Here is a 72,089-nt window from a genome sequence, read left to right on the forward strand (position 1 = left end):
CCAGGGAAGCCCTAAATTTATTTTTTTAAAAAAGAAAATTTAATAATCTACTACTCACTGACCTACAATCTCGTCTACCCAAAGTGACCAATATCCACTGTTTACTGTGTATTTATGCACGTCTTTACTATGCTATGTATTTCCATAAAATTCCCTTTTAGTAGGATCACAGTACTCTGAATTTGATATGTTTACTTTAAGGTTGCCTAGTTAAAGGAACTGGAGGATTACAGCTCATACTATGGCAATGGCAAATCAACATACATATTCTATTGTTCTCAGCCTTGAGTGCAGACACATCCTGTGTCCAGTGTCCCCTAGGACTCCCATTACTCCTGCCATCATAGTCCTCTAGCCCAGTGTTATCTAATACAGCAGCCACTAACCACATGTAGCTGTTCGTCACATGAAATGTAGCTTTTCCAAATGGAGATGTGCTATAAGTGTAAAATATGCACTAGATTCCAAAACATTAGTTACAAAATAACTCATCAATGACTTTTATATTGATTACCTATTGAGATGATAATACTTTGTCTATATTGGGTTAAATAAAAAGTATTATTAGAATTCATCAATTTCTTTTTACATTTTTAAAATAAGATTACCAGAAAATTATACATTACATATGCATTTGCATTGTATTTCTACTGGCAGTGCTGTTCTAACTCAAAGTTCTTGCAAATGGCATGAGTTCACCCAAGAGATGCACAAGGTGATTCTTCGAGGGTGTGGAAAGAAAGTATAATTTCTTACTCATTTTTATCTTATGCATGTTGTTATTTATAGTTGTGAGTCTGTCTCAGATGTACACAATAGAACAATAGAGAAGCAAATATGTATAATTTGCAATAAATGAACGTATGTTTATTTGGAAATGTATTAAAAACATTTTTTCCAGATAGGGACGTGCAATAAAAAATTAAAACAGGTAGAGGCCTGGTTTTGTAGGGGCGAACTGAGGGTCTGTTTTCCTGTCTCTCTTATGTTTCTTCTCTTTATGGTGCTCCCGTGGGTATGTGACCCTTCTTCCACTCCTTTGTACTGTTGACTTTTATTTATTTTCTCTCTTGAATCATGTCCAAAGGCTTCCCAGGGAGGAGAAAGGAAGTTATAAGTTTTGGCTTCCTGTTTCTTGAATCTTAGGGTTTTGTGTCCTTGTTTCTTGGATACCCTGAACATGGTCTCCAACAAGATTGGGCTGCCCCTGGCTTTTCCCACATGACTTCTTCTCCGAAGGTCTAGTTCCCACCCCCAAGGTACATAGTTCTCCCTCAGACTCTTCTCCAGCACTTCCTTCCATCCTCTTGCTATGAGGTCCTAATTAGGCTGTGGAGGTGACTGAGCAGAACAGGGTTTACATTACACTGATCCTATCAGGTGATGAGAAGAGAGGGAAAGCAAAATTGAGATGAGAACATAGATTGATTCCAGGGGCTCGGGCCATGGAATGATTCTCTCTCAAGTCAATTCCCATTCAGTAGAAACCAACACTCTCTCAACCTAGATTACTGGCATGAGAAAGGAGTTATAGGAGTTCATTAAGACTGTAGCACTTTCTTCAAAAGAACATCAGTTCAGTAACTTCTTTTGGAGGTAATGGGCTGATGCTCTGATAAAAAAGGACTTAGTGAGCATAGTGAGAGATATGGGACGGAAACATGAGTGGTCAGACGGTCATACAGGGAAAGTGAAGAAAGGGTGGAGTTTTTTAAGAAGCTTGGACTCCCACCCATCAATGGCTTGGGTCCTGGCATGCACACACACACACACACACACACACATATTTTGCCCTGCCCCCAGGCTTATTCTGTCTGAAATTGAAGGCTGCCTTTGTTTCTGATCATTCATATGTCATGTCTCTCCCATTCATGTACTCTCTTAATCCCTCATTCTTATGCTCAGAAAACATTTACTGATTGAGGACCTGATCTATGAAATGCACCAGAACACAAAGATAATCAAGTCTGGTGACCACATTCAGGGGATTTTTTACCGAACAGAACTTGGGTCTACTTGCCCACTTTGCAGCAAAGCCAATTTACTGACACCAGGTTGTGATGAAGGAAAGTACAGTGTTTACTTCAGGCCACCAAGTACGAAGTATGGGCAGTTCATGCTCAAAAATCTGAACTCCCCTGTGGCTTTCAGGGAAGGATTTTTAAAGACAACATTTGGAACGAGAGCTGCAGGGTGCATGGATTTCTTCTGATTGGCTGGCGGTGAGGTAACAGTGTGGTGTTTCAAGAATCTTAATCATCAGCCTCTGCTTCTAACCAGTCTTGGGTCTACATGCTTGTGCTCAGCACTAGTCACTACCCTCTGCCTGGGTGGGGGTTTTAGTTCCTGCAGAACAAATCAAAGATAAGTGTCAGATTGTTGTGTATACCCCTTGAGGAGGATCTGGGACTCTGATTTACTGCTGAACTATTGTTTCTTGACTGCTTTCCCTCTGTTTCTGCATTTCCCCACTTCCTTAATTAGTAACTGCTTGAGTCTGCTCTTTGAAACTCAGAGAAGTCCTAGGAGACTAAAGCCTTTTTCTACAAACAAGAAATAGGGGATATTGAGTGACTTTGTGCCTAGGAGGGCCCGTAGGGTCCTGCTTGGTCTCAGATTCTGCATTTGTTGTTCTAGGTTGAACCGTATAAAACTGCCAGTATAGGACATTTTCTGACTTACAAACTGACCTTTTCATATGGTTCAGCTTAATAATGCTCTTGGCTTCACATAGACATTTTGGGGTTCATAGCAGCATAGAAAGTTTGTTAAGGATACAGATTCTGGCACCGGACTTATTATTATTTGCTAGTTTTGAAAACTTAAGTAAACTTTATTTAACTCATCTGAGCCTCATTTTCCTCATATGAAAATGGAAATAATAATAGGTTCTACTTCACCGTGTTCTCCCGAGGATTTAAAGAAATAATCTTTATAAAGCAATTGATGTATTCCCCAGCACACAGTAAGTGTTCGATCAATGTTAGCTGTTATTATCTTTACCGCTGAAAGGTGTTATCACTCTCATCTCTGTGTTTTCTTACTTGCAAACCAATAAAATAGACCTGCTCAAACCAGAGAAAAAGCTCCTGTCCTTCCTCCCATCCCCCAAACTACCACCACATCAGTAGGGAAAATGGAACATCGAAGCCATGAAAATTCAACAAAAGTTTTTCAGAGAAAGCAATTAGGAATTTTAGTGTGTGACTATTCGATAGAGAAGTATAAAATGGCCGCAGGAGACAGAAGGACACAGAAACTGCAACGAGTGCAGGAAGCGAGGCAGCAGGTGGCCATGCTGGCCTCGTTTCAACTGGGGGCAGGGCTTTCGCACCCAGAGCTTTGCCTATTTATTCCAAGTGAGAGCCAAGGGGCTAGTGCCCTTGTGAGGAGTCTGTGCTGAGTTTCATGTTTGTGCAGGGAGGGTTTGAAGGGCAGAACACAGCCACAAGGACTGATGGACAGAGAGATAGACGTGCTTGGATTCATGACGGAGCAGCTGACCAGTGCTGACACTCTGGTGAGGACACACAGTTGATTTAACATAGGTTGCTGGTCTCCCAAGCCAGAAGTCAAAAGAAATAAATCATTGGTGTTGTTAACTGTCTTCTGGTGGGAGGGTTGCACTGGTCCCCTGGTAGTGCCTACAGAGCTAAGATTCTCTGACGCTGATTCCACATTGAACTGCCCTTACAGAGAAGCCGTGAGCTAAGAACCCCTCCCCTGCCATCACTGGAGGTCTCCATGATCATTCTGGTTAGTCATTCCAACAACCAAGGGGCTTGTTTACAAGGGAGAGAATGAAATAAAGATAAGCAGACAAACAGGTGTCGCACTGGATTACCCAGTAGATCTGAAGGGTTTGAACCAGAGGTGCCAAAACAGGTAACGGATGGGATCAAATCTCTCCTTTAGCATTTCATATTTATGGGGCATGGGCCAGTCCTTTTACCTTCAAGCCCTCAGTTTCCCCATCTGAGAAATGGTGGTGAAAATCTGCCCCATGGGGTTGGTAGTTGTGAGGTTGAAAGGCTATCGTGCAGGTTGGTTGACTTTCCTCCACTCTGTAGAAAGTCACTCCAGGACAGAGCCAACAGTTCTGGCCAGGCACATGCTGCACCGCCCTGCCTGTGAAAGCTGGTCCCCCTCCTCCCCCTCCCTCTCTCCCTCACCCGTACTCTCTTCCTGGCTTTTCCCCTGAAGGCCCCAGGGCTCCCAGGCCAACTGCCGAACCCCAGGACGCTGAGAATGGTTTTCAGGGACCCTCCCCTTTTGCTCCCTCCATCCTCTGGGTGGCAGTCATGTTTGGGGCTTCCTCCCGGGAGGATAAGGCCTCATGGCTGCCCAGCTTGCTACGCCAGCACTTGTAGGGAATTCATCTGAAACCAGCATCAACTGTTTGTGTTTATTTGGGGCATGCAGAGGAGCCAAGGACTATGAACAGAGTTGAATTCCAGAACTCTCTATGATTCCCATCAGCCTATGTCAATCAGACCCTTTACCTGGAAGGAAGCTAGGCTTTCTCTTTCCAATTCCTCAAAAAGAAGACCACACATTAGTTGCTCTCTGAAGTTCCACTTTTCACCCTTTGATGATGCAACCCAACCCTGTGCCTTATCAAAGACAAGAATTATTAGAGAGATGATGATGAGAAATGATGTGTCTCTGATTGCAAGGGATGGAAAGACTACACTGTTTAATATTTCAACTTTTTTATTGAAATATAATACATACAGAGGAAAGTATACAAATTATAAATGCACAGCTAGGAGCCGATGGCAGGGCAAAATTCACACTAGCACTGGGCTCCAACATTTTTAGGTGTACTGTGAAGCCTCTTGTAGAACAAGAATTGAGAACATACCTTAGTCACCTTTTAGTGTATTCGTCACAACCAGCAGTGGACTAGAGCCAGCTCCCTTCCGCTCAGAAGAGCGTACTGTATGTATCACTTCCCATCGCCACGTTCAGTGGCCTCACATTGGTATTTGAAATCAGCGTTGATGGGAGTATTTATACTGCAGAAATCAGTAAACCCTGCAAACAAGGACTTATTTTCCTCTTGTAGAGGCGGTTGTTAAATATTTATCAACAAACCACTACTTGCCACTCTCCTAAAATTTGTGAACAAAATTTAAGCAACTTCCTGACCAACTCCATTTTAATTAATTCCTGTTCTTTTTCTTAGGAAAACAAAAAAATCCATTCTTCATTATCCTGCCTTCATAGTACCCACCCTTTGCTGTCTTCCTCTGGAAACACTCATTCATTTGACAACCGCACCTCAGCCTTTTCTCCTCTTTTCTTCTCTCTGTTAAATGATTGCTGTTCTTCCTTCAAGTGTGTTTAGGAAATTCCACAGAGAGGGGTCCAGGTGGTTGATGGGCAAATGCCAGCAAGCCCTGGAAAGTAAGCTCTGAGGCCTCCAACAGCTTTCATGGCCCCTTGGATGCAGGTAGTTCCTGACGTCCCTCTGTCAGCTGGCTTCCCCTTACCCTGTGCCTTTCTCAATTCATTGCATTTCCAATCTGACAACAGACCATCCTCTGGACAATTGGAAACCTATGACCTTTGGGCAGCAAGGTAAGAAGAACCAAAGGGACCACCCTTTCACTTCCCTGGCTCTCAGTCCCTCCTCTGCTAAAGGGAAGTGTGGTTCAAATGATGCCCGAATCCCTTCTGATTTGGCTGATTTGACCTCTACGTACACTGTGTTCCTTGTGTTCCTCTCCACAGCCTGGCCGCACAGGGAAGTCCTTTTTTTTTTTTTTTTACCCGAATGAGATGGGGTGGGGCAAAACACTGAAGCAATCTTTTAAAGGCCCTCCACATGACCTCTGTCTGAACAAATAATTAATCTCCAGAAAAAGCAGCTCACTGATGGGTCCAGGCTGCGCCTCGCAGATTGGGGCTGGGAACAGAGCCTGTGGATTTATGAGGTGACGTCAGTTTGCAGCCCAGCATGCAGGGCCTGAGCTGTGTTTTACACACTCCTCAATTGTTTTAACGGGGCCTGCTCTTGAAGGACTCCACATCCCTCCTCGAGCTAAGCTTTATTAAAATGGCAAAAATGGAGAGGAGTGCTTTTCCAGATAAGTCAGCTTATTTAGGCTCTGCTCTCTCCCCTCTCCCCCTGTCTACTGGAAAGGTCTCCTAGCGGGGAGGAAATGAAGAACAGCAAAGTGCTTGCAGGTACACGCTTAATGCCTTAAAATCTTGCATTGTGTTAACAGCTCTTCATTGGTTGGGCTTTAAAGAAATAGATGGATTCTCAATCTGACCAATTTAAATAATCCCTGAGAGAGAACTAAGGGAAAGATTTATGTCCCAAGTAACTAAAAGACACACCAGCATTTAGCCTGCAGGCTGGGTCTCTGCACTCAGAGTTATCACAGTGCAATTCCTTGAGGATCCAGTTAAAACTAGGTTTAAAGAATGAATAGTGGGGAGGGGCAGGGGGTGAAGGGAGAGTAAAAAGGTAAAAAGCCAGAGTGAAAGGAGGGAGGGGGAGATGTCAGCAAGAGTCGGGGGAGGCAAAGCTTTTGTCTAAGGCTAGAGTGAGAGTGAAGGAGTAAAAATAAAAGATACATTTCTACTTTATGTTTGTTAATTGTATAATGTCTCTATATACATATATATATATGTTACACAAACACACAAATACACACAGGTACACAGTCTCTATGTATATAGACTAGATGTATGTTTGTCTATTTTCAAGACTAAAGAAATATAAAGTCAGATTTACTTATGTTTAGAATTCCAGAAATATACATTAATTATGGAGATGAAGAACCTCAGAGGCTTGAAATACCTCATTTATGACAACAAAATAAAAAATTATTCTTGCAATTTAGCAAGATTTTTGAGAGACAGTGAAGATAGAAGAATAACTTCAGGAAAACTGAGAGGATTATTTGAGAAGTAAGAGAAAGGGCCCATCAAGAGCGTGAGTGTGTGCATGTGTGTGTGTGCGTGTGTGTATGTGTGTGTGAGAGAGAGAGAGAGAGGGAAATCTGTAGTGGGGCAGCAGCCAATCAGGGAATGGGGAAAGGCAAGGAAATGATCTGGAACATTATACCTTGATCCCAATAACCCTCCTATGTTTATAATAAGACTATAAAAGGCTGGCCAACCTAGTCAGAATTTAATGGGAAAAATAACTGACTAAATCTAAGGAGCTCAGTTTAGGTTAAATTGAATTAAATTCAATCATTTCTGATTATAAGGCCCATCACTTGCTACTATTTCACATTCCTGTGGCAGTTGCTATGTAGTCAAAACTGAGTATGGCAGATAAAAATGGTCTCTAGGGTTAGAACCCAAAAAGTTGTGAGGATAACTTAGATGGGCCTTTTGTCATCTCAGTGACTGCAGGGTGGATTCCCCTGATGGCCTGGGGCAGCTCCTTTGGCCCAGAGGGCACCCCTCTCTGTCCTCAATATTCCATAAGCCCTCTCTGGAGCTTCCTTCAAGGTCAAAGAATACAACCTTCCAAGCAGAGAAGGACCAGCCTCTGTGAAGCACTTAAGAGTAGAGGCCATGAGTGCCTCATTTGATATCTGCTGCTCTGCACAGCGCCTGGCCCAGGTCGGACTTCAAGAGGCCATTTACACAGTTAAACATGTCTCCACTATATGGAATACAAAGCAAGATAAGGCCTGCCTTCTAGAGAGTCATAATCTAAATGAAATTGGATTTCTACCCAGGGAAAGACAACTAAAGACAGCATGTAATGAATTAGCTATATATATTTTATCATAGCAGTATCAGATACCAACCCTGTTCAGAGACATGGAGAAATTGACTTCTTATAGATAATTGAGACTTTGCCATGGTGAGATGGGAGAATGCATGGTGGCAGGGTGGGTATAGGCCTTTCAGAATGAACTGAAGTTAGGGGTTCAGGATCAGCTAGACTTTGAGAGGAAGACATATTTAATGGAAAGAATTCTGACAGATAAAATCAGATTTTGTCTCTTCAGCCCAAAAATCACATACATACAGACATAAGGCAATCTCTTTGAAGCAAGTTTCATAGAGTATCTGGTTAGTTCTTGGCCCAGGCTCTGGAGTTGTCCTTTAAACCACACTCCTCCCACCCAGGCATGGGGTTATAAGGGAGAACACAGTTGATGTCTTCAAGGAACTAGAGTCTAATGAGAAGACACACACACAATGACTGCCCTAAGAAGTAACTCAATAAGATCATTGAGCTGTATGTAAAAAGGGAATATGGTAGAAGAAATAAGTAATTCTGCATGCAAGCATTAGAAAAGACTTTACAGAAGAGATCATGCTTAAACCAAGACTTGATGGAATTTCATTTATAGGTTAGGTGGGAAAAGTGCTCTCTCCTGGTAGAGAAAGCTATGTTTGCAAAAACACAGATGGCTCGGAGAGCCTGATATCCTGGGGTAATTGTAAATGTCAAACCTGAAATTAAGAGATAACTGACACCATGGAGGCAAAAGGTGCTTGATCACAAATGGCCTTGTGAGTCATTCAAAGAGTCCATTTTTATCCTGTAGGTTAGGGAATAAGGAGTCATTGGGAACTCTTCATCAGGAGGATGACATGATGGGACTTGCATGTCATTGTAACTCATTTTTTGAACATTCTCTACTCCATGGCAGGAAACATGAAGTAGTTTTGGGACATTTTCTCCAGTCAGGGCCTTCAGGCATGATTTTTGGCCTTGTAATGAGGTCTTGGACACAACTTCCTGGTGGCCAGGTTTTGGTCATTTTCAATTAGAAATGATCCAATTTAAAGCTATAATCTCATATTCCACTTAATGGTTTCCTCTTCTCTTGCGGTTAGAGAATACCAGTAGGGGAAATGTCTATTCTTCCATTTCTTTTCTCCTTCCCATCCTAGGGGCTGGTATGGGATAATAGTCTGCCCAAGGCCAAGCTGTCCCCTTCTCTCTTCAAAGCTGTAGCCCATGCAAGATGTTGGAAATGAAAGAGAAAAGAAATAAGGGTATCTGGCTGATAGTGGATACCTTCATTGCATGCACAAATGCTCTCTTGACCCTTTTGGCGGAAGGGGATTCCTATCAGTTGCCTGACTTGGAGAGATTCGTTTTCAGCTTTTTTTTCCAACAGCATTTTACCCTGTCCCCATAGAGTGACCACCTATTGCTGCTGGATGCTAGGGTTCATTAGCCATCCACCTTGAATGGAGAGCAGGAAAGACAGCCAAACAGCATACACCCAGGGCCATTCTGTTGTATCCATTTGACTCAAAGAAATCTCATGTCTCCATGGCAGCATGAAAGGAGGGAGTGCAGAGTCTCCTCATTTCTATCTAGGTCTCTTTTTCTCTGCTGGGGTGTGGGTAATGATTGGAGAGGAATGCATGCAGAGAGTTCAACAAGCTCATCAAGTGTGCTATGCAGGCAAACCTCTGATGAGGGACTGGGATTTCAGCCTTTATTTCTTGGGGGATACAGAGTCTCTAAAAGAGATTCTTTTGGTGGATCCCTCACTTGACTTAGGTAAAAGGAATATAGTGCTGTCCCCATTCAGCCTACAAGTTATCAAAATGATGATTCTTTCCTCTACTCTTCCCCTGTCTTCTACTTACATGGTTCTGGGGTCAGGCAGAGGAAAGGGAGCAATGTTGGGGTATTGATGATGAGTGGGCTAGTTGTGAGACCACAGGGAAAATTGCTGTTTTATGGTATTTATTTTGTAGGTAAGGTGGCAAATATATGCAAGCATGTTGTGAGGCTGCAGCCATAGTCCAGGTGAGAGATGATCATAACAAGAACAAGGAAGGAGAGGAAAAAAAGGTAGGAAGTAGACATGAGTGATTGTAATGACTGAGGAATCTAGGAGGATGAGGAAAAGAGGTGTGTCTAAGATTTGTATGCTTTTATTTTAGCAACAGATTTTGTTAGGCTGTTATTCACTGAGCTAAGAAGTCTGAAGCTGGGGTGATAAGGGCAGGGTGGAGGAAGAGTTGAGGGAATTAAGAGATGTGAGTTCAGTTTGGGGCATGTTATGGTGGAGCTGAATGAGATAAAGTCCAGGCAAAAAGAGTTGTTTGATTAAAAATAAGAGATCATGAAAACATAAGAAATATAAGAAGGGAGAATAGTTGAATGTGACAGAGGTCATCCCACATCTTCAATGAAAATGCAATGAGAGCAGACAATTGATTCTATAGCAGAAGAACTTTATGATATGGGAAGGGAAGAATGTCTTGACCCTGGGGTAACAGAGGAGGGTTTTTTGGCAGAAAGTAGGTAACAGATATTAAAACCAGCACTATAGGTAACTTTCAGATCATATACTATGTAGAAAAAGGGAAACACAGGATGAAGAGCAACAAAATGGTTTGTCCATGCAGCCTATCAGCAAATTTGTCAGGAGAAGTAATGCACTAGAATTAGAAAGCTGTTTCTATATGATGAAATATAAATAAGGCTACACATTTATTTATTTGAAGATTTTATAGTCAGCCAGTAATGTTACTAAAAGCACAAGGCTCTTCTAGGGGATTTGGGAATGCCTGAGTTGCATTGTAGGTAAAACTAAATAAATATATAATTTTTCAGAGCCATATTCTTCAGAAATGAACACTGGCATCTGATTCCTTGGCCTTTACTCTGTGGGGAGGCCATGTTTAATAAAATAAAGCCATTAGTGATTTAATTTCTTGGGACCTGTGTGTGCCTGGATTTACCTTTCCCCCCAAATAATTTCTTAGGAAGGACTCTTCTTGGATTTAAAAATGTGTTGGGAAGAGATGCCATCCTAGAAGAACACATGGTAAAATTGTCTAGGTATTTGGTTTCATCTTCCATGTTTGCAGAATATTGCCTCTAGAACCAATTTTCTGTCTTTGTAAGAGGCCAATTGTTTCTAGTCTTGCTGTCAACATGGTGGTCAAATAGTCATTTGATAATCCCATAGCCACAGTACCTGGAACCTCTGTGGATGAAGCAAGCTGCAGAGGTCTTGTCTTCAAATAGTATTTATTATTATTAGACCACATCTTTGCGGCTTGATTCACACACAGGGGTGGAGAGAGTTTCTCTCCCTTCCATCAGCCTCTGCTAAACACATGGTCTGAGTCCCTGAGCATTTCAGTGAAGGGGTTTGACGGAGGGGCTCATATAATGTGTTTATTCTTTCCCAGACACCCTGCTCCCATCTTCAGCTCCAAATGCATTTATCTCCCCCGTAGAGTGCTTATTGACAGAAAACTTGAGTGCTCAGAATGATGCCCTCTGAAGAAGGACTTCTCCACGCAGAGCAGTCATTCTTCCCCTTGATCTCCCCAGGCTGAATCCACAGCAACCATGTTCCTGTCTCAACCTCAAGGATTAGCTCAGAGACTCCCCCTCCTCCCACCACCAACTGCTTTCTTGGGTCATTGATTTTTCAGGGAGAAAAATGCCTGTGGTAGAGGCATGAAATAGCACTGCTTAGCTTCAAGAAGAGGTTTGCAAACTCATTCAGCCAAAAAGTAATTTTATCACGCCTCTCAGAGAGCCTCGGCCCCACTTACATTTGCAAACACTCTCTTACTATGCACTCTGTGTTTTTAAGTCTCTCTAACACTGACTCTTCTTTTGTTAGGTTAAGAAGAATATGAGTTTCCAGGTGTGCAACAAAGAAAATCCATCAAAAATAAGATTGAAGGAAGAGGTAGAGCTTTGCACCATACTTTTGAGCCCAATGTCTGATTTCATGTAGACTGCAACCTGATTTCTCTTGGGTCGTTTCCCCATAGCCAGGGACTGCTTAGAGGATCTGATCTGGTTAAAGTATGTCATCAGACTGAATTAGGTACAGTCTCCCTTCTACAGGAAAAGTAGAAACAAATGACTTCCAGCTTCACGTTCTCCTGAACTCTGTCATCAAGCAGGACCCTTGTTCATGCAAAAAAAAAAAAATATATATATATATATATATATATATATATATATATATATATGTGTATATATATATATATATATATATATATATATATATATATATCAAGCATCAGCTACTATTGGTAAGGCACTGTTCAGAAGTCACACAGTTACACAGAATAACCTCTACTTCAAGGAGTTCAAAGTCTAGTAAAGAAGCCAAGAGTTTCAGTGTAGCCCTTTGTTCATGGGAGAGACAGAGACTCAGATTCCAATCTGGTTTTGTCACTTACTTAGGTTATCTTGAAAAAGTCACTTAACCTCTTTGTACCTCAGTTTTCTCACCTGCAATATGTGCCTAATAATTGTCTGTATCTCAAAGGGTTTTTGTGAAAATTAAAGGAAGTAATGTAAAGAACTTAGGACAATGCCTGGCACCTAGCATTGCTTTTAGCTATTATTAGCATAAGAAAGCAACAGTAGGTACAACATGTAGCAAAACACTATGAGATGAGGCCCTATTTATTTAGGGAGAGGACAGTATGAAAAGTGAGAATATATTCCCAGTAGATGCTAAGCAATAGGTGATGAAACCCTGAACTCTACTGTACTGTATAGTACTGTACACTGTACTATACTAGTGTGAAGAGAAAAGACCACCAATTTTAAGAGATATTGTAGTGGTAGTATCAACAAGGTTTTGACATACATTAGATGGATTGGACAGTTGACAAAGAGTTAAGAACAATTCCAAGTGTTGAGCCTTGGCAAGTTGAGGAATAATGGGATCATTAATATCAATTGGGAAGTCAGAAAAACAAACTTGTTTGTGGAAGAATGGGACAAATTTGGTTTTGGGTCATGCTGAGTTTGAGGTACCAGAGTATTCTGATGGGCATACCTAATCTACAGTTGGAAATTACATTCAAGAGAAAATGTAAGTTTTGGAGATATGAGTTTGAAAGTCATCAGGAAAAGGGCATAGTTGAGAATTTAGATTAAGATAACCAGGCAAAAAGGTGAATGTAGAATCTTGGACTAGGTGTACATTTAGGATTCCAGAATAGAAAGAATAGCTATCAAAGAGAGGGAGAAGAGTCCTTTTCTAGAAAGACAATGCATCAACTAACCACTTAACATAGTTATTACAGGCTCATCAGTAATTATGAATGAATTTGTTCAACAAACCATCATTCATCAATTTTTTTTTCTCCAATAATGATCCTGGTATCTGGGATACATTAAACGTTCAGTGTCCACGACCTGGTCTAGAAACCTTTAGTCAGAGATATTCTTCTCACCTGATCTACCATTCCCATTTGCATTGACTCTGGATCTCTGAAAGAAGTACCTTCAAATTCCAGAATTAGTGCCACAGCTCCTGCTGGGTTTTCCATCTTTCCCTCTCTTTTGGTCAACCCAGCCAACTCATTGCTTCCTGTTCAGTGTTACTCTCTTAACACTGTTTATATTATTAACACTCTTTAGTGTTATTCAAGCATACATCCTGCCATGCTCTTTCTCAAAAAGCCCTAATATGTCCTTATTGCCCAGTCACTGTGTGTAAACTCCTTATCTTGACCTTCAAAATCCCCCCCCATTATAGCTTACCCTCAACTACCTGTGATTTATATTTCAGACAAATAGGACCCTTGATGGTTCTTGAACTCCATCCATGTGTCCACACTTCAATACCAGTGCTGTATCCCAAACTGAAATCTTATCCATACTTTGTGAAGCAGCTGTGTTTTACACCTATATAAAATCTATTTCTGTTCCCTCAACTAGATATAAACTCTTTTGGGATCCAGTAGAGTGCAGTGGCCAAAAGCTTGGATTCTAAAGACCAACCGTATGGTTCAAATTCCAGCTGTACTATTAGCTGACTGTGTGACCATGAACAGGTCACTTTTACTCTGCATCTGTTTCCCAATCTGAGAAAGGAGGAATATTAATCAGATATTAAATGAAATGATACACATTTAATCTGGTGCATGGAATCCTGTAAACATGCAGCAAGTTTGAGCTATTCTAACAGATGTTGTTGAGAGCCCACCCACCTCCCCTTGGTATTCATCTCTACTGTCTCAAGGCTGCTTATGGAAAACATTTGTGACTCTGAGTAGTCATGAGAGCGTGCTTAGCTCCCATGTAGGACAGACCAGAAGTGTCTGAGGGGTAATCCCTCAGGAAGCACCCCTCAACTAATGACAGTTGGAGAGTTAGTGGATGAATACCCCTTGTTTGGAAAAACTCTGAAGTATATTCTATATATGGACAGTATAGAATCTCTATTGTCTCCAGAGTTCCCAAGCAGGCTCCAACACCAGTTGCCCTTAATGGTAACTGGTTTAATATGTGTCTTTTATCAGCTTCCTTCCCTTCCATGATTTACTATTCACTCTTCTACATGTGTTTCCTGGGATCACCTCATAAATAAACTACTTGTACTTGAATTCTTGATTCACGATAAGCTTCAGGAGGAATCTAAAACCATGACAGCAGGCTTCCTTCATGGTGCAGTGGTTAAGAATCTGCCTGCCAATGCAGAGGACATGGGTTTGAGCCCTGGTCCAGGAAGATCCCACATGCCATGGAGCAACTAAGCCTGTGCATCACAACTACTGAGCCTGTGCTCTAGAGCTCACACGCTGCAACTACTGAAGCCCACAAGCCACAACTACTGAAGCCCATGCACCTAGAGCCCGTGCTCCACAACAAGAGAAGCCACTGCAATGAGAAGCCCGCGCATCATGACGAAGGGTAGCCCCAGCTCACCGCAACTAGAGAAAGCCCGCGCACAGCAACGAAGACCCAACACAGCCAAAATTAATTAAAATAAAATAAAACCATGACAGCTCTAATCATTGGAGATGACTTCTGAAACCATCAGCATACTTCATTTGCATTAGTCTTCTGGTAATCAGTCTACCCTCATTAGACTTGAAACCCAATAGAAAAGTTAAGACTAGAATATAAATAACTCTAAAACTTTATGTGCCCCTCACCCAGAAGTTATTCAGTCTGTATTTGGATAACAAAGAATAAAGGGAAATAAAATAGTTACTTAGTGAATACAAAAATAGAGCAAGAACGGTTTAGTGGTCACTAGGAGTATTTGGCTAACTTTTGTGGTCTGACACACCACTTCTTATAAGGATGGATCTACCTAAGTACACCTGCAGCCACTCAAGATCCCCTCCCTGTGACTTCTTATCCTTCTTACTCCCCACCCTCCTTCAGCTAGATCCCACGAGGCATTCATCATTACGTTATTACCTTTTCTCCCGTCAATGTACTTGTGTAAACTTTTGTATTTTCCAAATATGGAAAATATTTTACAGGGATTACATTTTAGGCAGGCTGCTTCCTGAAGACCTAAAGTTTCTCACTTTAATCTTATTAGCACATTCCTCAGATCTCACTGTGGGGTGGGTGACTTTTGAGAGACTTTTCTATAAATGACTAATCCAGATTTGGGTGTGGTTTCTTGTAACAGCCAGTCAGGGAAATCTTCCTCCCCAAACTCCTGGCCTGACCCCTCCCCGAACTTTGCCTCCTAATCTTGGGGTCTGCCTTATGTGAAAGACAAATTCTAGAATCAGTGAACTGTGAACCAGAGCCATAGGATTATCAACAGGTAATGGTGGATTACTCTTGGGTGGCTGCATAAAATCTGTGATTACAAATTGAGATTAGCTACAACCTTTGTGCTACCAGAAGTACCTTTCAAAGCTATCCTTCCACGATAGTTTTTCTCAAAGAGTGATCTGTGGACCATCTACATTAGAAGGGCTTCTGGCACTGCGTAAAATGCAGATTCCTGGTCCAGCTCTGGCAGACAGAATCAAAAACTCTTGTGAGGGTGCTGCAATTTGCATTTTCAACAAACTCACTGGGTGACCAACTCATCCTAGTTTTCCCTGGACTCTCCTGGTTCTAGTATTCAAAGTGTCACAAACTAGAACTCCCTCCATCTTGGGATGGTTGGTCACCCCGTGGTCACATCTTATAAACATTGAATTTTTAGAGCTATCTTACAGACTCCAAGGTATACCACACTAACAGATGCCACTTTTACTTGGTAGAAGTCTCCTAGCCCTTGAGGTGACTTTAATGGAGTGTGACATTGGGGTGGGGGAGCTCCCACAGACATGGATCTTGGTGAGAGCCTTCTGTTAGGGCTTGAGTATGGGAAGGCCTAGGGTGTCTGTTTTGTCACTTTCCTTTTCCTTTCTTTTGAACCTCGAGTGCAGAGTTGAACTTGATCCTGAGTTTCTAGTGCATCGTTTTCTTCTGTGTCTGCAAGACCTCACTCTGGATTTATATAGTTATTCATTCTCATTTTTCCTTCACTCTCCATGCCCAACAGGCAAACATCATGATGTGATTGTTAAATACCCTTGAGTTTGTTTTCATCCTTATAAAACATGTACCCTTTTTTCCTCTGTATTTTAATGTATACACTTTGTATTCTGCTGCACATTTCATTCTAACTCCTACCTTTTTCTGTTAAGTATTATATTTAATGCTGTTTTGTTTTTAAATTTCTTGCTTCTTGTGATAGGCAGCTCCTAAGATGACTACAGTCTCTTGTTTCTTGTGCCCTGTAGAATCACCTCACCTTGACTATGTGTTGGATTGCAATATATTTTGCCAGCAAGGATTTGAGATCCTCAGTCCAACAGTGTGAGGAACTGAATCCTGTCAACAGCCTTGTGAGTGAGTTTGGAAGGAAATCTTCCCCCAGTCTGTTTATGCCTCGAGATGACTGACTGCAGGTCTGGATAACACTTAATTGCCCCCTTGTGAAAGACCCTGAGACAAAGGAACCAGCTAGAACATACTGGCTCCTGACCCACAGAGATGATAAATGTTTGTTGTTTTAAGATGTTATATTTGGGGTAATTTTTTACACAGCAATAGGTAACTGATTCATTCCTAATAATCGCACGGTATCCATAGCATGCTTCTACCACATGTACTTGTCTGTTCCCTGCAGATAGACACCTGACTGAATCTAACTCCCACTACTGCAAACACCACTGCAGTGAATACCTTGAGCAAGACCCCCACTCTGAACCTGTGTGGACATTTCCTTAGGGTGTACATGCACAATGGGACTACTGGAGAAGACCCAGAGCCTTGGAACAACAGAAGAACTTGGAACAACACTCTCAAATTTATTCAATTCTTAAATTTTTCTCACTACTTTTCAAAAACTTTTTTCCCTAAGCATTTTGTTCTAAAGGTGGATAGCCCTTGGGGAAATAAAGAGACCCTCTGATTAATGGTGAGCCATTTAGATGTGAGATGGGGGGCCAAGGAATAGTCAGGGGTGGTCTTTGGAACAACGTGGAGGGTTGATATCTTGTCTTGAAAAGATGCTCCATTATGTCGCTTCTTTTGTGATCCAGGCTGACTGATTCATGCTGGGCTTCAGACACAAGGGGCTAGGCTGGGAAGAGGGAGGGCTTGTTCAAAGCTGAGTGGACACATCTATAATCATTAAAACAATGTTTCTCTGTTTGGATTTAGTAAATGGCCTCAAGTTCCTGGAAATGTGTGCAGAGACCCCGTGGCCATGAGAAGATCTAACATTTTATTCCTTACAGTAGGCTGAAATATATTTAGAAGTCATTGGACTGTGGCTGTCCTACATCAAAGGGCATTTCATAACAAAACACCATCATGCCCCATTTATAGAAATGGCGTGCTGTGCTTGGCGGCTGTGGGCAAATAAAATATGTTCTTGTAACATAAACAGCCTCACCTTCCCTCTAAAACTAAAGGGTCATAAAAGATTTATTTAGATAGGCTTTTGAAATATAGAGACACATATAAAACCATGTTAAATATTTATACATACATATATGTATGCATAGATTGATAGATAGCACACACAAGAGATACTCTCATAAATGGACTTTAAAATCTTTTAGATAATATTCAAGGAGAGGATATCAGAGCCCAAAGGGGCAATAAAAATCTTCCAATCCATGCATCTCACTTTACAAAGGAAGAAACTGAGCCCCAGAAGAAGTGATATGTTCAAGGACTGTGGCATGCCAGGGGCGGTGTGTAAAAGAGAACCTGAGGCTCCAACTCCTGAGCAGTTCCATCCCAGACACTCACTCACAGTTAGCACAGATTTAAATTGTTTGCAAACTGAAAATGAGTTATGTTCTTATCTCTCTTGGGTTTACTAATGGCTGCATTTCAAACAGATGAATAGTGCTCCAGCTGATAGAGCATGTGATGATTTTAACACATGTCCGCAAATTCTTGATATTTCTTCCTTCGAGAGTTGGAGCTTAAATCCCCTTCCATTAAGTGTGAACTGGACTTAGTGACTCACTCCTAAATACTAGAATATGGAAGAAATGACAGCATGTGTCTTCTGAGACTGGGTTATAAAAGGCATTACAGCTTCCTCCTTGGTCTCTCTCTTGATCACTCTCTCTGGGGACATCAGCTGACCCTTCACTTCTATGTGGTGAGGAACTGAGGCCTCCAGCCTCCAGCTTTGTAAGGACACGATGTTGGAAGCAGGTCCCCCAGGCCCAGTCAAGCCTTCAGTTGACTGCAGACCCAGCTGACATCTGAAGCTTTATAAAGGACACCAAGCCAGAACCACTCAGCCAAGCCACTCTCAAATTCCTGACACACAGAAATTCAGATCAAATTTTGTGGTTTTAAGCCACTAAGTTTTGGAGTGATTTGTTATGCAACAATGGATAGCTAGTAGAGAGACTTAACCTGGCTCCCTGAACTCACCATCATGAAAGCAGCTACCTATTTTATTAAAAGGTAAAACTAGCCTTTGGAAGAACATTTTTTCTACCAAGGCATTGGCACTTGAGATTCAGTAGCAAGAAGAATAGAAGAGGGAGTGCTTTCTGCCTTCCCATTGCTGCCTGCGTCTGGTCTGCAACCTGACAAGCCTGGGTTACTTAGCCAGAGCACCCTACATGAGACTGACGTGTGGGAAAATGTGTCCCTTCTCAAGGTTTGACTCTGGAGGGTTTGGGGAAGCATCCTAGATTTGAACCACATTAAATCAAGCATGAGACCTGAGTTCTAGTTCCAGCTCTGCCCAGATCTGAATGTGTCACATTGGCAAAGTCCTTTTCTCTTTGTAGATGTCAAATTTGATCTCTTTAAATAAGGGACCAACTATAAAAGATTCTTCCTTGTTCTTTCATATATGCTAGTCAATGCACTAGTAAGACATCCTAACTAACAGCTGGTCAATGTTCTGGGATTTGAACACAGATTGACTAGCCTCCAAGCTTCATGTTCTTCCCCTGGGGTGGCTTTGTCTTCTAACTTCCTCAGTAAAACAAGGAGCTGAAGACATTGGACATAATTGCATGACTAATGGACTATTTCCTCTGCTTCACCAGGATTTATAGTCTGGTCCCTCTTCATCTCCTTCCATACCTTCCCTTGGCTCTGGGTACTGAGTCCTGTCTGCATGGGCTCATCAATGAAATTAAATAGGAAATACAGCCAAGCAAATACAGTTCATTTAGAAACTCACCTGTGGGCTATGGAAAGATGATGTTATTCAAGAAGACTGAACCCTGAGTCAAATGCCTGGAAGTACATTGTCTTGTCTTTGCCACACACTGGCTGTGTAATCTTGGACAATTCTCCTCACTCACCTCAACCTCAGCTCCTTCTTCTTTAAGAAAAAATTAAGTAATAATAATAATTATAATAGTCAACTTTTATTTATCACATTCTAAGCACTAGATTACGTAAGTTACATGCATTGTCTTTAACACAACCTAATAAGAATTATTATTATCCAGATGTTACAGATGAGGAAACTAAGGCTCAGAATTAGTAAGTGATAGAGCCAGGATTCAAACATAGGCTCTTAATTACCAAAGTCATAGTAATTCTGAACCTGTCTCAGCTTGAACTATGCAGGTGCTAGGATTCAGAAGATATGACATATGTGGAAGACTGACGGGGTGAATCTTCCAGGTATTTATTTATACAAGAAATCATGGAATGAGTTTATTGTCAGAGCACATGTGTTCACTTCGAAGATATGGTCCACTGATTCTAGAGGAAAGGGAAGATTCCCTTTCCCTGATACCAGTAACTGTGATTTTTTGGATCCAGTAAAAGAGCAAAGTTAAAACAAAGGGGCTGGGATGCTACATGCAGGGCATCTGCAGAATTGATGCCAGTATCTTCAGTAGTAACTGGTGAGGTGGCCCTACCACAGACATCAAAGATCTTGACGTTAGGCAAGGAACTAACTGTCTTCAGCAGACATCAGTGACACAGTTTCAGAAGCAATGGGAGTCATTACCCCAAAAAAGCCAGCGTGGGAAGAGATAAAACACCAGATATCACATAGTAGCCCAGAGGACCGGCTTGCAGAGCATGTAAGGAACACTCTCTGCTCTGAGGCTACTGATGGATACCACGAGAGACTGAAACCCAGGACTACTTGGAAGAAATTTGAGAGGGAACTTAATTTTTTCAGAACACAAGTGTAGTCTCCTGGAGAAGTTCTATGTTTACCCTTGGGATCGTATTTTTATCCTCAGGCTTGGTGGTCTGAAAAATGTAGGTTACTGATTAAATGAAAGGATGCTACTCCACAATGCTCTATATGGGTCATTTCACTTTGCCTTATGATTCCCAGAATCACAGAATATCAAATGTGATTGACAAAAGCACTAGGGCTGGCAGATGACTATACAGGCCCACTGGTGAATCTTGAAAGGATTTCACTCTCAGGAATAACTGGTATTGAACTATGGTCATCCTTACTATAGTGGGTCCCAGTGCTACTTGGAGAGAAAAGTGAATAATTTCTCTAACTGGCCGTAGTCCTCCTTAGGGAAAAACATCTGATCTAGGGCAAAGAGGCTTTGTTCCTCCACTGACAGTTGGAAAGTGCAGCTCCTCTGGAGGGGATGGGGTTTGCGGCTATCTTACTGAGGTGAGTGTCTGTAAGGGAGAGGGTGGGGGGAATGGTGGTGAGCAGCACATTCCTCCTATGGGAAAAAGGAGCTGGCTTCCTTGGGAGACCTGCTTTCTGCTGTGAAAGGGCTGGGTGAACCACCTAACCCCACCTTTTGCTTGGAAATGAAGAGCGTCTCCACCCCAGAGGAAGGAGAGGGGAGCAGAGATGGGAAAGGCTGCAGGGCATATTTCTCCCCTTTCCTCTCAAGCAGAAAGAAAAGCTGTCTTCAATTAGGCCTGGAAAGGAGATTCAAAACATCTGGTGGGAAAGGAGCTCATGCTGGAGGGCCTTGTGAGGGTAGAGCAAGATGACGAAGGGGAGATGAGTGGACAGTGGAGGCTTCTGGACAGCCTGTTCGCCTGGCCTGACCTGCTTGCCACCGTCCTCCAAGTCCATCACCACTTTTTCTTCTTCACCTCTGCCTCGACACCTTGTCAGGACTACGGCTGTCTCTTGCCCAGGCTAAAGGGAGCTGTAACAGCAGCCCGACCTGGGCAGCACAGCCTACAATTTTCTGGGCGTCCTTAGGTAATTTGCACAATAGCACAGACCACCCACTGAGTGGGTACACAGAGTTCACAACTTCTAGCATTCAGGCAGCTAATCAGCTTGGTTTTGCCTGTGGAGAGCTTCCTCTTTAATCTCAAATTTGCCAAGCTGCCTTCCTCTCCCGCCTGTTTTTTTTTTTTTTTTTTTTTTTTTGGCGGTACGCGGGCCTCTCACTGTTGTGGCCTCTCCCGTTGCGGAGCACAGGCTCCGGATGTGCAGGCTCAGCGGCCATGGCTCACGGGCCCAGCCGCTGTGCGGCATGTGGGATCTTCCCGGACCGGGGCACGAACCCGTGTCCCCTGCATCGGCAGGCGGACTCTCAACCACTGCGCCCCCAGGGAAACACCCTCCCCCTTCTTTAAAACACTCCCAGGCTCCCACTTCCTCTAAGAAACCTTCTCAGATTATCTCTACAGAAACTGCATATTCGTTACCCCCAATCACATACAAAATGTCAGTGCTGTGAAGTTGCTGTTCTTTAGCTGTTGCTTGCATCGACTTTGGACTGCCGGCCTTTCCCAGCCCAGGCAGAGCTGATGGCTGAGTAATGTTGGGGTTGCAGATAGGGCTGTGGTTAATTCCCTGGAAATCAACCCCCTATCCCTAAGACCCCAGGTTTTGAGTCACAAGGCACCAAAGCCTGAAGGCTCCTTAAAGATTACCTACTGAGTAGGATTTACTACATTCCCCAAGAGGTCATTGCCCAGGCAGGCTCTGATCAGGATTCTCCTGGGGAGTGGGTAGATTAGGTCTGGAAATGAGGCCTAGGTCTATTTAAAGATATCAAAAGCAAGGTCCTTTCCATTTTCTCAGTTACCAACAGAGCAGAGCAGTAAGCTGAGCAGGAGCTGGGCATCACCAGGAATTGTGCAACTGTGAGCCTGGGCCCAGCATCTGTTTTCCATCAGCATCTTTCATTGAAACGTGGTGGTGTCTTCTGGTTTTTCAGTTTGCATTGCGCATCCAGACCCTAAAGAGTCCTTTGTCTCATGGAGAGTACATTTTCCATCCCACTACAAGCCACAGAGTCATGTGCCATGTCCCAAATGAGCAACCATTAAAGGCACATGCCAAAGCATCTTCTCTGCTCTATAAGCAACTATGGCTTCCAAGGGTTACTGCCATGATGGCAGTAATCAGTTGATTATAACTTTTAAACCTCGGCTGGTTTGTGTACAGGGACATAAATTACTGTCAAGTTATAGCACCAGGGACCTTTAAAAAGGATTTTAAACATTGAGATCAATTTTTGTTTGATGCTTAAAGAAACTAAGGTCCAGAGAAGTCACACAGTTTGACCAAGGTCATACAACCAGTTAGAACACTTAGGTTCTAGAGTCTCCTCTGCAGTGACCCCTGACCCTGTGTTGTTTCCACAATATTTAGGGTCAGAATAAGACACTAAGAAAGTGTAGGTATGAAAAGTAAACTAATGTGATGTTCAAAATAAACACCAAATATAAAAAGACAAGAACTACAAGTTTTACTGAAGTGAAAATAGTTTTTTTCTCCTTAGATATTTTGCTTGCAAAATCCTGCAAAAGGTCATTAGAAATGAACTTTTCTGTTTTCTGTCTATTTCCTGTGTGGCTGGTACCCTTAGCATATGTTCAGTTCTACCAAATGAGTAGATAACCCACAATGATACATGCCATGTATTTTGAGAATGAACATGTTTAAATAATGGGGGTCCCATACTCATTCTCCCTTTGGTTCTTCTGTGAGGCTCTGTGGAGAAGGAGAAATCTCAGGAGTTGTTGAGGGCTGGAAAGGGGGCACAGGGCCAGGATCCCTGAGCTAATTTAGGATATGGCAATATCATGATAACAATAGCTCCTGGTCACTGGATACCTGTGCCAGGCCATGGGTTCCTTGGGGATCTGGAGAAGTGTAGAAGCCTGCTTGGTGTGATTGCTTCTTCTGCCCTCTTCTTGCGTTGCTAGCTAGCCAGGAACCCAACCCAATGAGTGAATGAGCAAAGAGCCAGGGAGACCAGGCTGATGGACACCAGGAAGTGGACTAATTTTAGATCTGGGGACTGGATGGGGATGAAGTTTCAGGGTGGAGATCTTGAATGGGAGCCACTGAGGATTCAAGGCTGAATTCTAGGGCCTAAGATTCTCCAAGAATATGTGAGAGGAAGACTTTGTAGGTCCCCTGGAGTGGGCATAAATGGGGGAGTCAGTGATAGGTATAGATGTGTGAAAGTCTCCTGCATAAAGCAGAAGAGGTCTTTTCTGTCTAGAAAATAGACATATCATCTCCCTCCAATCCAATCTTCTCCTTCGTTTCCAAAGCAGAACTGGCTCTGTCTGCATAGCCCTTTTAAACTGATCCTTTTAGTACTGAAAGATGCCTGTAACTTGATAGACCCCAAGAATTGAGGAAGACAGACAATAAAAATGAGCACGAGTGAGGTGGTCATACCATTAATGACCAGTTACTGCTCACCCTTCCAGAGTTAAAACCAACTGTAAAGATAGGAGGTTTTGCCCTTCTTTTAGTATTTTGAAGTTGTTATTTTTTTTCAAATCATTTTAATTTGGAGATTTGCTTGCTTAAAATTTCCAGAGAGACAGCAGGAGAAGTTCAAAGCAATATCAAGAACCTTTTGAAAGCTAGTCTCATGGTCAAGGTGTGAGGTGAACATGGGATTCTTTCATTTTCTCACTGGGAAGTTGCAGTTGAGCGTTTTTAGGCTCTTTTCCCCCTAATTTCACAGGCATGCTCTGGTATGGGACCAACCTGTGCTTTAGTAGTTTTGAAAAGAGCTGACAGTGAAGAGATGAGATGGAGGAAATAAAGAAAATTTCTCCCTAAGAAAATAAACAGGTCTCTTTTTAAAAAAAAAAAAAAATTAGGTGATCAATGCTAATCAGACTGGCTTTATTTCAAGGCCTGGAGAACCACATATTATCTGAAATCTTGACTCCAAGTAATGCCATTTGTGGAATGCTGAGCTGAGCCTGAGAAGTTGGAACCAAGGTCTGCTTGGGGAATGGGTACACAGTGCATGAGGAAGAGGAGGCGGGAAGCCTTGTTTTCATTTGGAAAAAAAGCAAGAAAGTCTTAAGACTCCCCTCTTAGGCTGGTGAATATTGAGGTTAATTGCAGGTGGATTAAGTAGCCAGGGAGTCCAGGAAATTTCTAGTCCAGTGACTTTTTGAGAAATAAAGGATTGAAACCTTGAAGTCACTGCATTGACCTGACCTTTTTATACAGAGAGCCAGGAATTATACCGCCTGCTAGAGCTTACCTCTCATCAACCTCCTGATCCAAGCCGGTCCCCCAGAGCCACATCTGGGGCCCAGCTGAGCTACAATGCTAGAAGGGTTTATCACACCCATCCTCCTCTAATTGCCAGAGGTGTCAGGGGAGAGAGGCTCATCAAGGCAACAGAGGGACCCCCCTCCTCTTGGGTCACCCTCTGAGATGAGGAACATATGGAGAGTGAGGTTGAGGGATCCCCTGGGTCAGCAAGCTTTTCCAAAAGCGTGTTGCTCATCCATCCCTTTAGGATTTTTTTTTTTTTTTTTTTTTTTTTTTTGTCGGTACGCGGGCCTCTCACTGTTGTGACCTCTCCCCTTGCTGAGCACAGGCTCCGGACACGCAGGCTCAGCGGCCATGGCTCACGGGCCCAGCCGCTCCGTGGCATGTGGGATCTTCCTGGACCGGGGCATGAACCCACGTCCCCTGCATTGGCAGGCGGACTCTCAACCACTGTGCCACCAGGGAAGCCCCAGCCCTTTAGGATTTAAGGGGCCATTCTGACACCACCACCCAGTAGCCCCACTAGAAGTAGGTCCATTGAGAGCCAGGACCTTTTCTATCTTGTTCCACTGCCTAGCACAATGCCTGGTACAAGTGGAAATTCAACACATAATTTGCTAAGTGAATATGATAATGGAGGAACAATGCTCCATGGGGTCCAATCTTCCCAGTAATGCTTCTGCTCTGGATTTATCAACCTTCTTTCTTCTACCTCCCACCAGCCCTCCCCCCACCCCCCTTAACTTAATCTAAGCCTCCCTCTTCAGGCCACTTGGAAGAGCATGTATAAGCTTGGGTGACTGTACAGGACTGAACTCATTCCCAGATGTATGAGTGTACTCAGGCTGTCAAACTGGTAACTTAAACAAAAGAATTTTTTTTCTCATAGTTCTGGAGGTCGGAAGTTCAAGACAAAGGTGCCAGCAGGGCTGAGTTGTGGTGAAAACTCTCTCCTTGGATTTTAGATGGCCACATTTTTCAGTGTGTCCTCACATGGCCTTTCTTGTGTGAGCATACAGAAATACAGAGGCAGACATAGAGACACACAGAGAAAGAGATCTGGTGTCTCTTCCTCTTCTTATAAGGACACCAGTCCTATCAGATCAGGGGCCCACCCTAATGACCTCATTTAATCTTAGTTACCTCCTTGAGGGACCTATCTCCAAATACAGTCATATTGGAGATAAGACCTTCAACCAATTTTGAATGAATCTGGGGGGCACACAATTTAGTTCATAACAACAGACAAGAGGAGTGCTGCTCTGGGCCCCACACTTTAGAGGCATCACTCTAGCCCTCCTCTGCTTGCACCTCTCTGAAGAGCATGATCTGAAAGATCATGAGGTCATGCCCACCCAGAGCTGGTACTCCACCTTCTATACCATGTTCTGGGTGCTTGAGACTCCAGAGTTCCCTTCCCAAAGAAATACCATACCTCTCACCCAGGGGGTAGCCAAGAAGCAGCTATTTCTAGGAGCAGGAACAGAGCTTGGAACCATGATCTGGGGTGTATACACACATGCCTATCAGGTGTGAGAAGGTGCCTGGGCAGGAAGCAGAAAGGGGGTAATCCAGGGATCAGGGACCGGGGCTGAGGGCCAGCTCACCACAAGCCACCATATTGTTGCAAGGTCCTCTGAGGAGTCTGAAAGCTCTACATGAACTTGACCTTCCAATGTCAGTCAGAAAATGTCAGAAAACTAGTTCAACAAAAGGAATAATAATGCATAAAGAATAAAAATATTTATGCATATCTAAAATAATGAACAGAAGAAGCTCATGAAACTTTCTCACTGCCTCCCAGAGCTCTGGGTTATGGTCTGGGCAAAGGTTTGGGGCATTTTCTTTACCTACACCCAAGTACTTGCTTCCAATTAGCACTCTTGTAACATCACTTCCTGGGGCCAGGAGCATGAGGAAGCTTCAAAACAGGTGAGGACCCAGTTTTTGATTGGGTTTTTTGGTGTTTTGTTGATATTGAGTTGTATTAGCTCTTTGTATATTTTGGATATTAACCCCTCTTTGGTCACACTATTTGCAAATAATTTCTTCCATTCTGTAGGTTGTCTTTTCATTTTGTCACTTTTATTTATTTTTGCTTTTATTCCTTTTGCCTTAGGAGGCTGATTGAAGAAAGTATTGCTACAATTTATGTCAAAGAGTGTTCTGCCTGTGTTTTCTTGTAGGAGTTTTATGGTTTCCAATCTTACATTTAGTTCTTTAATCCATTTTGAGTTGATTTTTATATATGGTGTTGGAGAATGTTCTAATGTCATTGCTTTACATGTAGCTGTCCAGTTTTCCCAGTACCACTTGTTGAAGAGGCTGTGTTTTCTCCATTGCATATTCTTGCCTCCTTTGTTGCAGATTAATTAACCATAAGTGTGTTGTAGATTAATTAACCATATTCTATTCCATTGATCTATGTGTCTGTTTTGTACCAGTACCATGCTGTTTTGATTACTGTAGCTATATAGTATAGTCTGAGGTCAGGGAGCATGATACTTTCAGCTTTGTTCTTTTTGGTCAAGATTGCTTTGGCAATTAGGATCTTCTGTGGTTCCATATAAATTTTAGGATTTTTGAAGGCAAAGTATCTGCATAAATTATTTGGAATTTTTCTGCCCAGGAGATTTGTCACTTTTCCCCAATGTACTTATTTATTCAGTCATTTATTTATAGCAGTATGAGCCCATAGATATTTATTGTATACATTATGTTATAATTTATATTAGACTGCTCAGGCTGCCATAATAAAATACCATAGACTGGTAGTTTAAACAACAAAAATTTATTTCTCACAGTTCTAGAAGTTGGGAAGTTCAAGATCAAGGTGCTGGTTGATTTGGATTCTGGTGAGAGCTCAGTTCCTGGCTAGTAGACATCTAATTTCTCACTGTGTCCTCATGGCAGAGAGAGAGTGAGCTATCTCAAGTCTCTTCTTATGAGGACACTAATCCTATTAGATCAGGGCCCTACTCTTATGACCTCATTAACCTTAATTACTCCCTAAAGATCCTATTTCCAAATACAGTCATATTGGGGTTTAGGGCTGCAACACATGAATTTGGAAGGGACACAATTCAGGCTGAGACATAATCCAATACTACTTTACTTTTTTTTCAATAAATTATTCCAGTTTTGACCATTGAGAGCTTTTTTAGTTGTCTCTTGTGTCCCTTTGATACCATTCCATCACTGTGGGGTTTTTTGAGCACTTCTTTACTTTGCTTTTTAATTTAATAATCTATTTCAGAAACCATCCCCATTAAAATATTTCTCATTTAATGCAGAGCCACAGAGAATGCTATTGAACAGTCATTTGGCTAACTAATCACTTATTAATGAACATTTAGGTTATGTTCAGTCATTTGCTATTAGAAGTAATACAGTGATGAGTAACATGATATGTATGTTGGTATATTGTCAGATGAATTCCTGGATGATGAATTGCTGGGGCAGAAGGATGCATGTTTGTCCTTTTGATAAATATTGCCATTTTCCCTTCAAGGAGGTGCCACCAGTGTATATTTCCAAAAGTAGCGGATGTCTTCTAATTTTTATCAGGAGTGCTCTGCATGATGCCTGCCTTCAATTGGAATCCAGCATCTCCCTTCAGTAAAAGCCTCTGAATTCTACTGAAACAAGCAACCTACTGATTTAAAGAGTGAGATCTACCCAACATGGATTAAGTTTCCCCTCCTTGAAAGAAGTTATTAACCTTATAGGAGACCTGACACCTCTCCATGATCCAACAGCTAAAGCATAAATGCCTGATCCAAGAGGAATCTCCATTCTCTGATAAAGGCTGCCTGATGTCCTTTTCCTTTGATCAGTGCCTATGTCTTACCAGTTGTTATATACTTTGAATATCATCCCACTATATTAACACATAGTAGAACACTTTGACTCAGCACCTTTTTTGTTCTCCTCTTTGCCCAAACCTCCCAAGATTTCCACTCTTCCTGTTCACTGCACAGCCAGGCTGGCCTGAAGCATTCCTATCTCCTGCCTTCCTTATTCGAAACATAGTTCTATCCAGTTGGAACTAGAAAGAAGGAGAATGATCAAAGTCACACTGAATTGTTAATTACTCATAATTTCCAGGGATACTTGTGTTTTAAAAATAGAATGCTTTAATTTAAACGAGGGGTTGGCAAACCATGGTCCAAAGGCCAAACCCAGCTCACACCTTTTTGTGTACATCCATCAAGAAAAGCATGGTGTATACATTTTTAAATGGTCAAAAATAACAAAGAATAATATGTGACAGAGACCATAAGTGGCATGTGAAGCCTGAAATATTTATTATCTGAGCCTTAATGGAAAAAGTTTTCTGGCTCCTGAATTAAAGCAGAGATCCTCTCATGGTGGAAATTCAAGCATTAATAATAGTTTAGAGACATTGATTTTGGAGAAGGTGGACTGATTGGAGGACTAGACAGTAGGGACTGTCCCGAGTACCACAAATTGTGGATGGGTAGGGCCTGGCTTATTGGGGTGATGCTCCATGAGACTAAATGCAAGAGCAGGGGTTTATCACCTACTCGGGGTCAATGCTAAAATCGGAGCAATGAATAAACAGAGACCAAAACTAGGAGAGAAAACTGAGGCAGTTGGCAGGCTCATCAAATGGGAACCAGAGTGTCTTGCTTTGAAGAGTTGAAGACAAGTGTAATGAGGCATGGACATATGAGGGCAGAGAACATGGGTCCTGGAGCAGTTGCCCAACTCACCCTCTGGTATATCCCATTTCCTTTAAGAGTTCAAGAGCTGAGGATGCCATGGGAAACAAGGGTAGAATGAAGTGGAACAGGCAACAGTGAATAAAACCGTGTAAAACTAACTGACCTATCTGAGGACATGATTGTTAGTTCTCCCCTTACCTTGACATACTGGTAAAAAGGAGATTAGAGAGTTTGACTGACATGTTCAAATCAACAGATATTATTCTATGAAATATTAAATGCTAGTGAAATTGGTACCTGATATGGCCTGGAATTGAAATAAAGAAAGATTAAAATTACAACATGAGTAAGAACCTTTTCCTGGAGAGGATTGGGAAGGTGAGAATGGTTTTCTGGAGTAAACGGAGTTTCTCTTTATAGACACACCCTCACAGAAGATTGTTGCAGCCAGGGGTGAGGACTTCCTAGCACCTGTGACTCCAGTGTGGCATTTCTGCCCTCATGGAACCCCAACACAGAGTGCTGGAAAACAAGCATCTGCCAAGTGTCATTGTCTGGCATTTCCACTGCGTGCTCGCATGCATTTTTGTTTCTCAGGGAAGACTGATGTGTGGGGTGCTGTAGTCTGGGAGACAGTGGGTGGTGAAAGTTTCCAAGAGGACAGAGACAGGCCAATTGGCTCAGCTGGTTAGAGCGTGGTGTTAATGAGGCCAGGTCATATCCTGGTCCCCCACCACACCCAACCAGCCGTCTCCATTCTGGGGTCACAGATTGTACTCTTCACCAGAAAAGGAGAGGCCAAGAAAGAAGATGGGGATAACTGCATGCAAAACCATGGCATCTTCTCTTTATCATGTCTCATTCATTTGGGGCATGATCACATAGCGACACTGTATCAGTTAGTTTGGGCTGCATAACAAACCATCTCAAAAACTAATGGCCTAAATCAACAACCATTTATTTAAACTCACAATTCTCTGGGTCAGCTGCACAGTTCTTCTGGTCTAGGCCAGCCCATTAATCCTTCCTGGGCTTACGTATGCATCTGCAATCAGCTGGAGAGTCATCTGGGGGCAAGATGATCTAGGGTGGCCCCGCTCACATGGTCTGGCAGTTACTGAGCTAGCAGTCATGACAATGGGGTCCATGGGACAACATGTCTCTTGTCCTCCAGCAGACTAGCCCAAGTTGCCTCACACGACTTTGATGCTAGAGGACAAGCTCCCAGGCATAATGGCATTTAATAGTTACCAAGATATTGACTTAGATTTATTCTAGAAACATAAGTGATAAAAGAGTATTACTACATTTTTAGTAAATGGTGGTTATTTTAATGCATTAGGAGCTATGCTAAGTGCTCTCTACACATTATCTCATTTAATCCTACAAGGTAGGCAGTAAAGGATTTTATCCAAATTCACTGTGCTATAAAGTAGCAGAGCCAATATTCAAGCTCCAAATTTAAACCACCATAACACACAATCAGAACTCACGCACTTGGGAATTACATGCCTCTCCCAACAATGTCACCATTGTTCAAAACTCCACTGGCATTCCTCTTGTCAAATCCACAGAGTCTTGACAACACTGAGGCAACTGGACAGAATAGGCATTGCTTCCTGTGGCTGCTGAACAGGAATTCGATTTGGCTCAGATATACCAGATGACTAAAATGAGCAATCAAGCTGGATATTTTTGGATGACAACTGAAGAGCATAAGAAAGAAAGCAGATTCAGTTGTATAAATAGTGCTGTGTACCACCTAATTTTTTTAGAGTTGAAATAGGGATTTTTTAGCAGTGCCAATTCTGCTTAGTCTTCCTAAAACATTAGGAAAATTTGCTCCTCCTTCCATGTTTCTGTTTTCTCCTCTGTATAAGAGACTTAGACTATGTAGTTTCTAAGGTCCTTCCAGTTCTAGAATCGGTGATTCTACTATATATTGTCCCTCAGAAGAGAACATTTTAACTACAAATAAGGTAGATCTCTCACCTTCAAAATAAAGATGTGCCTTTGCCGCTACCCCACTTCAGAACCTGGAGGAGACTGAGGAGATGCTATTTAGCAATGAACAAGATTGCGTTGGAAACAAGGGTTTGGGGGGAAATATAAACATCACATTCATGCCAGGAATTCAGGCTTTAATGCTGCAAGTCTTGCTTCTCAACTCTCCATGCACTATAAATTTTATCATTTATCCATTGACTTTCCTGAGCCAGAAAGAGGACCGCTAAAAGAGTATATGATATCCTTTTTATTCCCATGCAGATGTCTGAGGCTTCTTTTTCCTTTGGTCAAATCTGATTTTTATTTCTTCTTGGTTAATACCCCCAGAGCACTGCAGCCTGCTTTCTGCCTGAATGTTACATAAATAAAACCATGTAATCTTGCAAGGGTGAGCAGAAGTGGGGAGTCAGCAGGGATTGACTCGCTGAGGACGGGATGAACCATTCCACTTCCCTGCTTCCCAGACCTTGTTCTTGCCCTCCTGCAAAGCCTTAGGAAGGCCTCATGGGGGGAGTTTGAACTCATTCCCACTCAATCCTGCTGGTTTCAGCTACTCGAACTTTTACTAAATAGCTCTGCACAGCTGTTTCTCGTTAGGTGTCTGTTTATGTTGTTGGCATACGTGTGCTTGTGTATGCTGTGTGTGTGTGCCTTCTCTCTTTGGGTCCTCAGCTATCCAAGGCCCCCAGCAAATCCACTTGGGGTCATTTGGAATCCCAAATGGAGGGAATCGCAAAGCAACGTAATGTTCAAATTCAGGAAGCATTTACAAAGGTTGTATTTCTTTTTTTTAATTAATTAATTTTATGGCTGTGTTGGGTCTTCGTTGCTGCATGCGGGTTTTCTGTAGTTGCGGCTAGCAGGGGCTACTCTTCATTGCAGTGCACAGGCTTCTCATTGCGGTGGCATCTCTTGTTGCAGAGCATGGGTTCTACGAGCTTCAGTAGTTGTGGCACACAGGCTCAGTAGTTGTGACCTGCGGGCTCCAGAGCGCAGGCTCAGTAGTTGCGGGGCATGGCTTTAGTTGCTCCGTGGCATGTGGGATCTTCCCAGACCAGGGATCGAACCCATGTTTCCTGCATTGGCAGGTGGATTCTTAACCACTGTGTCACCAGGGAAATCCCAAAGGTTGTATTTCATAAAGCATGCTCTCAGTCATTCATAAATACAAGGGCAGTTAGAATTGAAGAACAGGGATGCAAAAACTTGTAAATATCTTCAGGCTCCAAAAGAGTAAATTCTCTTCCTGGAGTAAAATTAGATCGTAATCTTCTTGAAACAGGTATATTTTCCTTTCTAAGTTTCCTTGATGATTAATTTAAAACTTATTCCCCAACTTTACCCATTCATGTGTTCATTCATTCATTCAGCAAACATTTGTTAAGTCTCTTCATGTGTACTGTACCACTCAAAGCTCTGTAAGAGATACAAAGGTGTGTTTTGCTCCTTGTGAGTAGAGCAGTATCCCTCCAAGCCAGTGGCCTTGGCTAGGTTATAGAGGGGCTTTTCTGCTTGTCTTCGACTTAAGAGACCAGTCTAAACATGGGATGAAATCACTAGTACCCCTGGAAGGGGAGGGACCCTATTCCACACCCAGCACATCATCCTAAGTGGTAGGCTTTTAACACAGTCCCATTAAATAGTGAGACACAACCCTGTCTAGGTTTATATAATCAGTGTTACAAAATTCAGATACTTTGCTTTTCAAGGGTCAGTCACCAAATCCAGTGAGGACCTACTAATGAGTTTAAAAGGGCTTATTGTCTAGAGACATGCACCCCATTCTGCCTGCCATAGTTGCCAAATGACAATTTTCGAATTTCATCATCGCTTCTACATTTGTTAAGTGACTTTCTAATATAAGGATGAGCTTTCACTTCTGCTCATTTAGTAGTTAGTGGCCTCCTGTTTTATTCAATAAGCTACTATCCTTTAGTACCATAATTAATTTTGATGTCCAAACTGTCCCACAGCTTCCCAGTGGAAGCTCCTACAAGCCAACTTCTGCATGCTTTGACATTTCTTCATCATTCTTTGGGCACCTTCTTACTTTATGAAGCAAAAAGATATTCTAGACTCATCTTCTACTTTCCTTCTAGCCACGGAATCACCATTTCATCAAAGACTCATAATTTCTTTTTTTTTAATTAATTAATTTATTTTTTGTTGCGTTGGGTCTTCGTTGCTGCACACGGGCTTTCTCTAGTTGCAGCAAGCGGGGGTTACTCTTCACTTCAGTGCATGGGCTTCTCATTGTGGTGGCTTCTCTTGTTGCGGAGCACGGGTTCTAGGCATGCGGACTTCAGTAGATGTGGCACGCGGGCTCAGTAGCTGTGGCGCACGGGCTTAGTTGCTCCGTGGCATGTGGGATCTTCCCGGACCAGGGTTCAAACTCATGTCCCCTGCATTGGGAGGCGGATTCTTAACCACTGTGTCACCAGGGAAGCCCCATAACTTCTTTTAATTGTACTTAGAAACTAAAATCTGGAAGCCAAGTGTGCTCATTGCTACTGAGGTTCATTGGTTTAGGCCCTCTAAGAGGACAGAGATAGGAAATAAATGTATGTGCATACACACACACACACGTGCACATCTACAACCATATACATCTCTATATTTATATGCACATCTGGTGATCTCTCTCTCTTTCTCTATCTATGTAATATATGCCATGGGTTCAGACTGAAAGTTCCAATTCTAATCCAACACCACTGAATTCACTCTATCTTTTCTCCTTATCATATTTATGGCTCCCTTTCTGCAGATAAGAACACTGACTCCCTTTATTTATAATGTATTTACTTATTTGTTCATCACTAGAATTCACACAGAGTAGTTTCAGAATTGCTAACCCATGCCTGTGATGAGCAAGTCTCACTCTATAGCACAATGATTGTTTAGACTTCTTTTATTGTTTGGCCTGAGGATATATAGTCAAAGAATATATTAGTTAGTTCTTTGTTTAGCATAAGGTTAAAGCACCAGCCCTATTTCCTTTCCTGGGTATACCTTTGAGACATTTCCCTGAAGCCTTTTCTTGGACATCTTCAAAATAAGCTCAAGTCTCATTCCTGGTGCTCTGGTACTAGAAAATACCAAGTAAATATGCAATGCATGTTTGCTTACTCCCCCTTCCCTTGAAGTTAATCCAACAAATAGACTGTAGAAATATCCTCATTCCCACAAACATACTTGCAAACTTATACTAAGAGCGTTATCTCCTAGGGCTATCCATATTCTTGTGGTTTCTCTACAACCATATTTAGACACCAAAATCTTTCTTCTCTTCCAGAAAAAATACTAACTCCTCTTCACTATGAAAACTTTGCAGTACCTTTCTCCTTACACACATGGCATGGGCTCACAAATGTCATGTCCACAGATTTAGGAACTTGTTTCATATTTATCAAGTTCTCACATTCTCCATCTTCCATATTTTAAAATATTTATTTAATTAAATTTATGAGCCAGAAATTGAGAAACATGTTGAATTAAGGGAAGGAAAGAAAGAAAAAATATATATAGCTCATTCATTCAAGTTTTCCCAGCTGCCATTCCTGAATTGGGATATTTGGCGGAGCTCTCAAGTAATGCTTTGCAATAAAACTTCCATAACATGCCAAATTTAGGTCCAGCATGAAAAGAAAACAAAATTCCTCCTACAAGATAAACTGTTCAATTTGGAAATGGGATTTTTCTTAGGGTGCCACATTAAACCTTCATAGAGATAGTTTCCACAAGAGTGAGAATCAACTCCCCTCTTGGGGAGTGTCTGAATGGGGCTATGTAGAAAAATTTTAAAAGCATTAATTTCCCTGAATGGAGACCTGTTTCACTTGGGGGCTCTGTTTTCTCCTTTTCTGGAAAGAATCCACTTTGCCATACCCTGGTTAGAGGAAGAAAATTTGTGGAGTGAAAGCAGAGAGGCCAATTCCAGATGCAAGAGATATTGCACAATGAGTCCCATTTTTTGCTGTTTGGAATCCATCTTTCTCCAAATTGGCTCACGAACAGTCCATCTCCTTTTGCAGGTTTCCCCTCTGGACTAGCCTACAAGAATTTGGATGTACACCTTCTTGATATATATAAAGTCCGAGACGTGACAAGTGAGAGAGTAGGATTAACCTTCCCAGACTGACGTAAGTGTTATACAGTTTCATATATAGTCTGATTGCTTTTATTTTTGTATCTATACCTATGTACATAGGTAGATGCATATATATATATATATATATATGTATATATATATATAACTGTTATCTATCTATTTATCTAAAGAAACCCTCAGTCATAGATACACTGGGGAATTGATCTCTCTGTGTTGTAGAATTCCTCATATGGCAAGGACTACTTACATCTCACATATATTTATGCCCAAGCTAACATGCTCTGAAAACACATCTTCCTTACTAGTTGGAATTTCAGGCTTATTCTAGGATTCCTTTGACCTATTATCCTGGAGAATAACCTATGACTGCAAATTAATCTGGCCAATCTCCTACAAGCAAGGAAGAGCCCAAATGCTCCCTTTAAGACCAAACCGTGAAGCTAGAGGGCTGAGTGGCAGGTACTCTGGAGACCTGCCATGTCAAATGATGGTGAACCTGGGGCAGCAAAGCCAGAAATCCCTCTCACGGCCCTTGAGTGGTAAGAAAGACAATGCCCCTCTGTGCTTCACTTCACTGCTTGAGCCCCAAAATGTGGCAGTATTTATAACTATAACATTTCCTCACCTGGTCCAAGTTCACAGGACACACGTGCCCATTTGGATCTGGAAGTTCCAGCTCAAGGGGCACATTGTGCCTGTTTTCCCTACTTTCTTCTGGTGATTTAGACCTTGGTGCAGCAACTAGTTCATAAGTCCAGACTGACCATTCCCTGGGAGCAAGTTCCTTCTCAGGAGTCTCACTCTCCTGTCCTGTGATTTGTCTTCAGTAGGACATCCCAGTCCATTATACATGAGGTGGGGCAACAATCATGTCCCCCATTCCTTTGCATATTCATGGCTGCATGGACACCAGGGGAAGGCAGATCATCCAAACCCACTTGCCAGGACCACTTGGACGCCAGAAGAAAATTTATCCATCTCAGATAGTAGGGAAGGAGGAGTTTGGGAGAGGGACTCTGCACATTGCATTTGTGCTGCAGACCCTGAAACCAGCCAAAATACCTTGCTGCATGACATTTGATAGCACATAACCATCATCTTAGTTAGTCTGGGCTGCTATAACAAATAACCATAGACTTGGCAGCTTAAACAGCAGACACTTATTTCTCATGGTTCTGGAGGCTTGGGAAGGCAGAGATCAAAGAGCCAGCAGATCCAGTGTCTGGTGAAGGCACTCTTCCTGGTTTGCAGATGGACTTCTTTCCTTATATCTTCACAAGATGGACAGCAGAGACAAAAGCAAGCTCTCTGGTGTCTCTTCTGGTAAGGGCACTAATCCCATCATGAGTGCTCGTGACCTAACCACATCCCAAAGGTCCCTTCTCCAAATACCATCATCACATTGGGGATTAAGGCTTCAACATATGAAATTTGGCAGGGATACATTCAGTCCATATCAGCCATTCGTAAATGGCTATACTGAAAAGAGATGTAAAGGAGAGAGATATACAGGAGTTTACACTTTGTTCAGCTTCAAGTTCATCTAATATAAAATTTATCTTCTATAGTATCAAGTTCTCTCATCTGGTTTACTTATTTTCTGCCTAAACACCACAGTTTGAATTGGTTGAAACCATTTTCTGATTGGAGAAAATGTGTATCTTGGGCTCCTAAGTTATTGTCCTGTGGTTATTTTGATAGTTCCCATAGTGCTGGCAAAATGACCACTATTATTCTCATTACAGTCAGTATTAGCAGTGACAGTAGTATTAACAATAGCTAACATCTTTTTAATAACATGACATTATCAGTCTCAGAGGACAGTCCTGCAAGAGTGGGTAATTGAAGGAATTACATGGATAGCTTGAGATGGTAATGCATTTATAAAGAGAACATGGAGCCAAGAGGTGGCTTGTTTAAGGTCTCACAGCTAGCAAATGACTCTTCCCATTTTTATTAAATCAGAGAGCCAAAAAACCTCCCTGAAGTCAGCTACTTCCAGGTCACTTAAACAGAAAGATACCTTTGAGAGAAAAGAGAAAGCTTCAAGGGGAATGTTGAGAAGAAACTTTCTAGCTGTTAGCAGCAGGGGCAACTCAGGGAAGGAGGCTTTTTGAAACCTTGATACCTGATGCCGGAAGCTCAGCCTCTGTACACTGGTGCCGAATCTTTGAGACAGAGTTTTGGGTGAAGTAGAAAAGAATAGCTTTATTGCTTTGCCAGGCAAAGGGGGACACAGGAGGCTCCTCCCTTCGAAAACTGTGTTTCCCAGCCCAGGAGGATTTGATGAGGAGTTTTATAGCAAGGGTTCAAGGACAGGGTTGCTGATAAAATTAAGGTGTGTGCAAGGGCTCCACTCTTCTAATTTGGTCTCAGATAATCTTCTTGATGAGCTTCTCTGGTTCCTTTAATATAGCCTCAGGTGGTCTTTCTCTGATATGAGGAATGCTGACATCTTAAAGACATTGTTATATGTATCCCTCCCTTGTCTTTGCATCCCTTCTCTTCCTGGATTAGCAACTGTATGAATCTGCCTTTTGGAACTCAGGGAAGGTCATGGAGGCTGAAGTCAAGAAATGGGGGACAGAAAGGCTTCTGTGCCCAGGAGCCCCACAGGGTGCTGATTGGTTTCATAATTTTGCAAAGCCTTTATCATATGGAACTTCTGAAAGCTTCCCTCATCTACTTTAAAGCCAGAATAAGGTCTCCATGCAGAGGAGACACAGGAGAAACAATTCTGTGCAGATGTCCCTAACAGCATAATACTTCAGCCCTCCCCTTTAAAGATGAAGGTCATTGCTACCTGGGGAAAGGTTGGAAGAGGGTTATCCTTGGCAGATGCCCTCTGCCTCTCCCCTTGCAAAACTATTTGCATTATTTTCTCTTAGGAAAATGAATCACATCAACAGATTCATCCTCCTAGGAAAGAAATTTTAGCAATCAGTAGTGCTCAAGCAGACCCCTTGGGGGTCTCACATAGTCTATTTGCCCCTACATCCCCTCCCCCAAGCCTTCCCAACTCCAAGGAGTGTTGTCCCTGGGAAATTCAATTTTATCCATTTTGCTGCATTTCCAGTGCATTTTAGCATCTTGTAAGGACTAGGACTTTAAGCATCTGTTCCATAAGCCTGCTTCTTTATCTGTCTTCACATTTATACAGACATCAAATTGTATTAGAATTATAAATGGATGGGGGAGGGAGGGGGACGGTGGAGATAACCTGAGTAATCAATTTGGTTCTCTCCTGCCCTTAGGCAATTTGGTTCTCTCCTGCCCTTAGGCCGTGTTGACACAGCTTAGCTCTTGCCTGCTCCTCCCAGACAAGCTTATCTTATGCAGTCTGAACTCCATTAATCTTCCTGAAAGGCAAATGTGGTCAGGACAATGTTAACACTTAACTCTCCTAAGAGAAGACAGATACTGTGAGATGCAGAGGACAGGACTCTGGGGCCTGCACTGGCAGCTCAGATGGGCCTCAGCAAGACAGATTCCACTTGGAGAGAGAGTGGATAGCAGGGAAGTGGGCTCTGTAAACTTGAACACCAGTGTCAAACCAAATCAAACTAAACTAAACAAAAACAAGCAAAAACCAAAAATAAACAGGAAACAAAACCAGCTGATGACAAGGACAACCAAATAAATACCTGGGCTATTCTGAGGCAACATTAGCCAGATTTATCTTTGGGGTTACAAGTTGGCAAAACAGCACTAACTGATAATTGTTGTTTTAATTTTAGTAAGTGATTGGTGTTGTGCAAATAGTCTACACAATAATAGTAGATAATTTAAGAGAAAGAAGAATTACGGAATATATATTTTTGGACATTAAGATGCCTAAAGCACTTGACTTTGATCTTATTGCATCCTCCACCTTGTCCAGCTCAGCACACTCCTCACACAGCCAATGGGATGATGTACCCAGCCCTGTCCAGGCCCTGTTTCAAAGTCCTTCCTGACTCCACGTTGTCTCTGGGATAAAGACTTCCTCTGAAAAGAAGAATAAATTGATGTCAGCTGTGCCTCTCTTTGTGCTGATCCTCTCATGTCATTCCTGTCCTCTCTGGCTCGTTGCTTTTCTCCAATAATAAGAACATTTTATAGACTATTCTTGTCATTCGTATGTCTACAACCCCTGATTGTGTCCACTTGCCAGAGACCCTGAAAGACACAGGGTAATTTGTAATGTGTTTGGGGAAGGAATTTGAATCACCATCTAGCTCTCTCCTGTACCCCAGTATCACAGTGTCAGTCTGTGTGATTCAAATTGACTCTGGAGTGCATACTTCTCAGTAGGGCTTTTTACAAAAGCTATGGGGACAGTCAGATGCAATTACATTGACTTAGATTGGGGGATTTTTTTTAAGGCCTCCATGTATCCCTCACAGACATCCAGAGTCTATGGTATGTATAGTTATCCCAGTCCCATGCTCACTGTATTATGCCTCTGTGTCTGCACTTGTGGTGTAGCCCCAGAAGGCTTTTCTCCATGAGCAAACCCATAAGGGGAATTTGAAGAACCACCTCCATGAGATGGCTGTGTTGACAACTCAGAGAGTTCGCTTGCAAGGACTGACTCAGAGCCTGTAAAGGTTACAGCTCAAAGAGAGGGAACAAGTGCAAAGCTCAGGTTAAACTTTCCAACCGTGGTCACTGTGACATTGGTTATAGCCAACAGATCTGCACCACCACTGCTCACAATTAGGCCAGCCTCTGCCCTCTTGATCTTGTAAATACCTTATAACCACTATCCCCATAAACGTGCCTATAGATAATTTGTGTGAAAGGCTTGCCTTTGTCTACATATAGCCCAGATGTTGCCAGGCTTTCCAGCCAATAGGCTCAATGAGGTAGCACACGTATAAGGAGGAAGCTTCCTTTTCTAACCAAATGATTGCCTTGGCACTCAGAGAAAGGAACTCTTGTCACCTCTTAAAGCCTTCTTTCCACCTCTTACTAGCTCTCTTCTTAGAGTAAAGGAGTGATTTATCTAATTGATGAGGGCCTGATGGCCAGGGGACCACACTGCCTGTGCTACTACATAAGGTGATTTTGCTTCAAATGCAAGAAACGTTTTCATGCATCTATGCTTTCCTGGTCTGTGGTGGACTCGCCTTGCACTGTCAGTATCGGCACACTAAGTTGATAGGTGATAATCTTTGCTCTCTCCTTTCTTGGTTCTCCACCAGTGCTTGGGGAGGGAAGTTGGAGAGGTATGTCACACTGGAGGCCAATTAGTTCACTTCAAAAGGTGAGAATAAAAATCCCAATTTTGGCTTCCCATTTAATCTGCATCCCCAAGGTGGTTTTCTAGGAAGCCTTATCATCTGGATATCAAAATTAATATTTTGATACCATTTGACTCAAGTCTTTGTGTTTATATTTGATGGGCCAGAGCCCTGGAGAGAAGGAGGACATGAGGTACCTTCACCCTAACTCTCACCAATGACATTAGTAGCATTGCATGGACTTCTTACACCTACTGACCACAGCCTCTTCTCAAAGCCTTCCCTAGTAGTTTCTGTGAGGCATTGGTGGAGTCTCAGTTGCACTCAGAAACAAGTCCTTTCCTGTTTCAGCCTCCTCATGGCTAAGTGATGCCTACAGGTCTTTCAAGGAAGCACTAAGGTGCCTTGGTGAGAATGTTTCTCCTCTGGTCCTCTCTAGGCCCACTGTGGTGCTCCTTCCTTCACTTTGCTGTTGGGCCTTGCACAGGAATGGAAGGTTTGTTCTCATGTTTATGCTGCAGTGAATTTTGACATCCAGCTTCCAACAATCACTTCATATGGCCCAGATTTCAACATGGAAGATGCCTTAACCAAAACAGCATCTTCAGTTTCTGCTGATACTTTCTATATCTGGGTCAGTCTTCATCTCACAGATCCTCAGGAGATTGGAGTCTAACTGGTTCTAGAGCTTTATTTTTATTTTTTGTTTCCCTTCTAATGTCATTTTAAAAGGCCCTTATTCAAATAAATCCCTGGTTACATGATTAGTCCCAAATCTCTACCTCAGTTCACCAGGTCTATCCTGGCTCCAGATTCTAACAGAAATAAAGAAGCATTGGGAGAATTATGGAAAAATAAAAATTGTAGAACTCTTCTTGATCATTCAAATTCAAAGGGGGAATTTATCTAGGCATTTCCTCCTAGAGTAAGATTAAGGTAAACAGATAACTGTACCATCCAAACATCAGTCAAAACTCACTGGAATCCTAGAGATGTGGATATACCACAAACAGATTCAAGGAAATTTACATTCATACTACTGATGTATTTATATGACACCTCATGCTCAAAAAGATTTGAGGTAGCTTATAGCACAATACTCAGTGAAAGAAAGACTAAATAGGAACAAAAGAAAATGGAAAGAGAAATAGAAAATCTCGACCATGACAAGGAAGAAAACAGATATACAGACCGTAAAGGCTAGCATAAATATGACAGAAGAGTTCAAATTTCCTCCTGAGTTGTTTGGCATCACAAAGCATAAGTGACATAACTCTTATTAACTGAACAAACAAAAAGCCTCAAAATGGCCATTCTTTCAGATAAGCGAGCTTGAACCAAACATAGAATTTAGAATCTCCTTTGTCAGCCAAGCTTTTGTTAGATGTTGAATAGCAGACAGTTCAAGGTTGCGCTTGTTGATGAGAACTGAACAGTGGGTGTTTGCAGAAGTGTTTGAGAGCATATCCATATGTTCCAGATCTTGATGGAAAAGTTGAGTGCGTCTTTTGCCTGCCATCTGCCACTTCCTCAATAAGCACTTTGGAGCAGATTCCAGCACACAGAGGGGCTCAAATGATTTCTCAAAGCACTCCATTATGAAGCTATGCCAAGATTATTTAACACTGAAAAATATTCCAACTAGCTTTCAACCTGTTAAACATAATAATTATAATTAAGGCTTTAATAATGTTCCTACAGAGTGACTGATTTGGGGTGTCCTGACTGATAGAAACTAACTGAATTTTGGAAAAGTTTGACAAGTGATGATAATTTCAGTTTTGAACTTGATTTTCTGTACTAACTAAGGGCTAGATCCTACTGTCAAGATCATCTTTGATTTGTGACAATGTAACCATATTATCAGTGTATAGAATCATAATTTACCTTCTATTCTTTATTGCATCAGCATATGTATCTTGTTCACATAAAGATGATTTCATTTAGTACAATTGTAGGCTAAAAATAAGAGGAAACAGAACACAGTCTAGTTTAGAGCCATCAAAAGTACACTATAATCTGTCAGATAGTTTTACCCAACACTTACTTTTACAGTAGTGTTAAGATACAGAGATGTAGGTTCAATATGAAAAACACCATATAAAAGTTTAAATTATGTTGTTTGCCCCAATGGTGTCTGTTATAGGTCAAACATATTAAAAAGTCCAAAAGAGTTGCAAAGTCATATTATTTTAGAGAGATTTTCCTGCAAGTTATTAGAAGTAAAATAATTAGTTGTGAAGTATTAAAAACCCCAATTTATCTTGCAATTTAATTTAGCTATTGAATAGATGTTTAGTTTGTTAGAAAGAAAACTGGCATTAAACATGGATTGAATGCCTACAAAAATAATGGATCTATAATTTTGAGAGGGTGGGGGATTGGTAAAAAAAATAGGTAGATGCAGTTTTGAGTTTATTCACACATTATTATACCCACATTTAGTTATAATAAAATAGATTGACAATGACTAGAGTCAGCCAATCAGAACATGGCTCAGAAAATTATAGTTTCATCTTCTGGGCAGGATGGTAGAGGTCACAGCATGTCATTGTTCCCACTGCCACAGACAGACAAAGCCACAGAAATTATGAAAAAAAAGTCACAATTTTAAAGGATCGGAGAACTACAGAAGCAATGAGGACTGGATCAACTAAAATCCAGAGAAAGAAAACCATTTCAAGGTGAGCTGATGAACATCAGTAATTTTTTTTTCCACTGGGGGTATTTGAAAAATTTAGTTGTGGGATGAGAATTGCCTATCCAAGACAGAGTGAATCTGCAGAAGGAAAGAGAAACAAGCAAATTTTTGGCAGTCATATGGACCCAAAGTTACCTGTTAGAAAACTTAGAAGGTTTCAAAGGCATGGCCCCATGGAACATTTACTGCATTGAGAGTCTATGAGGAAGCCTAGAGAACTGGGCAGAAATCTTTGTAAAGAAAGAGTGAAATCTCACACGTGGTGAAGAAAACAGACCCATGGGGTTGGAGGTCTACCTCAAGATATTTGCCAGAAACAGACCCAGAGATAATTCAGATACTGGAGTTGAGATTTAAGGGCTTTAAAATAAGCATAATTAATATTTCCAAGAAAATTGAGGATAAGGTGGACAGAAGAGATGAAAGTATGCATAAATTCCACAGGTAACTTGAATCTGTATTTTTAAAAAAGCAACAAATAAACGTTCTTGAAATCTAAAAGTTCAAATGTTCAAAATTAAGAATTCAACAAATATGCTTAATGACAGTTAAGATGGTTTTGATCCAAGAGTTTTGCCGAGGAATAAAAATGTAAAAACTGTAGGAGGCACGTGGAACATGCCAAAAGGTTTAACATATGTATGATTGGCATCCCAGAAGGCATAAAGAGAGAAAATGGTGCTGAAGCAATATTGGAAGAAATAATGTCTTAGAGTTTTCAAAAACTGATGACGGACACATGGTTGTTAAAAGCTCAGTGAAAGCCAGGCAAGAAAAATACAAAGTAAAGCATATCCAGGAACAAGGTAGCCAAACTGCTGAAAGCCAAAAGCAGAGAGAAAATCTTAATAGCATCCAGAGAGAAAAAAACATGTACATTCAGGAGAGCAACAATAAGAATGATAGATGACTTCTCAATAGAAATGATGAAAGCCAGGAGATAATGTATTGAAGAGATAGGAGACTGAGTTAAAATACTGAAGGAATGTAAACATCAAATAGAAATTTATACCCAATGAAAATCCTCTTTTCTGAAACTGAAAGAAAAATATTTTTCAGAAATTAAAAAAACAGCAGAATTTGTTAGTAGCAGGTGTGCACTACAGGAAATACCAAAAGTAGTTATTCATGCAAAAGAAAAATCATCCCAGATGAAAACATGGAAATTCAGGAAAAAATGAAGAACACTGGAAAAGATAAATATGTAGGCAAATATAAATTAATACTGATTCTTCAAAACATTAACTGCAATATTTTGTAGATTTAAAAATATACATAAAACTAAAATTAATGGCAAAAATAATGCTTTACAAAAGGAAATAATAAAATTAAAAGATTCTAGCAATGGCAAGGAAGTGGTAAAAATAATAGTCCGTTTTGACCATAATAAATCAAGATTGTAATCTCTAGGGTAATCACTAAAAAATAGTAAAAGAATATATTCACAATAAAAAAAATGGAATAATAAAAATACCTTGTTAATCCAATAAGTCAAGAAAGGATAAAAAAAAAAAAGGAACAGGACAAAGAGGACAGGACAAAGAACCAAATAGCAAACAAATAATAGAATAGAAAGGCAGATATAAAAAATTATATCAGTAATTACATTTAAAATAGGTTATATTCTCCAAATAAAGGAATAAGATTGTCAGGCTGGATAACATAATATGGATTCTCAAGTTCTTTATTTTTCTCTTTAACTACAAGAACTACAAGCAAAGATGTTATTGAATCTCAACCTTGGAGGGTCTAGATTCCATCACATTTGACGCAGTTGATCTAGGATTACAAAGTTGGGAGGTGAAATATATCTCTCAGCCCAGGAAAATGACATCGATCTGAACCAGGTTTAGTAAATGTTTAAAAGTTCACAGAATGCTGACTGTATCTGGCTGTTTTCATTTCTTTAAAAACTAATCTAAGGTATTATTATGTTTTACACACAGAGGAAACAATCAAGAATTCAAAATGTTTAGGTTAATCATGCTATTTTCTGTGAAATTAAACTACTACATGCATGTTCATTAAGGGAAGGCATGTTTATGCCAACTCAAAAAATTGAAAAACTACACTGAGAAAAGGATTTCCTGTCTCGCTTTGTATCTAGGAAGACAAAAGAGTTTCCTTGAAGGAGATATCTATCCCTCACCATGCTTCATCTGTCTTTTTTTTTTTTTTTTTTGGCTGCCTTGGATCTTTGTTGCTGCACCGGCTTTCTCTAGTTTCGGCAAGTGGGGGCTACTCTTCCCTGTGGTGCGTGGGCTTCTCATTGTGGTGGCTTCTCTTGTCACGGAGCATGGGCTCTAGGTGCGTGGGCTTCAGTAATTGTGGCATGTGGGCTCAGTAGTTGTAGCTTGTGGGCTCTAGAGCACAGGCTCAGTAGTTGTGGCACACGGGCTTAGTTGCTTTGCGGCATGGGGGATCTTCCCGGACCAGGGCTCGGACCCATGTCCCCTGCATTGGCAGGCGGATTCATAACCACTGTGCCACCAGGGAAGCCCACATCTGTCACTTTTTTGACTGTTTCCTGGTCAGATCCAGCTCTGTCCAGGGGTAAGAACTGGGTTGTCTTCCAAAGGGAGCCAAGAGGCAGAAAGGAAGTTGAGAAGGGGGCTTAACTAACACCTCTTGCTGATTTGGAAGGGTATTGCAATCCCAGTTTTCCAGGGGTGAGCTGCCCCTACAGTGACAAAGAGGCCACTCACATATCCCTCCAGCTGACTTGGTAGCTGTCCAGGCCACAGCCCAATCCCACATGGCAGCCATGCTGCAGGGAGAGTAAGGATGTGCCTCTCTGGCTGTCCAGTTCGAAGCCTCTGCAGCCAGGACAAAACCCTCTCGAGACATTCTTCAAATTATAACTTTAAACAGAAGATGGGAGAAATAAGGCTACAAACATTGTTGGGCATTAAATTCAAAGGAAAGCCCAGTTGGTGTCTCAGAGAAAAGTGAACTTTGTCATGTCCATTCAATAGCCTCAAGGTAGCAAAGTGAAAAATGGGTAGAGGATGAGGGGAGGAAGTCCAGCCCTTCTGAAAAAGTTCAGTATCTTGATGAATATGGGTCAAAGGAATTAAAGAGAGCGAGGAAGGCATTTCATTTCCCAGTGGCAGCTTCTCAATGCTAGAACACCAGGAAAAATCACAAAAGATCTGTTTTTCTGAGTTTGGCAGGTGTGGTGCCTTACATGGAAATGATTGTGTGAATAAGACTGGATTATTCTGGTTAATTGTCTGCATGCGTTATCTGAAATCTGAGCATTGCCTCACATGTAAATTATTTTATTGTATGCTAATTTCTTAAAAATCAGTAATCCCTCTAACATAAAAATCATATGGTTTCATTTTGATTTGGTTATTCAGGGAACATACCAAAATCTTGCAATGCCTCACAGATGTTGTCTTGAACAATAGTTATCTACAGGACCAAGGGGGAAAACACACATAGTTAGGCTTTCAAAATCTTCAGATTAATTAACTCTGCATGAGTGTGGATTAATCATAGTTTATTCAAACATTATTGAATATTTACATGTGCCAGGTACTTTTACCTGTATGTTTTATTTTAAACATCATTTTTAAATTTGGGGGTAGATTTTGTTATTTGAGTTTTACCAGGGAAGTAACTGAAGCTACAAGGGGTTATACTATCTGTTTAAGACCACACAGCAAGTAATAAGAATTTGAACTAGGGCTTCCGCTTCCAAGCCTAATGTTCTTTCTGTCATTTCTCTTGTTTGTCCAAAATTTTTGTATTTTTCATTATTGATAACCACAAATAACAGTAGAAATAATCCAGAAAGTGGTACTTCTACATATCTTTCCAGTCTCTGCCAGATGATTTCATTCCATGAATGGATTTCTTGGAAAACGAAATCTGAAATGCCAAAATGAGTTTATCATCACTGTAATGAGTTTATACTACAAAATAATAATAATGATGATGATGATGAAATAGAATAAGGATGGGGCTTGAATTTAGGCAAGGAGTTCTGCTTTGGAACTTTTTTGGTTCTTCTTAAATATCAAGGATCAGTAATTTATTTGGGGGGCAAGGCCAGGAAGCAGCAAATGTGTTTTGGCCTATGGGAGACTATGGGTGCTTATGATCATATCATTTCATTCCTGTATGTGTGTGAGTATGAGTCTCTGAGTACTCAGCAAGATCATCAATTTAGCCCCATATGCCCAAGAGCTGATTGCCATGATGGTTAAGGCAGAAGACCACTGGAAAAACAAACTGGAACAGCTGAAGGAAAGATAGCTCAAGGGTCAGCTTCTCCTGTAAAGTAGCAAGTGAATTTAACATTCATGAAAATCTCCAGTGCTGTTTGGAGTCCAGAGGGACCTAGGGTGTTCGTTCAGCTTGCCTACGCCACTTCCTGGCTCTGGCTGGGACATGCATTGACCTCTGACTCTGGCCTGGCACAGCACTGCACCATGTCAAGGTCTGTGCCCTCTGTCCTCATCTGTTTCTCTCAAAGGTGCCTCTTCTATGTTGCTCCAACAGTGCCTGCCAATCATGATGCCAGGAAACATAGGCACCAGGCAGAGTAGGTTCAAAGAGACTGGCAAAGCAGAGGCCAAGGAAAGAACCCATTCCCTTCGGGGAAGAGAGGAGGGAAAGTCAATGGGGCAGGATGAAGACAACAGATGGGAGCCTTTCAAAGGTACCACTCCCTCCTTCCCACCTCCCCAAGGACCCATGCCACCAACACGCACACAGATACTGGCCTTTTCTATGTTTTCCCAACTCTAACTAATTACATGGCTCAAAGGGTTATCAGGAACCGCTTAATCCCAGTTTAAAACAGTTTTAAAACTGGTTTAAAGCCTAGATTTTGATCCTGACCCTCCCACTCAATAGCCATGTGATTCTGGGAAAAAATGTTTACCTCCCTGATCCTTAGTTTTATTTTCTCATATATAAAATGAGGATAATGGGTATTCTGGATATACGTCACTTTTACTCTTCCAGTGTATCAATCAGAGTTCAGTGAGAAAGACAGAGTTACTGTAAGCGTTATAGGAATAAGGATTTTTTACTAAGAGTTAGAGCCTGCATAAATAGAGAAGGATCCGAGGGGTGAAGAGGGGTGTTAGATGATGAGAGACTTGGCCACTAAGTGGTCTGCCTGAGTCAGTGATGAAGGTGGACACGTCAGAGCTTGCAGGAGAATCTGAGAAGCAAAGTGCACACAGCACAGAAGTGGGACAGCTAATGGAGGCTTGAGGAGGGGGCTATGAAATCACTGTCTGGGGGTCCACAGCTAAGTGCTTGGTGGAGGCCAGGACCACTGTTGTCAGTAGGACCAAGAGTAGAGAAGACAAGATGGACAAATCAAGAACAAGCCAGGTTCTTCTGTATCCATCCATGACTGTGTCCGGCAAATGACAACCTTTTAGGGAAGTGGCTTCTGCTTAATTCTCTCCTCTTGAATCTTCCTCATTTTGGCTAACTCTAAACTGGTACCATAGGAAACGGTTTTGTGGATACTTGGTATCCAGCCTTGGATGAATTGAATAATACCTCATGGTCTTTCCTCCTTCTTCTATAACTGCAAATTTGCTTTGGGAACTAGCTCTCTCACTCTCAGTCCTTGAGGTTTGAGGGGGGCTCACTCCACCACCATCCCTCTACCCTGTCCCAGCCCCCAGGGAGTGGCATGGGACTCAATCCTGGCCAACTGAACATCATACACCTATGGCCATTGATTGGCTTGGGGATGCACTCAAGACCAAAGGATAGCTAAAGAGATTCTGTTCTGAAAATTTGTCAGAGCTACAGAAAGAATATTAGGCTTGGAAGCGGAAGCCCTAGTTCAAATTCTTATTACTTGCTGTGTGGTCTTAAACAGATAGTATAACTCCTTGTAGCTTCCATAGGACATAAGCCTCAAGCTACTAGTGATCAACTAGCCACCAAGAGGGAGCCTGTCTGCGAACAGAGCTAACCCAGGGAAAGCTGGATCTAAGGAATGAAAGTGAGACTAAGTCCTATTTGCATCATTTAAATCACATGTGTCTGGAAATTGAAACATGGCTGCATTCAAAGCCAAAAATAATGATATGTAAACTAGCTTGATTAAGTTCTTATCACTTACAATTGAAAGGCTCCAGATTAATACAGTAGGGTTAATTGGGGGTCAGATAAGCAAGAGCATGTCATAGAATAGTGTTCAATAAATATCAGCTATTATTACTGTTATAATTGTTACTATTATTATTACTTACATAGATTTCCATTTCTAACCCTTCTATTTCTACCCCCTTTCTTTATGTATAGAAAGCTTGTTAAGTAAAGTTCTGTCCGAAGACATTAAACCATATAAAACAACCTCGGAAGGTCCCTTTTCTTTTGTTTCTACAAGCTCAGGAGCCATGATCGACAGACGAAGAGACTAAACTAGATTGAGTGCTTTGAGACTAAATGAGAGTGAGTGCTTTTACAAAGAAACAGGAAAAGAGCTCGAGTAGGAAACTTATCTCATCCTCCAATATTCTGCATCCTGTCATCTTTTCCATGACAGCTTCTTTCTGACCCTGAAGATGCCTCTTCATGGCACTCTGCCTCAGTCCTTTTCTCTATCTCACTACTTTCTCCACCAAGGAGTACAAGAGGAGAGGATAAGCTAACTCAAACCTCAAAAGGGTTTAGATTTCTTTGAAAAGAACCACTGCCCTTAAGGCTCCACTGCCCTTAGGGTACTCTGAGCAAGGATGGGAGAGGACTCAGGAGAAGCATTTGCAGGTTAAAAGACTGGTACATGACTCTTCCTTATATTTTCTATTGGTATTGGGATTAGCTACACTGGAAAGGAATGGTTTAGTAACAACTGATCCCTGGCTCTTAAAAACATAAGAAATTAAGATGCAGGGAAGAGTAGCCACCTGGCTGGTCAGATCATATAAAGTCCATAGGGTACACAGAATATAGGAGCTGTTTTCTGTCTCCATTGGGTGTTTTTTTTAACATCTTTATTAGAGTATAATTGCTTTACAATGCTGTGTCAGTTTCTGCTTTATAACAAAGTGAATCAGTTATACATATACATATGTCCCCCAAACTCTTCTCTCTTGTATGTCCTTCCCTCCCCCACTCCCTATCCCACCTATCCAGATGGTCACAAAGCACCGAGCTGATCTCCCTGTGCCATGCGGCTGCTTCCCACTAGCTATCTATTTTACGTTTGGTAGTGTATATATGTCCATGCCACTCTCTCACTTTGTCCCAGCTTACCCTTCCCCCTCCCCCTATCCTCAAGTCCATTCTCTAGTAGGTCTGCATCTTTATTCCTGTTTTGCCCCTAGGTTCTTCTGAACATTTTCTTTTCTTTTCTTTCCTTTTTTTTTAGATTCCATTATTTTGTGTTAGCACAAGATATTTGTTTTTCTCTTTCTGACTTACTTCACTCTGTATGACAGTCTCTAGGTCCATCCACCTCTCTACAAATAACTCAGTTTCTTTCCTTTTTATGGTGGAGTAATATTCCATACTATATATATGCCACATATTCTTTATCCATTCATCTGTTGATGGACACTTAGGTTGCTTCCATATTCTGGCTATTGTAAATAGAGTTGCAATGAACATTTTGGTACATGACTCTTTTTGAATTACGGTTTTCTCAGGGTATATGCCCACTGGTGGGATTGCTGGGTCATATGGTAGTTCTACTCGTAGTTTTTTAAGGAACCTTCATACTGTTCTCCATAGTGGTTGTATCAATTTACATTCCCACCAAAAGTGCAAGATGGTACCCTTTTCTCCACATCCTCTCCAGCATTTAATGTTTGTAGATTTTTTGATGATGGCCATTCTGACCAGTGTGAGATGATATCACATTGTAGTTTTGATGCACATTTCTCTAATGATTAATGATGTTGAGTATTCTTTCATGTGTTTGTTGGCAATCCATATATCTTCTTTGGAGAAATGTCTATTTAGGTCTTCTGACCATTTTTGGATTGTGTTGTTTGCTTTTTTGACATTGAGCTGCATGAGCTGCTTGTATGTTTTGGAGATTAATCCTTTGTCAGTTGCTTCATTTGCAAATATTTTCTCCCATTCTGAGGGTTGTCTTTTCATCTTGTTTATGGTTTCCTCTGCTGTGCAAAAGCTTTGAAGTTTCATTAGGTCCCATTTGTTTATTTTTGTTTTTATTTCCATTTCTCTAGGAGGTGGGTCAAAAAGGATCTTGCTGTGATTTATGTCATAGAGTGTTCTGCCTATGTTTTCCTCTAAGAGTTTGATGGTGTCTGGCCTTACATTTAGGTCTTTAATCCATTTTGAGTTTATTTTTGTGTGTGGTGTTAGGGAGTGTTCTAATTTCATTCTTTTCCATGTAGCTGTCCATTTTCTACAGCACCACTTATTGAAGAGGCTGTCTTTTCTCCATTGCATATTCTAGCCCCCTTTATCAAAGATAAGGTGACCACATGTGCATGGATTTATCTCTGGGCTTTCTATCCTGTTCCATTGATCTATATTTCTGTTTTTGTGCCAGTACCATACTGTCTTGATTACTGTAGCTTTGTAGTATAGTCTGAAGTCAGGGAGCCTGATTCCTCCAGCTCCGTTTTACTTTCTGAAGATTTCTTTGGCTATTTGGGGTCTTTTACGTTTCCATACAAATTGTGAAATTTTTTGTTCTAGTTCTGTGAAAAATGCCAGTGGTAGTTTGATAGGGATTGCATTGAATCAGTAGATTGCTTTGGGTAGTAGAGTCATTTTCACAATCTTGGTTCTTCCAATCCAGGAACATGGGATATTTCTCCATCTGTTTGTATCATCTTTAATTTCTTTCATCAGTATCTTGTATTTTTCTGCATACAGGTCTTTTGTCTCCTTAGGTAGGTTTATTCCTAGATATTTTATTCTTTTTGTTGCAGTGGCAAATGGGAGTGTTTCCTTAATTTCTCTTTCAGATTTTTCACCAGTAGTGTGGAGAAATGCAAGAGATTTCTGTGCATTACTTTGGTATCCTGCTACTTTACCAAATTCATTGATTAGCTCTAGTAGTTTTCTGATAGCACCTTTAGGATTATCTATGTATAGTATCATGTCATCTGCAAACAGTGACATCTTTACTTCTTTTCTGATTTGGATTCATTTTATTTCTTTTTCTTCTCTGATTGCTGTGGCTAAAACTTCCAAAACTATATTGAATAATAGTGGTGAGAGTGGGCAACCTTGTTTGTTCCTCATCTTAGTGAAAATGGTTTCAGTTTTTCACCATTGAGGACAATGTTGGCTGTGGGTTTGTCATATATGACCTTTATTATGTTGAGGAAAGTTCCCTCTATGCCTACTTTCTGGAGGGTTTTTATCATAAATTGGTGTTGAATTTTGTCGAAAGCTTTCTCGGCATCTATTGAGATGATCATATGGTTTTTCTCCTTCAATTTGTTGATATGGTGTATCACGTTGATTGATTTGAATATATTGAAGAATCCTTGCATTCCTGGGATAAACTCCACTTGATCACGGTGTATGATCCTTTTAGTGTGCTTTTGGATTTTGTTGGCTAGTATTTTGTTGAGAATTTTTGCATCTATGTTCATCAGTGATATTGGCCTGTAGTTTTCTTTCCTTGTGACATCTTTGTTTGGTTTTGGTATCAGAGTGATGGTGGCCTCATAGAATGAGTTTGGGAGTGTTCCTTACTCTGCTATATTTTGGAAGAGTTTGAGAAGGATGGGTGTTAGCTCTTCTCTAAATGTTTGATAGAATTCGCCTGTGAAGCCATCTGGTCCTGGGCTTTTGTTTGTTGGAAGATTTTTAATCACAGTTTCAATTTCAGTACTTGTGATGGGTCTGTTCATATTTTCTATTTCTTCCTGGTTCATTCTCAGAAGGTTGTGCATTTCTAAGAATTTGTCCATTTCTTCCAGGTTGTCCATTTTATTGGCATATAGTTGCTTTTAGTAACCTCTCATGATCCTTCGTATTTCTGCAGTGTCAGTTGTTACTTCTTTTTCATTTCTAATTCTGTTGATTTGAGTCTTCTCTCTTTTTTCTTGATAAGTCTGGCTAATGGTTTATCAATTTTTTTTATCTTCTCAAAGAACCAGCTTGTAGTTTTATTGATCTTTGCTATCATTTCCTTCATTTCTTTTTCATTTAATTCTGCTCTGATCTACATGATTCTTTCCTTCTGCTAACTTTGGGGTTTTTTTCTTTTCTTTCTCTAATTGCTTTAGGTGTAAGGTTAGGTTGTTTGTTTGAGATGTTTCTTGTTTCTTAAGGTAGGCTTTTATTGCTATAAACTTCTCGCTTAGAACTGCTATTGCTGCATCCCATAGGTTTTGGGTCATTGTGTTTTCATTGTCATTTGTTTCTAGGTATTTTTTTATTTCCTCTTTGGTTTCTTCAGTGATATCTTGGTTATTAAGTAGTGTGTTGTTTAGCCTCCATGTGTTTGTATTTCTTACAGATTTTTTCCTGTAATTGGTATCTAGTCTCATAGCATTGTGCTCAAAATAGATACTTGATAGGATTTCAATTTTCTTAAATTTACCAAGGCTTGATTTGTGACCCAAGATATGATCTATCCTGGAGAATGTTCCATGAGCACTTGAGAAGAAAGTGTATTTGTTGTTTTTGGATGGAATGTCCTTTAAATGTCAATTAAGTCCATCTTGTTTAATGTATCATTTAAAGCTTGTGTTTCTTTATTTATTTTCATTTTGGATGATCTGTCCCGTGGTGACAGTGGGGTGTTAAAGTCCCTACTAAGATTGTGCTACTGTCGATTTCCCTTTTTATGGCTGTTAGTATTTGTCTTATGTATTGAGGTGCTCCTATGTTGGGTACATAAATATTTACAATTGTTATATCTTCTTCTTGGATTGATCCCTTGATCATTATGTAGTGTCCTTCTTTGTCTCTTTTAATAGTCTTTGTTTAAAAGTCTACTTTGTCTGATATGAGAATTGCTACTCCAGCTATCTTTTGATTTCCATTTGCATGCAACATCTTTTTCCATCCCCTCACTTTCAGTCTGTATGTGTCCCTAGGTCTGAAGTGGGTCTCATGTAGACAGCATATATACCTGTCTTGTTTTTGTATCCATTCAGCCAGTCTATGTCTTTTGGTTGGAGCACTTAATCCATTTACATTTAAGGTAATTATCGATATGTGTGTTCCTATTATCATTTTCTTAATTGTTTTGGGTTTATTATTGTAGGTCTTTTCCTTCTCTTGTGTTTCCTGCCTAGAGAAGTTCCTTTAGCATTTGTTGTTAAGCTGGTGGTGGTGCTGAATTATCTTAGCTTTTGCTTGTCTGTGAAGCTTTTAATTTCTCCGTTAAATCTGAATGAGATCCTTGCTGGGTACAGTAATCTTGGTTGTAGGTTTTTCTCTTTCATCACTTTAAATATGTCCTGTCACTCCCTTCTGGCTTGCAGAGTTTCTGCTGAAAGATCAGCTGTTAACCTTATGGGGATTCCCTTATGTGTTACTTGTTGGTTTTCCCTTGCTCCTTTTAATAAATTTTTCTTTGTATTTAATTTTTGATTGATTAATATGTGTCTTGTCATGTTTCTCCTTGGAGTTATCCTATATGGGACTCTCTGTGCTTCCTGGACTTGATTAACTATTTCCTTTCCCAGATTAGGGAAGTTTTCAACTATAATCTCTTCAAATATTTTCTCAGTCCCTTTCTTTTTCTCTTCTTCTTCTGGGACCCCTATAATTTGAATGTTGGTGCATTTAATGTTGTCCCAGAGGTCTCTGAGACTGTCCTCAATTCTTTTCATTCTTTTTTCTTTATTCTGCTTTGCAGTAGTTATTTCCACTATTTTATCTTCCAGGTCACTTATCCATTTTTCTGCCTCAATTATTCTGCTATTGATCACTTCTAGAGAATCTTTAATTTCATTTATTGTGTTGTTCATCTCTGTTTGTTTGCTCTTTTGTTCTCCTAAGTCTATGTTAAACGTTTCTTGTATTTTCTCCATTGTATTTCCAAGATTTTGGATTATCTTTACTATCATTATTCTGAATTCTTTTTCAGGTAGACTGCCTATTTCCTCTTCATTTGTTTGGTCTGGTGGGTATTTGCCTTGCTCCTTCATCTGCTGTGTGTTTCTCTGTCTTCTCATTTTGCTTAACTTACTGTGTTTGGGGTCTCCTTTTCGTAGGCTGCAGGTTCGTAGTTTCCGTTGTTTTTGGTGCCTGTCCCCAGTGGCTAAGGTTGGTTCAGTGGGTTGTGTAGGCTTCCTGGTGGAGGGGACTAGTGCCTGTGTTCTGGTGGATGAGGCTGGATCTTGTCTTTCTGGTGGGCAGGTCCACGTCTGGTGGTGTGTTTTGGGTTGTCTGTGGCCTTATTATGATTTTAAGCAACCTCTGTGCTAATGGATGGGGTTGTGTTCCTGTCTTGCTAGTTGTTTGGCGTAAGGTGTCCTGCTCTGTAGCTTGCTGGTCATTGAGTGGAGCTTGGTTTCGGCATTGAGATGGAGATCTCTGGGAGATTTTTGCCATTTGATATTACGTGGAGCTGGGAGGTCTCTTGTGGACCAGTGTCCTGAACTTGGCTCTCCCACCTCAGTGGCATAGCCCTGATGCCTGGCTGGATCACCAAGAGCCTGTCTTCCACATGGCTTAGAATAAAAGGGAGAAAAAAAAGAAAGAAAGAAAGGAGGAAAGAAAGAAAGAAAGAAATAATGAAAGAAAGAAAGAAAGAAAGAAAGAAGAAAGAAGATAAAATAAAATAAAGTTATTAAAATAAAAAATAATTATTAAGAAAAAAGTTTTTTAAGTAATAAAAAAAATGCACACACAGAACCCTAGGAAAAATGGTAAAAGCAAAGCTATACAGACAACATCTCACACAGACACACACAAAGAGAGAAAGAGGAAAAATATATATATATATCATTGTTCCCAAAGTCCACCTCCTCAAATTGGGATGATTCATTGTCTATTCATTTATTCCACAGATGCAGGGTACATCAAGTTGATTGTGGAGATTTAATCCGCTGTTCCTGTGGCTGCTGGGAGAAATTTCCCTTTCCCTTCTTTGTTTGCACAGCTCCCAGTATTCATCTTTGGATTTGGACCCGCCTCTGCGTGTAGGTCGCCTGAGGTCATCTGTTCTTCGCTCAGACAGGACGGGGTTAAGGGAGCTGCTGATTCGGGGGCTCTGGTTCACTCAGGCTGGGGGGAGGGAGGGGTACGGAGTTCAGGGCGAGCCTGCGGCAGCAGAGGCCGGCGTGACGTTGCACCAGCCTGAGGTGCGCCATGCGTTCTCCCGGGGAAGTTGTCCCTGGATCACGGGACGCTGGCAGTGGCGGGCTGCACAGGCTCCCTGGAAGAGGGGTGTGGAGAGTAACCTGCGCTCGCACACAGGCTTCTTGGTGGCGGCAGCAGCAGCCTTAGCATCTCATGCCCGTCTCTGGGGTCCGCGCTTTTAGCCACAGCTCGCGCCCGTCTCTGGAGCTCCCTTAAGCGGCTCTCTTCATCCCCTCCTGGCGCACCAGGAAACAAAGAGGGAAGAAAAAGTCTCTTGCCTCTTTGGCAGGTCCAGACTTTTTCCCGGACTCCCTCCCGGCTAGCTGTGGTGCACTAACCCCTTCAGGATGTGTTCACGCCGCCAACCCCAGTCCTCTCCCTGCGCTCCGACCGAAGCCCAAGCCTCAGCCCCCAGCCCCCCGCCTGCCCCAAGCCTCTTGGACTGGTGGTCAGCACCGATCCTCTGTGCGGGAATCTCTCTGCTTTGCCCTCTGCACCCCTGTGGTTGCGCTTTTCTCTGTGACCCCGAAGCTCCCCCCTCCTCCAGCCCCTGTCTCCGCCCGAGAAGGGGCTTCTGGTGTGTGGAAAACTTTCTTCTTTCACAGCTCCCTCCCACTGGTGCAGGTCCCGTCCCTCTTCTTTGTCTCTGTTTTTCCTTTTTTCTTTTACCCTACCCAAGTACGTGGGGAATTTCTTGCCTTTTGGGAGGTCTGAGGTCTTCTGCCAGCATTCAGTAGGTGTTCTGTAGGAGCTGTTCCACATGTAGATGTATTTTCTGATGTGTTTGTGGGGAGAAAGGCGATCTCTACGTCTTACTCTTCTGCCATCTTGAAGCTCCTCCATCTCCATTGGGTTTTAAATAAGAAATGGCTCAGCATACAATGTGGGCTTCAGAGTAATCATTTGCAAGGAATTCTAGATAGTGAGAAATTTAATAGCATTAGGTAAATAATGAAATTCACCAAAATACCTTCTCTGGAAAATGTTAGAAACTCAAGTACAATGACTTAGAAGCATGGAGGTGATGTCTTTCAGAATCTAGTCCAGTACAAGAATACCTCTTTTTCCTTTTTTTCCAAAACAGATAATCACTTTTCTTGGGTCCAGTGATGTGAAGTAGTCATGGTTATTAGTACAGGGAAAATATAGGAGACTTAAAATGCTCACTTCTTTTGCCTTCTAGCTGAGCGTAAAGATTCTCTCTCATTCTGTTGTTATCCTCCACTCCTAGTTCCAACTATTTTAGACCCTTCCTCTAAATGGATCTCATAAGTGCCATTTTTTTTATGTTTACAGTAGATGTTCAAGCTAGTACTGATGTAGGTTTAGTACCAATTTTAGCTGTGATTACCAGTGGGCTACCTGGAGACCCCACTTCCAAAGTCTATTTCCATGAGGGACTGAGAAGTCTCCTGTAAATGAATGAATTCATCAAAATGAATGAGTTGGGAGTAAGAAGTCTGGCCAAATAACCAAGCCCTGAAATTGCAGAGGAGAAAGGATTTTAAGTGCAGCGTGGTTTTTAAGGGCAGAGCTGGCAATTCTTAGCAGGAGCCGAAGTGGTGCCCAGCACAGGTCACAGCACTCAAAGGGACCAGCAGTCCCCTGGAGAAGCAGTGGGAGTACTCAGTGGATCCTCTGGGGGAGTTCATTAGACTTGTTCAAGGGTACACCTGAAATCAACTGAGAGCTATAGTTTTGGGGTGGTAGCAAAAAGCAGTGAACTTGGGGTCACTACTGTTCTACACTCTGAGGGATGAAATCTAGAGAAACATGGGTTACACACATATATTGGACAACTCGTGTATTGCTACAGAGCCTATCAATTTCAGCTCTTATTCCCCCATAGCTATGGTGGCCAGTTCCCTGAAGATCTCCTCAAGCTTCAGCCATGAATCACCTGATAGCTCCTCACCTCCTTGCTTCATTCCCTGAAGCTTCATTGATGTCACAGCTTGGGATGCCTATGGCAATGCCTCAGCATTTCTCATGGACAGCCCCAAAGATCTGGAGGGTTAATACTTGTGGGCAAAACTCTTGAAAATGGGAAATAAGAACTGATTGATAGATGTCCTTTTGTCCCCCCAGAGGACTAGTTCTAAAATGCATTTTATAAGGCTTCTCAGACAGCCCCACAGGTCAAGTACCTAGTCACCCCTAGTGCTTACCAACCCAATGATATATTTTGGACGGCCTGGCCCTCATGCCTGTACCTTAGGATCAGATTCCTGAATAACCCACTCACACTTCTTCCTTATCTCAGATTCTGCTTTTGGGGAAACCCACAGTAAGAATTTGACTTTTGAAGTTAAGCATTGTTTTTATTCTACAAAACTCTCTAAAACTGGGCCTTGAAGACATATTACCATTGGTAGACAGTTTTGGTGTTCTTCCCCTTTTTCTACCACTACCTTTGGGCTTTGTCTGCCTTTCATCATCCAGAGTTCCATGACGTCTAGAGCCACTTCCCTTAGAGAAGTAGTTTCATCATGTTTTAAATGCTTCACCAGATTGTATCATCAATGGGGAACCAACGGAATGCATTTGCAAGCCAAGAAAAAAATATTAGCTAATATGTGTCATGGAGTATTATGCCTGGGATAAGGAAAAATATTTGCAAGTGACAAAAGAGAATTAACAAATACAGCCCCTCCCTGGTAATTTAGAGTTGGAACTAGAGCTTCTGTCTTCTTGCAGGTCCTCCTTCTTACAGATAAAGAATCTGAAGACAGGAAAGTTAAATAAAGAGCTCAGGTATTCAACTCCTTAACTTAGTGCTTATTTTTTGAACAGATACAAGAAGCCATGGGGTATGGATGAAGCCATAGGCTCATTTGTAGTTTCTCTGTTGATGACAGTGAGGTTGATACAAATAAAAGAGTCAAACAAAAGAGGATACTGATTTATCAGCTCCTAGGATATAAGAGTTCGTTAGAATTCTAACCTCCTACTAAAGCAAGAATCTATTAGGTGTGTATGACTAATTTAAAAAATACCCACCTGTGTCAGTGAATCAAGTCAACTTCCATGCTAGTAGAATGCCATTACGGATAGACTGAGTTCATGAAATCAGATTCTTCTTGTCTCCATCCACCTCTGTTGTATTTATCCTGCTTCCTGTCTGTTCTGTCCTTGCTTTTTGGTGACCCACTCAGGACATACCTTGCTCTTGGTCCTTGTACATCACTCCTGGCTTTACTGCCTATATCCCTTTTCTTGACACAGGACCTCTTAAGGCTGCTATCCCAGTAACAGGTGCCACTCGGGTTGGCTCAGTTCCCAGGACTCACCCCTCCCTGGCCCTGGCCCTGGCACTGGAGGACCAGAGAGGACAAACTCTCCCTACAATATGCCTAAAGGTGGCTGCAGAGCCTCCATCTGGCTTTTGGTGCAAGGGGACATGTTACCTCACAAGACAGCTGTGTGCTCTGTTAGAAATCTTTGCTTAGAAATTGTTTCTGTCATTTCATGAGAATCTGCATCATTGTAGGTTTTGTGCATCGATTCTGGTTCAGCCTTAGAAAGCAGTTAAGCCTGCTCCATGTGAAAGTTCTTGATAGTTCAAGGCATTTCTCAGATACATCCCCATTCTTCACCTCTCAAGACTAATATCATATCCCTGAGCCCTTCCAGATTCCATATATGATAAAGGTTCTAAATCCTACACTGTCTTATTCACCTGCTCTGTGTTCCATCTCTGTCTGCCCTCCTAAGGTACTATACCCAGGGATGAATTCTTCCCTCCAGATGACATCTGCCCAGTGCAGTCACCACGAGGTTATTACTTTTGGTTCACATTGAATCTGTGGGTTAAATAAATTCATAGATCTTTATTTCATGAACCAAATCCAAATTAAATCTCTTGCCCTAAATCATTTTTGGAACAAGGTGAGCAATAAGTAAATAAATGCACAAATGAATATAAAAATATGATTAAATGTGCTCAATATTTTCAGTCCCAGTTTGAACCAGACATATCCCATGCTATATTTTTTACTAAGAACACTTTATATGTTCAAATTATTAATAGTTTTATAGAATCCTTTCACATCATTTGTGTTAGAATTTACCACACTAGAATTCAAAATAAGAAAAGCAAAAAGGAACCAGCCATTGTTTTTCAAACAAAATGTCATTCTTTTTACTAAAATTCTGAATAAATTACTAACTTTCCCTCTTTTATCACAAAAAATATTTTGAGTGAATGGTTCCCATTCTGTTCCATAAAAGTCAGGATTTTAATTATAGTCAGGAGCCTAAAATGATCCTGATTTGTCATTTTCTATGCTGCCTATTGTGATTAGAATTAAGATTTTCAGAAATATGAAGGTTTCAGGGTTCTTTGTGAAGAAGAAGCTGGCAGTAACATTGTGGGGACTTGTGAAATATAACATCATAATATTAATAGTTTGAACCATTCACTCAAAATAGTTTTTTGTGATAAAAGAGGGAAAGTTAGTAATTTATTCAGAATTTTAGTAAAAAGAATGACATTTTGTTTGAAAAACAATGGCTGGTTCCTTTATGCTTTCCTTATTTTTGAATTCTAGTGTGGTAAAGTCTAACACAAATGATGTGAAAGGATTCTATAAGACTAATTTATCACACTCATTTTGAAGAATTACCTTTTCTTACAAAATTGGGAAATGGACTGAACAGTAGCATTATGGAGCATCTACCAGGAGAAAGACACAGAATGAGGCATGATGTCAATGGTTAAAAGAGTCTGTACTTAATCTCACAAAATGTGCATTTTATTATAGGTGACACATATAAATGGAGATAAGGCACTTCGACAGCCTGGATATGATCATGAAGAGCTTGAGAGCATTTGGAGAAGAAACGCAAATCTACAATGTTTGGATGAGTGTTCGGATAAGGGAAGGAAGTCACATAGGATAGATGACATCTAACTGGGCTCTGAAAGGGGGGCTAGAATTTAAATAGGAAACATTATGTACATATGGGGTTACAATGTACTTTCTCATGGAGGGGAGCTTCTGAGGGCCCCCCACAGTGCTCCCTTTCCTGACCATCCCTTGTTAGGGAGCATGTCAATTTGACCTCATTCTGTTGAGGGGTAGACTAACAACAGAACCAGAACCAAGTCCAAGGAGAGAGGGTTGTCTAGACGCCCACCTGCCCAGTTTCTGTAATGAGATCCAAGTCACACAAGACTTCCATTTAATTCTTCATGCACTTGGACTGTGAATTAATGCAAAAATTCCAGGAAATCCAGGTTTCAGGCCAAAAACTGAAGAGCAAAAGAGGTTAGCCATGGGGGAAAGAGTTCTAGACAAAGTAAATCTACATGGACAGATGGTGATGAGCCTAATTACTCAGTTCTGTTCCATCTTCCCATAAAGGTAAAGATGTGTGTTGTTTTTCCTGGAATAGCCGAGATGGTCTTGTCCTTAAATGAAATTCACACATATGTGAGTGTAGCTGTAAATGAATTGCATGGGGGCTTTTGTTTCCAGTTGAAAAGGAAAGGAGAAGGTATGTGTAAGTAGCAGATGGTGATGGAGAAGAAGATATGGTGTCTAGCACACTATCTGGCCTCATGGACTATGACTAGCCAGGTTAGAGGCAAGTCCAAGGAAGCTACCACCAGAAGGGTCTCAGTAAGTGCAGTTTTATGGAAATGTGTGACAGACAACTGGAGAGTGCGTCATTGTCCTATCTTGGCCAAGGCCATAGCACTACTGTTGACTGACAAACTAGGGTAACGGTCCCCTTGGCATAGACATTGACATTAGCAAGGAGATCAGTCTTAGTGATGGCAGAATTCAGATTCCTCTAAGTGGCTTTGGAAATTGAAGGCAATGATCAGGGGAACAGAGCAGGAGACAGAAAGTGATGGGGTTAAGTAGTGACTTGCAGTTGACAGATCGGTGAATACAAGAGTGAATTCCAGTGAGTACCCCAAGAAACACCTGAGGAGTTAAAAGCTGTGTATGAGCAGGCAGGAGTAAAAGCAGAAGATCTGTGTTATTACTGATCATGTGTCCCTTTTACAGTTTTGGAAAAAATCATAAATTTCAGTATTTTCTTTGGGGCCCAAACAATTCTCTCTTTAAAAATACCAGATTGGGGCTTCCCTGGTGGCTCAGTGATTGAGAGTCCGCCTGCCGATGCAGGGGACACAGGTTCGTGCCCCTGTCAGGGAAGATCCCACATGCAGCGGAGCGGCTGGACCCGTGAGCCATGGCCGCTGAGCCTGCGCATCTGGAGCCTGTGCTCTGCAACGGGAGAGGCCACAACAGTGAGAGGCCCGCGTACAGCAATAATAAATAAATAAATAAATAAAATTTAAAAAGCCAGATTGGAGCAACACCAAGGTCCATGGGTGTTAAAGTAATTTCATGAGACCGAATTGACCACTGAGAGCCAACATGACCCATTCACTCTTATATTCCCAGCACCTTAAAAGCCATGATCTTGTGATATACTTGATAAACTCTGCATAGTTTGTACTGCAGGGGTGAAGCAATAAGAACTGGCTCTAATATTTCCTGTCAGGTGAAGAGTGGCCATCCACCTTGTAGGTGGCTGATTGAGTCCCTATAATAAGATTTGCTCTGATGTTGAATTTCCACTCTGGTATCCAGCCATCCTGGTGTTTAGAGCCCTAGATGGATAATATTTCCTTCATGTGCAAAGCCTAGATTCTCCACTGAGCTCTCTTTTTCCACACATAATCTTTTGGACTTTGATCAAAATTATGCTCCAGAATCTGAATCACCTGAGCAGGCAGTGGGGCCAATGGCAATAAGCTGGAAAGATGAAGTATATGTTCAGGGGTAAGAACTGAAGGTGATGGAAATATCTGTAAAGTCATCTAACAGCTCAAACTATAGAGGAAGAATGTCTGGGAGTTAAAGGGGACTAGCCCCTTCATCTTTAAGCAAAGTCAGAGCACAGCTCCAGGAGCAAGTATATGGAGAGTTGATTGGAATATGAGCTCTGGGAAGCATTGAGAATCCTAAGAAAATAGCCACCTGCTAACCTAAAATTAAAATTCCTCTGTTTAGCACCCAGTAGAGAAAGACAACCAGACTGATTCAAAGACAAAGGACCTTAAATGTACCAACTAACAAAGTGAGTCAGGATGCAAAAGACATCCATAAGATTTCCTGTGTTTATTACTTACATTATTCGTCGCTATTTACATATAATGTTTAGATTTTAAATACTTACAATAAGCAGAGGGTATATGGTTTTGGAGTTTTTTTGGTTTGTTTCATTTTTTTAAGGAGAAGCAAAAAAGAGTGGAGCAAGTTGTGCTAGTTTACAGATGGTCCTGAAAAAGTAGGAATACTAAGAAATCCAAATTAAAAGAGTAAAGCAGGTTACATCCCTGAGACCTTCCAGCAGCTGAACTGTCCCAGCCAACAAGAGGCAAGTGTGTGTGCTTTCCAGTAGTAAGCTCTGCAATATTCCAGGCTGAAGTCAATGAGCAATGGAGTAAGGCAACAAGAAGAGAACAGAGAAGACAGGAAGATACAAAACCAACTAGAGTCTAGGTACCAGCCTTCATCCATCTTGGAATATATGGTGCTGAGTGTACCACCTGGCACATAACAGAGGCTCTGTGTGAACTTTTCAACATCAGTAGGTTCTCAAGAATTTGGGGCAATGCTAATGCAAAAAAAAAAAAAAAGAAAAACATTTTTGTACTCTTTGTAGGTGAGGAGCTCTATTTTTCTTACTTGTATCTGACAATGAAGAATAATAGAAATGGAAATTCATTTATTGGGTTTTTCTGCATGGATTAGGTAGATTCCCAATAAGGTATCTGACATGTGTTTGCTAAAGGAATGAACAGATGAATGAATGAATAAATCAAGCAATGAATGAACAAAGAATGAATGAATCTTGTTCATCTTTTCCTGCATAGTGTTATAGCTAATGGAGTGGAAAGAGCACTAGATTTGGAATCAGAACCAGGGTTTCTCCTTTATTTATTCTTCCCACGAGTATTCATTGAGCATCTGGGTGGTAACCTGGGCTCTCTGCTTCTACTACCATGACATGGTAGGATGCTGGAGCTAGAGTGCACACAAGACAAAGTTCGTTATTCGTGAAAAGGAAGGAAGACACATCATCAACATCATCATCATAAATCGAAAATACTAGTCCAGATAGCACAAAGCTATGTGGAATTGGATAGATAGGTACTCTTTTATAAAGGAAGGTTAGGAAAGAATCCCTAAAGGTGTGACATTTGAGCAGAAATATACAGAAAGAGAAGGAGCAAATTAAAGGTCTGGAGTAAGAGCATTTTAGGCAGAAAATACAGGAAGTGCAGAGGCCCTGAGGTAGAAATGAACCCAAGGTAGAAAAACAAAAGGCTGTCCCACCGTGGCTGGGGCATATGCCAAGGAGGAGAGCAGAGTAAGACATAAGGTCAAAGTGGTATGTATGGGCTTCCTTCTTTTATCTGAGTGTGACTTTGGGCATAAAACTAATAGCTAACAGTGTCACATTTTAGAACATGTTCATCACTGTTTGGACCATCTTATTTAATCCTCACAACAACCCAATAAAACAGGCAGGTGATATTCAAAGTATTTAATGAGTACGTCATAACTACCAACCAGTCAGACAATGCCAACCTCAACCACCACTCTGGCCATCTAGTACAGACTGACTTGATATCAGGTACCACCATGGCTCCTTTTAATAGGTGAGGAAACTGAGCTCAGAGATGGGGTAATCACCTCAAAAGTACACAACTGGCCATATTAACCCAAAATATATATGAAAATGGCAAGTAACCTACCTTTGATAAATGCTGCTTATAAGACTCAGAGAATTCTTATATAATGGGAAAATAGGTAACCTAGAGGTTTACTATACACACAATGGAAGAAAGAGCACTGTGCTTGGAATATAAAATCATAGAACTACTCCTGGTACTGACACTAACTAACTTTGAGACTTTGAGTAAACTACTTTACCTCTCTCATTCTCAGAAAACCTCTAGAATGGATGCTAAATTCACATATTTCTAGGGCAGGAATTCTCAACTGGGGGCAATTTTGTTTCACAGGACACAACTGGATATTTTCAATTGTCACAACTGGTTGGTGCAGGGGGGTGCTACTAGCATCTAGTGGGCATTCCTAGAAGTTGGGGATGCTGTTAAACATCCTATAATTCACAGGATAGCCCCACTGCAAAAAATGATTAGTACTGAGGTTGAGAAACCGAGTTCTAGAGGCCAGACAGGTTACAGATACTGTGAGGAGTATCAGGTGTGGCATTAGCGAGTGGTGGAGACTAGAGCAAATTGCATTTTCTAAAGGCATTTTCTAAAGGCATTTCATATAAAAATATTTATAAACCTATGTAGACTAAAGAGAAGAGATATGCAGGCCCATTTCAACCTGCGTGTGGCCTAACTGCAGCCCTGGTTACAATGTCCTTTTACAGGTAAAGATGAAACTGTCTTCTAGTCATCCAGAAGGCTGTGTGTGTGTGTGTGTGTGTGTGTGTGTCTACACATAGGCACAAACATATGTGTTCATATATATGCACTGGCAAAAAGATTTACTTTTAAGTGCTTTCCAAAGGGAGACCTTTCATCTCTCCTAGAATTGAGTGTCGGTTCTTTAACTTCTTTCCCTGGTCTATACTTTCCCCCTCCTTCAATTATACCAGCCCCTTCCTCTTGCTCTGGCTTTAGCAAGAGTGAAGTCCAGATGCTGCACGCCATCCACAAGAGAAACTTCTGGTTTCAGTTTTGATCTCTTCATGTTGCTTAAAGCCCCTGGGAAGGAGGCTCCCTAGCTCACATCACTCCTGTAGCTTTTAGAGACAGACAGGCTGGAAAAGACAGGCTGGCCCCACATTTACGATGTGCCCATGGAGTTATTTATGGTTTGTTTATCCACTCAGTGTGGAACAGTTGTGGCCTATGACTTTCAGCTCCAGGGTGCATTAACAGCTTTTGGGGGGGAATTGGCAGTGTCAAACTATACAGTTGTACTGGGCTTTTCAGCCTCCCCCTGAAAAGCAAAGCCAGCGTTAATCCCCAGACACTCAGGCATAGTAGCATTTCTAGAAAGACACCATTTACCCCATTGGCCAAGACACTGGGAGAAAGCCTGCAACAGGTGAGAAGCTGATGAAATTAGAAGAATGAAGTTCTCTGTTCATCATTCTCAGAGATGGGAACAAGCATGGCCAACATAAAGCTACAGATGTGAAATGTGAGACATCACCATGATTTCTGAGACAGGCAAACTAAAGGCGGATGGGGCATCAAGGTGAAGTCTCCAAGGTGCTAGGAGCATCAGCGCACACTGCTGGAGGGTCAGAGCTGCACCAAGGAAGTATAATTCTACAATGATGTGAATGAATGAATGAATGAATGAATGAATGAAATATTTCCTCTGGGAACTTGGCACTTTAGTTTAAGTATTTGTTTAACACCTCTATGTACAAACATCTTACTTGATATTCTGCAAGTACAAAGGTGAACCCATAGGCTACCTGTTCTCTATAGTTTATCAGGGGGATAGATGTATTCATTTTCTATTGCTGCATAATAAATTCCCACAGATCTAACAGCTTAAAACAACACAAATTTATTATCTCACAGTTTTTGTGGGTCAGGAGTTCCAGCACAGCTTCTCTGGGTCCTCTGCTCAGGCCACTACCAGGCTGTAGGCAAGGTAATGGCTGGGCTGCTTTCTCATCTGACAACTAGACTAGGGAAGAATCCACTTCAAGCTCAATTAGGTTGTTGGAAGGATTCATTTCCTTTGTAATAGTGAGGGCCCAAGCTCTTTACTGGTTTTTGGTTCTTAGATCCTACAGTTCACAGTTCCCTATCACAAGGCACTCTCCATAAGCAGTTTACAACATGGTTATTTGCTTCCTTAAGGAGAAGGAGAATCTCTCTGTTGAGTTTATATAGTTTTCTAAGACAGATTCTTATATAACGAAACATAATCATAGGGATGACATTACAGTACCTTTACCATGTAACGTAACCTAATCATGGGAGTGCTATCCCACCACCTTTGCTATATTCTATTGGATGGAAGCAAGTCATGGGCCCTGCTCACACTCAAGGAGATTATCCACACAGTGCAGGTCCCTGGGGTCACCTTATGGTAGGTCTTCCATCCTCCACCTTGAAACCTTAAGGAGATCTCATTTCAATAATTTGTTTCAGATTACTGGAGCCCACTCTCATTCTAAATATTTGGAAAATTCTTCTGTCTAGCTGTATTATAATGAAATCTAATCTGTTACTAATTTAATAAAAGAGGAGCAATGTTCCCATTTAACATGAGTTAGGACTCCATGCAATTCCAACTGTCAAGAACATAGCTTACAACATGTATATGTAGCTATGCAGATATATCTATATGCCTGATGCATGCAAAAGAATATCTTTAAGTGTTAATGCACAATAATAAAATGAATTCATGTACCTACATTCCAATTTAAGAGCTAGACTGTTACCAACTCTATTCTATCTACCTGTGTACTTCTTCCTATCCCATACCAGAGGTAATCACTCTCTTACATTCAGTTATTATAATTTCCTTGACTTTTTGATAATTTATCAAAAAAAAAACGTGCACTTTTGCTAAATTCTGAACGTTATAAAAATGGCAAGATATACCACAAAGTTTTCTGCAGCTGGATTTTTCCACCAAACATTATGTTTTTGAGATTGATTGTTGTTGCTTCACATAGCTGTAGATCAATCATTTCCACTCAAACTATTCTGTTGTGCTTTGCAAAGATGGCACAAATAAATATTCATTTTTTCTCATTATACATTAAGTTCTCTCCAGTTCTTACAATCATGAATAATGCTGTTGTGAACATTCCTACATGTCTCCCACTATCCTTATGTAAGAATATTGCTGGAATATACACCTAAAATTAAAATTACTGGGTCTTACGGACTGCAAATATTCAACTTTACAAAGAACAACAAATTGTTTTCCAAAGTAGTTGTATTAATGTAGACTCAACTTATGAGCACCCTTCAATCTACTTTAACCTCACCAACACTTGGCGTTTCAAGACTTCTTGATATTGCCAATTGAGAATATTTAAAGGGTATAGCTTTAGTTTGTATTGTCTTGGGTATTAATAAGACTAAGAATTTTATATGCTTATTTGCCATTTACAATTTCTTTTGTGAAAGTCTGGTTCAAATAATTGGCCTGTTTTTCTATTGTTTATATTTTGCTTACTGATTTGAAGCAGTTCTTCATATATTCCAGGGCTAAATTTTTGTTAATTCCTGTGTCAATAAAATATCTTCTCATAATACATGACTTGTTTTTCACTTTCTTTATAATATCCTTTAATAAAGAGAAATGTTTATTTTTATTGTAGTCAAATATATCAATCATTTATTTGTGCTTAGCCTTTCTGTGTCATATTTAAGAAATTTTTTCCTAGCTCAAAGAATAGGGAAAACAAAGATATTTTCTTTTATATTTTCAGTTTTTTAACTGAAAAAAGGTATAAATCAATGAAGAGCCTAAATATCATAAAGATGTCATTATTTTCATCTTTGGTGATTTATATGTTCAGTGTAATTCACATTTAATAAAAGTCCTAAATGACTCTTTAGAAACTTTGCAAGTTTATTCTAAAATTTATATGCAAGAACAAAGAGCTATGATTAACCAAGACACTCCAAAATAAACGCATACAATAATTGAACTTACCCTACCATACATCTATATGCGTATTTATACACCAATATAATGATAGGTATCTATACCCAAATACATATATATGATACATATATATATCATATATATACACATTGTTATATGTATATATAGACTATATCTAAATCTATGCATTTATATAAGTATATATCACATACACATAAATTGTATATGTCAATATGTTTAAGAATATACTTGTACAATTATATAAGGATATTTATATAACATATAATTATATATACCCATTTATACATAAGTATATATAAGACATATACATGTATAAACATATATTAAACTCTATGGAATATGTGTTGAATTTCATCAAATGCTTTTTTGGTGTCTATTGAGATAATTATATATATATGTTTCCTATGCTCAGTTCATGTGGTCAGTTACATTTATAGATATCTAGTGTGCAACCACTGTTGTTTTGTGGAATAAACTTAATTTTTCTATGATACATCATAGTTTTATATACCATTCAATTTATTTGGTTAATGTTTTGTTTAAACAATTCTGCAACCATATTTGTGAAATTAACTTGAATTTTCCTTTTTCTTTGTCTCCTTGTCTGATTTTGAAATCGAGAGTATACTGACCTCATACTGAATTGAGGAGAATTTTCTCTTATTTTATCTCTAAAAGAGTTTTCATATTATTGGAACAATCATTTTCTTTAATATTTTTTAAAACTAGGACTGACATTCAGTAAGTACACATCAGCATGCCTATACCGAATGTTTATGACTGGCATTGAAAATGATTGTTTGAGACACATACTATACTCATTGTTAATGAGTTTAAATTATGCCTTGCAAAACTAGCCTGTAAAATAATTTGGGTATGTTGTTTTCTTCACAGGATTATTATTTACTACAGACTGAATTTTATTAATTTTTGTAGAACCCTTGAGGCTTTCTATTTCTTATTGAGTCAATTCTGATTTTTTGGAAAAATTTATTTGTCTCATCTAAGTTTACAAATGTATTGCCACAAAATGTTTCATGCTATTTTCTCATTTTATATACCTCTGCTTTGTCTATACTTACATTCCTTTTTTATTTCCAATATTTTTACTTGTGCCCTCTCTCTCTCAGTCAATCTTGGCACAGCTTTTTCTTTGAAACCATTAATAAAAGAAGTTGTGCTTTGTTGGTCTGTTTCATTTATTTATTTCATTTGTTTTCCATTTCATTAATTTCTATTCTCATCTTTATTATTTCCTTTCTTCTACTTCCTGTGATTTATTCTGTTTTCTTTTTTAATGTCTTAAATTGATTCTTAGCTCATTAAGTTTCAGCTACTAAAGTTACTAAAAAGTAACTTTTCATCTTCTTTTGTGATATAATTATGCTAGGCTGTAACGTTCCTTCTTAGTACCCTTTTCACTAGATGTTAAAGATTGTAAATGTATTTTCATTCTCATTTAGCTCTAAGGATTTTTTAAATATTATTGTTACTTCTTTTTCGACCCATAAGATATTTAGAACTTATAAAATTAACAAATATGGATGAATTTGAATTTATCTTTTGTTAATGACTCCTATCTTAACTTCACTCTGATCAGAGAACATGCCCTGTAGATATCTATGTATTAGACATCTCTTGAGACTTCTTATATTGCCTAGAATACTGTCAGTTTTTATAAATGTTTCAAATGTGCATCAAATGAATGTGTATTGCTACTTTTTGGAAATGTCTTCTATGTTTTTAAAGCAAGCTTGTTGATTTAATATTCTATATTTTTAATATGATAACCATCACTATTAATAATATTATTTTGCTTCTTGACCTATTAATAACTGAGAAATGTGTGTTGAAATCACTTGTGAAGACAGTAGATTTGTACTTTTCTCCCTGTAGATGTATCTTATTTTATTTTATTTATTTTAAGTATAGCTAACTAGATGTTTACAAGTTTATAATTGTTATTTAACAATTCTTATGGAATTAAACCTTTTATTATTATGTAGTAACTTTTTTATTAAAAATGCCTTTTTTATTTGCAGAATGATAAATATGATATGATATCATTTATATAAATTTTGAAAACACGTAGATATGTTTATGAATATTATCGAAGAGGTTATTTAAATGAGATATTTTTCTATTGTCCCAATTGTGACTATGTTCCTCAAGCTGAAAATATCCATCCATTCTAAAGAGGTTATATATATGGCAAATCACCTTCTCCAAATCTGTGGCTAGTCTTAATTCTTTTCTTTAAAGGTACCTTTTGGAGATCTGATGTACAGCATGGTGACAGTAGTTAACAAGATTATAGTATATATTTGAAATTTGCTGAGGATAGATATTAAATCTTCTCAACACATACACACACACAAACTCACATACATACACACAAAATGGTAACTATGTAGAGGTAATGAATAGGTTATCTAACTTGATTACAGTGATCTTATATATATGTACACATATATCTAAAATATACACAATTTTTACATGTTAAAGATATCTCAATAAAGTTGTTTTAAAAAAGACACACACACACAAAGATTGATAAATTCAACAGCATAACATTTTTAAATGATTATTTCTCAAAAGGTAACAATACCTTTTGTTTTCAGATGGCTATCAAAAAATTTTAGTATTTTTTTCTGCCATGTCTTTTTCCATTCCTTCACTTTCAGGCATTTCATCTCCTTATGTTTCAGATGAGTTTCTTCAAAAAGTATTCTTAAATATTTTTTAAACTCCAATAATTAAA

This window comes from Mesoplodon bidens (genome assembly GCF_964165515.1).
Source record: "Mesoplodon bidens genome assembly, chromosome: 8".
Classification (NCBI taxonomy): Eukaryota; Metazoa; Chordata; class Mammalia; order Artiodactyla; family Ziphiidae; genus Mesoplodon; species Mesoplodon bidens.